Here is a 72,089-nt window from a genome sequence, read left to right on the forward strand (position 1 = left end):
CGAGAAAGAAAAGCTCCTCGGAGAGGAACGCGAGGATCTCTCGTCTCATTCTCCGCAGTATCGGTCACAAAGCACGCCGGCGGCAATTGGCAGCTACGGCCTCAAATCGGTTTCTCCAAAGGCTGAACAGCCCCGCAACTATTACCAGAGTGGAGAAGCGGCTACGCGGAAATCGCCCGTTGGACACAAAAGTTCACACACCCTGTCCCCGAAAACCAGCATTAACCGCACGCCAGAAAAGGCAGGAAACCACACATTCAAACGTCGCATGTCGATTGGTCTCTACCATGACGCAGTTGGGGCAAGTGGAAGTGCGAACCACCTGCCATCGCTGCAACCGATCTCGCGTGGGGAGCAAGCCCCAGCCCAGCCTCCAGACAAAGTCTCTGAGATGTCCTGGCAACACTGCGGCTGTTATTGGTTTTCAAGCGCGGTTCATAACAGATTGACGATGCTGGGGCACCAAGGGCCGTAGAAGGGCGGCCATTGTGTCCACCACTTTAGAATCGGCCACCTCTATCTCTGGGCACGTAGCTTCCAAACGTCGGTGAAATGCCAGAAGGGCTCGATACAAAGATGGTAATTCAGTTGATTGGGGACCTTGGTTTATTTGGCTATCCGGCAAGAAGACACGTAGTGATGGCCCCAGATGATAGCGAGCCAGTGTCTGAGCGGGCATGCCATCATTGCTTAGTATTCGTAATAGAGTGCGAAGGCACAATGTAAAAGCCGTGACGGAAACGTCGTGGAATGCAAAACCGCCTTGATCTCGCGGTTGAGCTAACGCTGGACACGATAACCATTCTGTGCCACCAGACCAAAAAAATGAACTGATGCAGCTTTGCACTTTCCTGCAGACGTGGAGCGGTGATTTAACAGAATGACAAAGGTACCAAAACTTTCCTAGGTACACCGTTTGAGTTAAGTATCGGCGTTCCAAGAGGGGGAATTCGAAGTACCTGGCTGCTTTGATATCACTTAGGAGAGTTTGTACAACGGATGACCAGATGCTATCTTGTACACCAAATGCAAAGAAAGTAACTCCGAGTATTGAAATCTCAGAAGACCACTGTAAAGGCGACGTGTTGTTGATACGACCGCTGGGGTTGCCAATGAAAAAATATTGGCTTCTAGAAAAGTTTAACCTTGCACCGGAGATAATACCAAAATCATGGAATGTATCAAGAGCATGCTGCAGCGACTGTTCCTTATGTACATATAGAGTAATATTATCTGCATATGCAGTGACCTTTACTTGAGTGTTACCGGGTCGAGGTAAGCCACGAATCTGCGGGTGATGTTCAACGGCCCTTAAGAAAGGTTCTAATGCAAGGATAAATAACACTGGAGAGAGGGGACACCCTTGACGGACCCCACGCGTGACTCTAAATGCGTGACTCTCACGGGAATCTAAGTAAAGGGTATTTTTGAATTAGTGTACATGGCGTGGATGAGGTCAATCAACTTATTCGGGAAACTGTATGCATGTAAAACATTTAGTATGTAGCCATATTCCATGAAATCAAAAGCTTTCTCTTGATCTAATGAAACCAACAGTCCTTGCGCACATCGGCGAGTGGTGTACTAAATGATGTCACGCGTTAGCCACGTATGGGTGTGTATTTCTTGGCCCGGAACAGAACAGACCTGGTGGGGAGCCATTAATGCTGCAAGAAATGGACTGATTCGGCGCCACAAAATGTTGGCCAAGAGCTTGTAATCTACTTAGAGCAGGGTAATAGGGCGCCAATCTTCTGGTCGCGTGGACATTGGGTCTTTCTTGGGAACTAGTGTTATACGGCCTTTGTAGAAAGAGGTTGGAAGTGTAACATCTTAGAAACACTTCCGAATTGACATAGTTGACATAGTTGGACCAATGACAGCGTGACATAGTTGGACCAATGATAGGCCAGAACTGTACATAAAACTCTGCAGGGAATCCGTCAGGCCCTCGGGCTGATCCCTTTTTCATTGCGCCTAATGCGCCCTTGATTTCGTCATCGGATGGCGGTGATAGTAGGATGTCATTTGACATGTTGGAATTATGAGGTAAATGTTTTAGTAGAGGATGCGAAGAAACGGATCCTGGGTAACAGACATTAGCACCAGATTGAGCTATTGACTGAAAGTGTTGAGTGAATTCCTGAAAGTCGCGCGTACCCGCAGCAGCTGGGGCAGGAGAGTTCAGCGACTGGGCAGGGGAGCCTGGTGGGTGAAGCAGAGCTCTTCGTGCATACCTTAGCACCTCAGGGTGCGCACACGCTGCACGTCTACAGCGCCGAGCTGCATCCGAGAGTGAAGAAGCGCGCATAATACATTGGTACCGTTCAACGAGCTCCTCTTGCCATGCCCACATTACAGTGGAAGGACCGGGATCACGATTGGCAATGCGTATCTTCTGGATTAACAATGACGCATCTTTTTACATACGGGTGCAAAGTCCTCAGCCCGACGCACTCCAATGATGGCGCCACTGTTCTTTGAGGCGATCCCAAGCAGCTACATCCGCCCCAATGAGCGATGCGCGTAACGCTCGGGCCTGAGAGTCCTGGAGGACGCGGCAATCGAGACGCCATGGTCTGTGAATCGTTGGCGTCCCCGCTGGCAGGCGGAGAGAGAACATAACCGGCCGATGGTCACTAATGTACACTGGTGTCGGTGGCAATGACATTACCCCGGTGTCGTGAACGTAGGTCATGAGACTGGGGGAAGCATACACGCGATCAATTCAGCTGCTCGACGCCAAGTACAGGCATAATTACTGCCATGCACACTTTGATGAATGTCACTCAATGCCGCTTGCTGCACTAGACGTTAGAGTTCTCTGGCATTCCGGTTTGACCGGCCGCGACCCGGACCTCGAACGTCTGCGTGTGAGACTAAGACACAATTGAAATCCCCTAAAAGTACCACATGTTGGGAATTTAAAAGGAACGCATCAAGAGATTGGAAGAACGCGTTTGAGTTCACGCGTGCCGCTTGGGCATACACGGCAACAAATCTTATTCTTAACGAAAAAAAGGTGCAGTCAAACGCCAGCACGCGTCCGAAGGCATCGAAGGAAACATAATGGTCACGTAAAAGACCTCGGTTAAAGATAATAACTCCGACGCCAGTCAAACGCGTGCTGGCGTACGAAAAGAAACAATCAATACTGAACGCGCGCTTGAAAGCGAGTACATCAGAAAGCTTGAAAAAATTTGTTTCTTGCACGAACAGCAAATCCCAGTGCACTGAACGCGCAAAAGCCAATACCTCAGCCTGTTTATGTGGATTGCGGAAACCTTGAACGTTAAAAGTAATACCATTTAGAGTAATGCCCCTGACACACGGGCACCCTGAAGTCCTTTAGACAAGGGAACATCTTTCGGAAAGGCGTTCGGGCGCAGTGACACACGACAAAGGAGTAACTCCTTTCCGGCAAAGATCCTTTTCGCAACAGCACATCCCGCATCTACTTTTCTGACAGGAAGGGAGTACTTTCGCATACAGTGTGAATAATTTATCAATAGAAGAAAACGCGTCGCAACACTGCGGTGCCCTGTCAGTATTTTTTTGCGCTGAGAAAACGTTTTCATTTTCAGCAGCAGTGCGATTTGTTGAAAAGTGAAGACCTATAGTCTGTCTATACTCTCAAACACCTGCATTACGTCACTAGTGCGATCATGTTAGGGTTGGCAGCGGCAGTTGCTGTGTCGTTGACGTAGTATCTTGTAACAGTGGAGTCGGCTCAGTCGGTGAAGAAAAAACCACGCGTCCAGTGGACTGAAAAGGAGACCTGGGCGCTGATAAAGCTATGGGAGGACCGTTTGGACGCCTTGCAAGGGCAAAAGCACAGCGGTGGAGTGTACCAGGCGATTGCCGAGAGCCTCACCGACGCCGGTATTACCCGTACACGGGCGCAAATTCAGAGCGAAATTGCCTTCGCAGCGTTTAGCTCATCTTCAATGGAGCCGAGGGCGACAAGAGTCAGGCCCATCTCAACTGTTGCTTTATCTCTGTCTCTGCGCTGAGACATTGCAGGACCACGATGAAACGCGGCACGCCGTCACTGACCCAGCTGGACGCATCCATGTAAAAAGCACGACAAAAAACAGAAACAGCAACACACTGACTGTTCATAGTTGCCAGACGAACTTAAGTTGCTGCTAAAACACAAAAAAGCGAAACAAAATTACAGGTATGCGCATTATAAGCCACCAGACAATAAAAAAACGGCTTTATGCTCCGGCGTCGCTGAATGTGATGTACATGCACAGATTCTTTTTAATATTTCCAATCTTGCTGCTTCCACAAACAGCGCCATTTTTTCTGCAGCGTTCTTCTGCGGCACCGCCTAAAGCAGTAGTCCGGTGCCGTGCGTCATCAGCGCCACTCCTTTCTGCAAATGGTCCCCTTAGGCGACAAAAGGGTTTACTTCAAAGTACTTTACTTTTGCCCGTGTGCCACGGGTATAAGAGCCATGGGGAAAATGAAAACATAGTATAGCATCACGCAAATGCAGGGGTACCTTTATCAGGTGCGAAAGCCGGTGCCCCGCAAGTGGCTGAGTCATTTTTTCCGGCCAGGCGATCCACCGGAGGCTCGGGGCTTCCGGGATCACGTCGAAGTCCGCAGGGGACTTCTGTCTCTGGTGGGGGCTTCTAAGTCACGAGTAGTTATCCGGTGGCGTTTGGAGTCCGGGTTCTTGAGCGAGGATGGTACAAAGGCATATCCACTGTCCTGGCTTATGTCACTGGGGCTGGTGTCTTCGTCAATTTGTAGGGGCGCGGCACTTGCGGTGCTGTTGGAGTCCTCGTAGATGCAGGCGTCGTCGTCTTCAGATGTGGACTCCTCGATGGCACCTGAACTTGTTGTCGACAGAGCAGCAACGCGAGCAGCAACGCGAGGAGATGCAATATTTACATCCTAGACGCCGTCCTCACGAGGCGCTTCGTCTGACGAGGGCTTGGCCTGCAATTCCTCAGAAATGGACGCGGGACGCGGGGAACTTGAGATTTCAGTATCTGGAGGGATTACCAGGTCCGGAATCGTTGGGGACGCAGTGGGCGTCTGGTGCAGCGTCACGATTGGCGCACCTTGGTCGTGGTCGGTTACCGCGGCTCGTGTTGACGAATCGTCACACTTGTTCTTAGATGGCGTTCCTGGTTGAAGTGGGGGGGAGAACCTTGGATGCCGCCTCGGAATACGATGGCCTGATGGTGCAGGTCACGGTGGCATGCGGGTCCCCATAACGGCGACACGGCAGCGAGCAGTCTTTCCCGTCGTGGCCATAAACGCCGCACCTTCCAAAAAACGGAGCTGTGCAGTTCATGCAGAAGTGCCCACTGTCTCCACATGGACGGCACACTCGCCGGATGCCTTTATAGTCAAAGGTTACTCGATGGCCCGTGACCTTGAGGTAGTTGGGCACCGGTGACGAAGCCTTCATTTCCATGCGGACGTATTGCGTCCCAGTGGTCATGGTTGGGCGTTATCCCCTGAGCCCTCTGGTGATGTGCAGCCCCTTCGCGTAGGGAGAGAGTGCTTGTGCGAGGACTTCGCTGGGTACGTGGCACGGCAGGAACAGGACGGTCACTTGGGTCACTTGTGGTCCCAGGGGTACGATGGCGACGCGCTCTCCTCGGATGATAAGGTGCAACGCGTCTAAGACGCGTCAATAGTGAGGCCAGTGCGGCCTCACTGTTGATGGTAACTTGGTAGTTCCGGCCTCCAAAGTGCAGAACGCAGTACACTTCTTCGATTACTTCAATAGAAGACGTCGCGTCAACGACGTATTCGGGACTAGTCCCCTCGGGGACGACTACGTCGAGGGCTAGAGCCTTCTTCGGGGGCTTGCTTGCCATTACGGGCGTCCGCCAGCCCAGGGACGCCCTGAGACGATAACGACAACAACGAGGGAACACGAGCAGCTCCTTATAGCGGCACCTGGTTTCGCTTATAATCTGCGATCAGAAGATCTATGGATCTACGACAGTGAGCTGGGCCCTCAAGATAGCACTAGGAAAGCTGGTGAGATGCAAGAATGGAGAGTACGCTAGGCCCTCGCCAAAAGAATACCGAAGTCATCTTGGCCCATGCAACTTATTGAAGCAACAGCGCTTTATGAAAAGCGTAACGTGGCGCTTTTTGTAACTCTATTTCAATGTATTATGGCATACCTGCATTGTTTCCTAAGCTTTCTTGTAACTGGCAATGCAAGAATCCGCCCTGCAAGTGACAGTCATCAGCGAGCCCTCCTAACGCAGTCCGCGTCCGCAAGAAACGCGAGAGTTGTCCGTGTGCGCCACATGAAAAGCGCATTGGCGTCGGATAAGATGCGCGTGCGAGCACGGACATAAAAGAAGCGTAGTGTGTGCACTTGGAGCTCTCTTTCTGGCCTTCGCTTGGACCTGATTAGTCTCGTGTAATAGCTTAAGCGGGTACGGCTCAGTCAGCCCCTTAACGACCCACGGGACGGCTTATGCTCTCCCATATACCCCGCGACAACTTTCTGTGGCAGCACAGCCAAGGCTACGGAGCCGAAGCACGCTTGTCTTACTGCGCCACAGCATGTAGTCCCTCAACGAAAACGTTTGTATACTGTTCTGGGTAACTAAGATTTTACCATTCGTCACTTACATTTTTCGCGGATTTATTTTTAATTATTTATAAAAACGTTGCGCAGTAGAAAAAATTTCGTTTCACGCTCTCTCACGTTTTTTGGGGGTTTTTCTGCTTCCGTCGCCTTTCTACCTCACCGCATTCCTCACTATCAAAGATGGCGTCCGCCGGTTAAAGCTCATCAACGTCGCTTACGGAGGAAACACCGCCGCGTGCCGCGAGTCCACCAGCTGCGCAGCCGTACCAGGCGTTGTCAAATCAAAAGCTGTCCGTACAGGCTAAGAAGGTGGCGTACAACGTTTACGCGCAATTAAGGAAAAGCGACCCGCAGCTGTCTGTGAGAGCCGCATGTCGGAAAGTCAGCGAGCTCACTGGTGTTAGCGAGCGCAGTGTCTTCCGGATTAAGCTCGACGTTAACAGTGGAACCCTGAAGTCACCGAAGCGCAAGCGCCTGCGCCTCCCCGCCATGGATGACCGTGCGAAAACCGGAAAGACAAGACTGGAGCTTCACGACAGCTTCTCCCTCGCAGCTCTACGAAGAAAAGTACATCAATACTTTCTGAGGAATGAACTCCCAACAGCTGCAAAACTGGCTCAAGATGTAACCAGTGACAGTGACATGAACATGCCTAAAATGAGCGTGCGAACGAGGCAAAGGCTGCTTAACGATATCGGCTTTTCCTTTCACAAACGGAAGAGAAACTGTGAGCTTTTGGAAAGAGACGACATCATCACGTGGCGACGGCGGTACCTGCGTACCATCCGACAACTTCGCGCTCAAAAACGGTACGTGCATGATGAGTTGTGTAACCATTACATGAATAATTGAATGTATCATTCACCCAGCAACCTGGGTCCACGCGTCAGTAAATCACGTCACAATATTATTAAAAATTGCTCTCGAGTTCCCAAAGATGCGACTCGCGTTTCCTGCAGCGAAACGCGAGCAAACGCGAGCCGAAACGCGAGCAATTTTTAATAATTGTGACACGAGCCGAGTTTTGCTGCATTCGCCGCGCTTCGCTGCAGATGACATGCTTCATTTTTGTTGTTTATTCTTCCAGACTCATATACTACCTTGACGAAACCTGGGTCAACGCCGGACACACAAAGGATAAAGTATGGGAAGACGCGAACATGACGACACGGGAGGAGGCCTTTCGGCAAGGCATGACCACAGGGCTTCGCGCACCAAGCGGCAAAGGTGGCAGGCTCATCCTTTTGCACGCCGGCAGTGAGGACGGGTTTCTGAATTCTGCATGCCTTCTCTTCCGAGCTGCAAAACGATCTGAGGACTACCACACCGAAATGGACGGGCCGCGCTTTGAGAAGTGGTTCGGTGATCAAGCCGTGCAGTGTCATTGTAATGGACAACGCACCATACCACAGCGTTCGCCTCGAGAGAGTTCCAACATCGTCATCTCGAAAGGCTGACATTCAGTCGTGGCTGACAGAAAAGAACATCGCGTTTTCACAAGACCAATTGAAAGCTGAGCTGTTGGATTTGGTGAACGACCACAAGAAAATGTTTTCCGCCAATCACGTGGATGTTTTGGCGGAGGCTGCCGGTTACGACGTCGTGAGGCTTCCTCCGTATCATTACGAATTTAACCCGATCGAACTGATATGGAGCCAGGTGAAAGGTTACGTCGCTGCTAACAACACAACATTCACCCTTGCCGGCGTTGAAAAACTGGTGCGTGAAAGCATCGATCGCGTAACGCCACACAACTAGCTCCAGGCATGTGCTCATGTGAAAAAAATCGAAGAGGACTTGTGGCAACGTGACGGCCTCATCGACTCAAAGCTCGACCAGCTTATAATTCCACTCGGGTCAGAGTCCAGCACCGAGAGTGACGGTAGTGACAGTAATATGAGCGAACTGGAATACCTCACATGAATGCAACCACAGTCGTGAATGTAAAGACAGTGAATGTAAACCATAATATTGTGTTCTGTACCTGTGCACATGTCGTTTTAAAGGGACCGACAACTGGCCAGAATATACCGAATACCAACCGAATACCTGCTTTTAACCTCATAAAAAATTCTCATAAAAAATGTTCCACGGCGTTTTCCCCGTTTCCATTGCATGATTGGGCACTGTCACAGATATATCCGTTGAAATAAAGAAAACGGGCACCTTAAAAATTGCTTCATCATCATCATCATCAGCCTGTTTAAGTCCATTGCAGGACGAAGGCCTCTCCCAACAATTTGCAATCCACCCTATCCTGAGCTTATCGGTCCCTTTAATGTTTTTCCCACAATAAAAGTGCGCTGACATTCGTTACAAATAGAGTCTGTTCTCGTAGAGGGCTTTACGCTTTGCTATATTCTTTCGCAGTAAAAGATCGCATTACAAGTCGTCGCGCTGCGTTTAGACACAGCCTGTGTCTTTTGCGGACGAGATGAACATCAAATTGAGCACTTATTGCCGAATCCATAAATTTTTTTTCAAATACTGCTGCAAATAAAATAAATTTTATGAACAGTTATATCACTCTTGCAAATTAAATAGATATACATGTGTATATGCCTTCGATGAACGCCATTCACGCGTGATTAAGCTCGATGGTGCTTGCGCGCATTTTCACATGGCACCGTTGTGGGAATGCGCTGACGCGGACTGCGCGGGTGAAATCGAAACCGAAACACCCGTCGAAGCGGTCGGACTACTTGGCGCAGTAGCACATGTGCATAGGCTCCGCCCACGTACCCTTGGCCGTGCTGCCACAGAAAGTTGTCGCCGGGTATAGTAGAGTACCTCGTAATCTAAATTGTTAAAAACTTTTTCTAAACACACCAAAGGCACGTCTCGATGCCTATTCAATGGAACAACTCTAAATATGTAAAGAAATCGCGTGTTCCTTGTGTGAGCGAGAAGCCTCGCAACAGTTCTTCCTTCCCCGGCGCCTGGGTGAACGCCTGTGTCCCGCTCCTCGGTCGCATCAGCTTTGTGAAAATGTCGGTATGGATACAGCGTAATTGCAAGCTCAGTGGATGCTAGATGTCTTTTGAGATTTCTGTTAGGCACCATAACGCCAAGTGAGTGTCTCGCTATTGTGCGACTGAAGGGCACTACTTAAGGCCTGAAACATACAGTGCAGTTGACCCCACGGGCACCCCACACTTATCAGAGGGAGCTGCGTTGCTCACACTTCCCCGTCTCAAAGTTTCTGACATTCACCGTTATAGAGGCACGCAGAAAAGAGACGCCTGCTCGCATGCCCAATGTATCTCGGGCACCATCCGCTGACAGATGCAGGGCACGAGACGCGCGCGTCGCGTTCCATTTTCACCGATGCAGTCTCAAGGTTTATTTTTTTATCCGCTATAGGCTATGTATTCTGGCGCTGTAGTCAGACTGGAAAACTTGACTGAACGGTGCCTATATGTTTTTTTCTGCGGGTATTTCTATCATCTGGGTAAATGTGGACCAGTATCAATTTGTCTCAGTGTTGATTGATTGATTGATTGAATTATTGATTGATATGTGGGGTCCAACATCGCAAAACCACCATACGATTATGAGAGATGCCGTAGTGGAGGGCTTCGGAAATTTTTACCACATGGGGTTCTTAACGTGCATTAAAATCTGAGCACACGGGCCTACAGCCTTTCCGCCTCCATCGGAAATGCAGCCGCCGCAGCCGGGATTCGATCCCCCGACGTCAGGGTCAGCAGCCGAGTGCCTTAGCCACTAAACCACTGCGGCGGGGCCATGTCTTAGTGTTGACATATATATAATTATTCGCAGAATGATCGAAGAGTTCCGCCACTACCATGCCACTGTTACATCGGCTGAGAAGAGTTGGCAATATCACTACGTTGTTTTTTTTTCTTTTCAAAGGATGGCCACCTAGTTACAGAACATAAAAACTACTGTGTTGTCCTTGAGCAACATAGCCATTATGCTTTTGTCATTGGCTTTTATGAAAGGACATTGTTTCTGGTATCAAGGCAGAAATTATACTCAGCACATACCTTTATTTGACACCTTCAATTGTCACCAAAAAACACGTAGCGTCTTCATTTCCCTTTTCCCCCTGAGTGTCTATGTTAGGGATAGAAGCGACGATCAAAGCTTCGAAGGGCTCTCGCATATTCACAGCGGCATCTGTCACTGCCTCGTGGCTCTTAGATAACCGAAAAAAAAAAACCGGCACATTTTAAGAAAATAGCTGGTACAGTCTCTGAGGCACCGAACAACATCAGGCACGTGTGTGCTCCCACTAAGTTCCAATGTGCTGTAAAACGTACATTTAGATTTGATTACACCTACGAACGAAACTATGCACTCTATACACTTATCGTGCGCTGCAGGCTTCATTTTGTTTTTGTTGAAGCACAAGCAATGTATTTTTTCAACGTATAAACTCTGAAACCTTCAACAGATTATGGAAAAATAGTGCTGACCACGTGCATCTGCGGGCTCTCTCGTTTTGTAAAGTTCAACGACTCATAGAACACAGTAGATATTCCAAATCAGCATTATCTTGCTGCAGCTATTGATTCCGTAGTTCCAATGAAGAAAGTGAGAATTTGCGTCATGCATTGTTTATTCCCGAATAAGGAAGTGTGCTGTGCAAAGTACACTGGTTCTTCGTGGAATAATGTGCATCTAAATCTAAGCACACGAGCCTCAAACATTTTTGCCGCCATTGAAAATGCAGCCGCTGCAGCCGGGATGTGATCCCGCGACTCCGCGTTAGCAGTCCTGTACCATAACCATTAGACCACCACGGCAGTACGCTTTAGAAACACTAGCCTGGAAGTACACGTATACACTGCCCGATTCATACAGTAGAAGGGGTACGAGTAGTTTTGGGGGGTTGGTATTCTTATGTTCAGCACCACAGATTCAGGAGATCCTGCTTGCCGACTTGAATATCGCCACACATGATACGATTTGTTTTAGCAATTTTTTTCATTACAGGAGAAAACGCAAATGAATAGAAACTATAGATACGTAAAAAAAGGCTATGTTTCTTTTCCTAAACTCATACGAAATCTTTCGATAAACAATCGTCTATTATAAATATTCGTCCAGTTCAATGACCTATCTTCATAAGTGATTTTCGTGTCAGCCGCAATGCGTGACCTACCAAAAATGCATGACTGCCATCTACAGCAAATAACGAAAAAAACACAATTCTTCTGTTAAAATGTGTTTGGTGCTCTGTAAACAGGTAAATACCTTCTCAATGTTTCCTCTCTATAAAGAATGAGTCGAACGTCAACCAATTGTGTGCCAGATGCCCTATCTTTCTCGTCATCCGTTCTTAGTGCATTCTTAAGGCCGAGTTGCCCACGAGTAGCTTGCGCGAAATTATGCACGTAAGGGTCATCTGTTCGCTAAATTGACCGTGCGTTACCTTCATATCGCAGTTGACCAGCGAAACGGGTAAAGCTTTCAGGAAACGCAAAAATAGTCATTCACCTGTAGGTTGCTCGAGGATGCAAAACGGTACTGTTTTCATTCGTTAAATGTGTTGATTATGTTTCCACTTTCATAAAACCTTTTTTCTTCTTCCACTCTGCAGGACTCCGAAGTGCTGACATGCCACTGCGAATGGGATGTTCAATTCGAATGTCATTTACTCGCATTCGCATCGACTCAAAATGTTCGCTGAATATTTGAGCTTTCTTAACGACGACACGTGTTGGTAGAAGAGACCTAACGCGGCCGCATAAGGCACGCCGGCATCGTCAGCTACGAGATCGTGGCTCGGCCCAGCGGCTGAAGGTGGCAGCGCACAGAAACCGTTTCCCGCTGCAACGACTAGTCGGCGCTAGCGGCAGCGCAAAATATTTATAGTGTAACTGTTGGTAAACGCACGCGCCACGCGCGCTGTTCTTTTACCGGGGCACACGAAAAGCGGGTCCTCTGGGGGGGGGGGGGGGGGGGTACGTGCCAATCAATGTTGGCGTGACTAGAAAATATAAAAGCCGGTCATCGCTGGGCGCTCAATCGCGCCACCGCTGACTGTCGCCACCGCGCAAGGAGGAAAGCGGTGGATAGCATCCTGGGTTACGAAGTTGGTGCGCGGTCCGTCTATTAAGGCTGTCTGGTCGGGGAAAGTAGGGAAGAGCCTCACCCCTCTCTCTGTCCGCCTTTTCTCCTGGCATTTTGGCACTTCGATCGCGAGTCCTTTTGTTGCCGCTTCGTTTGAAGGTAGAGCGTCCACGTTTGCATTGACGATGGGGGAGAAGGGGAGGACCCATTGTTTTGGAATAACAATCTGGCGTCGGTGGAATCTCAACCGTCTTCATTCTTCGGCGCTCAATAAAGACATATGCAAAGCCTAATTTGGGTTTCGTTCTGAAGTGAAGGCCTTTGAAGATTACGCTTTCTTTCGCTGACCGCGCGGCTACTTCTCCGAATGCACCTGAAAGGGGAGCGGTACTTCAAGTAAGAACGCACTGTTATCTAAATTTAACGCTCATTTCAAGGTCATCGCTGAATGGCATCGCTCAACTTTTCTTTTCAGTCGTTCTCTTTGTTTTTGCATGAAATAGACCAGTGCACTTCGTCTTGCATAATGACTTATCAGACATCGACGAATGCAGGCGTCTTCGTACCTAGTTGCACTGAACAATGTTTCGGGAGGAAGCATTATTTCGGAGTACAACTACGGTTCCGTTGTTCAAGCACATGTAAAAGGGGAAAAAAATGTTTTCATGAGGAAATGGCTGGAGTAGTTTAAAGGAAAAGAGTATTCACAAAAATGGCGAGAAACTTATTTTTATAAATAATCTTGTATTATTCCCTTTTCTTTAGTTTTGAAAGCTTGCTCCTAGACACAGACGAGTGTATAAATTAAACCATGACTCATACATAGTCTGGTAGTCTCGTTTAAAGGACCCACTGTTTTCAAGTGGCGCTGTCGTATGTGCTTGAGGCCAGCGCATGTCTATATTGAGTGCTTTATGGTAACCGCGGACGATTCAGCTTTACAATATGGGCAAATGTACGCAAATGCAGTGATGTTCCGTACTGCGCTGAAAAATTCCCATTCAGAGACATGAAAATTCCCTATTTTGGTGTTATTCCCCTTCAAATGTTGACATAATTCCCAGCATGTTTCCCTGCACACCAGTACTAATTCCGCCCCCATCCACGCACACACGCACTATATTTACATATGTCTGACGTACTGTCGGATTTTGAAATCAGGACTAGCCCCTCCACTGCCCCACCACAAAAGCATCGCTTTAATAATTCAGACACTGTCAGTACACGGCACATTGTGGGCTTCAAGTCTTACACCAATAGTGAACTAGAAATCGCTCCTCGTAAATATCAGAAACAAATCTCTTGCTTGCGTGGTGCATGAACCAGAACCGATTACAGCAGAAGGTGCACTGTGACCATAAATATCAGTCGTCATAGGAGAATTTACCCATTCCTGAAATTCCCTGCAATAACACGAATATTTCCCTTTGGCTCAAAATGACAGGAAAAAAATCCCCCGAAAAATGGAAAATTTTTGCACGGAACATCACTGCGCAAATGGTCCATGGAGATATTGAGGCCAGGCATATATGGCCGAGGAAGCAAGTACAACCGCCGCTTGAAGTCTACGCAACACCACCTCCTCTTGGCGGGTAAGGCCACTTGGTTGATTTGAATGACACAGTGTAATTGAATTTTCGTATTTGTGGAGGAAATCACCCCGGAGATCACTTGGGAAAGGGGCTTTTAGAGTATGTGGCGGGGTCAGCTTGCAGGTGAGCACGATTCGTGACCAAAGCGGTGTATTTCGTATCTGAAAGGGTGGGCCCTGTACATCCTGCGGGCCTCCTTTACGGCCGCGGTGGAGACAATAGGCATGATCGTAAGCGACTCGTTAATACGGAAACCGCGCTCGCCAAGTGGTGCCAGACGTTTGGCACTGACCGATGGGACTTGAGCTGAAGGCTAAGCGATGGGCATAAGTTTTTGTGGTCAGGCACCACATTGGACATAACCACCTGCTTGTCCATGCAGCTCGATGTCATATAATTCATAACTGAGCTCGTCTGGAGTGGGGCATCTACTTATTTTATGCGTCACCAAAAACTAGCCGTTGGGCTAGAGAATCGATTGAGGAGGGGGCAATGGATTTGTAGTCGGAGAATTTCATGGTGGATGATCCTGCAACAGAGAGGATCCCTGTTTTCTGAAGGTTACGAAACAGACCTCTGACTCTGTATGTAAATGCCAAGTTAGCAACAAGTTGCAGAAAGGATGCCCGCAGGTCCCTTGCTTGAGGACGATAATAAATTAACTCACCAATTTCGTTTGGTTCTTCCTCTTCCTGAACTGTTGGGATACGATGAGCATCGTGCAATTCCAGTAACATCGCACACCACTTCACGTTGACGCTTTTTAAATGACTCCAATTTCTAACGATGTAGGGCAGGAATCAAGCCAATAAAATAAGACGGAGCTTCATCACTGATCAAACATGTCAACGGGCAATTAACGTACTCGGCTGCTGACCCGCACATCGCGGGATCAAATCCCGGCTGCGGCGGCTGCATTTCCGACGGAGGCGGAAAGGTTGTAGACCTGTGTGCTCAGATTTGGGTGCACGTTAAAGAACTTCAGGTGGTCGAAATTTCTGGAGCCCTCCACGGCGTCTCTCATAATCATATGGTGGTTTAGGACGTTAAATCCCACATATCATGATGATGATCATCATCATCAATGGACATTTCACCTTCTCTGAAGTTGAAGAAGGCCTCCATTATATCTCTTATGGTCTGATGCTTATGGCGGAACAAGATGTCTGCTTCCCTCACCATCGGCTCACAACCACATTCTGTGCAGTGTGATGGCAGGTGCAAACCGCCTGTAGCGTTCAACGATGCCAAATGCTTCCTTTGTAGCCCTGCGATGCCAAACCAATATGGGGTGCGCGTGACCCTATCCGCCCCTGATAAACTTGCCATATTTGCTCCCGTTTGCATAGGAAGCTATCGGGTGTTGGTAAGACTTGCGGTTGATGTTCACATAAACAGAAAGATAGATGCAGGTTGCCGTTGTCATGTGGGCACGCATATATTAGTCAAACCGTACGATGTGTAAATATTATATTGAGGGAGCATTTGGCATCGTTAAGGCCTACTGGCGCTTTGCAGCTACCATCACACTGCAGTGAATGTGGTTGTGAGCAGATGGCGATGGAAGCAGATATTTTGTTCCGCCATAAGCATCAGGACACAAAGGAGATAACGGAGGCCTTCTTCATCGACAGATAAGGTGAAATGTGCGCAAGCCATCCGTCTGTTGCCCTTAGCGAAAAGGAAGTAAAATTTCTAAAGTTTCACTTATCTTAGAATGCTTCACACGTCTGTTTTTGTTGGTATGACTGGTTTCTCTTTGTAAATATGTTTTTTTTTGCCTGGCGTGGCTCCTCCCCGTATTCTGAAAAGTGTCGCCACTTGAACGACACTGCTGCACATGCACAGTTGCTCTGTTGACGCTGACTTACCTGTGTATATATTCGCGCCTTTCCTTTTGTTAAACTTTCGTTGAGAATCAGTGTTAGTAGTGTTGTCTTATCCTTCGTCTGCGTCACCGTCCTTCTTGCGCTGTGAGTTATCGAAAAATAGACTTATGTTCTTTGTTACGTTTTTGATGGCAATGATTGTTATGAGTAGTCTTTCATACTCGTTTGCATTACTTCAAACGCTGCCCTCAGAGAAGCGTATATCACTCCCTTCTTCCGGCATAGTAACATTCATCTAAATAATCTGCTTTGCTTTAAGAGACAGACGGCTGAGCCCTCCGCCATAGGAGTCTGTATAAAACGCGAAAATGACGCATGTTTTAGCATAAATGTGTTTTGTTGCTCGTGGATTTATCTATCAGAGCTTGTACGAAGCCTACTAGTGTTTGGCCACTACAGCACCCTTTACGTGAAAGCGCCCACGTTTACGTTTAGTGGCCCATCTGCACCGCAATGACTAACACTATAATCAAGATTTAGCCGCTGCGCTAGATCAGATTGTTAACATGCACCTAGACACGACATTTCGTGAATCCTGTTCAAAGGTGTCAGACAACAGATATTAAACATTGGTATTCGATATGCGTTTCTTCAAGCCATTGTTAATGAAAACGACAAGGCACGGTCTGCGCTTTCGAGTAGTAAAGTAACCCCTGCGCTGCATGCATCTGTGCTAATGCGCTTGAACAGCATGAATGGCAAAGATTTAAAGCTTGAACCGCAAACGCTCGAAGGCGTTTGACATCCAGCTGACCAATGTCTCACTCCGCCAAGGCTCGTCAACATCGTTGCCTTTTTGCGGCCCCTATTGCACCAGTTTCTCACTCGGTCATACCATACTCAAAGCAGTACTCGGCGGCAACATAACATTGGTGCATGCAATTGATTGATATGTGGGGTTTAACGTCCCAAAAACCCCTTATGATTATGAGGGACGCCGTAGTGGAGGGCTCCGGAAATTTAGACCACCTGGGGTTCTTTAACGTGCATCCAAATCTGAGCACACGGGCCTACAACATTTCCGCCTCCATCGGAAATGCAGCCACCGCAGCCGGGATTTGATCTCGCGACCTGCAGGTTAGCAGCCGAGTACCTTAGCCACTAGACCACCGCAGCGAGACACATTGGTGCATGTAGAAGGGACGTTACTCAGACAATGAGCCCTCACGAAGCGAAAGGCAAAGAACGTAATTGCATCTAGGATGACTCCTCGATGCTCACCTGGCCAGTGGTCATGGCTGGCACCGAGACGCTCTAACTCCGTCGTCGCCGAACTGTTCCCTATCGGCGTCGTGTCATTACAAGGCACCTCACTTAACCGTTTACAGACGGTGGCATCGTCCCACGTACAAAGACCACCATGCGAGAGAGAACATGTAAGAGGTATAAGGCGCCTTTGTGGAACCTCACACATGTGCGCGATGGCGTGTCTAGTAAAGCGTCGAGAGCCTGTAATTGCGTACTGCATGATCATTGGTACGATTACCAATGGTCAAGACATTTTTGCAGCTTCTTGAAGACGACAGTCTTTCTTTGGATACTTGAACGCAGAAATTTTGGTCTGTCTGTCTGTCGGTTCATCGCAAGTCGAACAATTCAGCAGCCAGCGAAAGTTGCAAGTTGTACTGAGCCGACGTTTTTCACTTATCTTTCACTTGCGTCAGATGATAGGCCGAATTCTTGAGAGAGTAGGAAATACACAGGTAAGTGTGAGTGCGCCCTGGGAAGTTGATTACAGCATGCATTTAAAAGCTAGTTTCGGTTCCTACTGTGCCCCGGCGTCACCTGCAATGCAGTATTGGAGCAGGTGGGCCCTCTCACATTCTATACCCTGACATCATGGCGGTGATTAGTGCACGTGCAAGTTTTCATGACTTATCTCTGCACGTCGCTTCTTTGACCGGCTGCTTCGTGTGCTGCCCGCCTCACGTGTGGCAACTGTCGCGCCGTCGACGATGAACAAACCGCATGACCACACGGCGCGAGCACGCGATCGAGAAGGCGACACGCAAGCTGTCATTTTTTTGTGTCTTGGTGCTTAACGTCATCACAACTAGCCAGACGCCACGTGAAGCCACCAGGATTAGTACTACAGCCTGACATTAGGTTATTGTCGATGTCGGTAGGTGTGCTGCAAAAAAGTTGACTTCAGTATGAAGAAAAAATATATTATCGGCATTTACTGAGCGTCACACCTGCGCAGAGCCGCCTCTTCATACAGGAGATTTGTATGGCAGCGTAAACCAGTCCCCCGAAATAAATTGTTTTTACCCCTTTAAGCCCTTGCTCAACGCCTACCCATCTGCTGATTCTGTGGGACGAAGAGTCTCAGTTGTTAGATACCTCAAATGTCAACGCCATTTCCAGAAGAGGTCACGCTGAATTTGGTAGCGCACGTAATTTTAGCCCTGCAAAATAGTCACTCCAAGAACAGTAGCTGTAACGACCCTTTCTTCAAATAGCATATAGCGTGCACAGTCCTACTATTCTGGCCACATAATCTCAGTCCGTACAGACCCTAGAATGTTGAGAGGTCGAACTCCTAAAATAGATCACCCCATCGCACGGTATACGCTTCGACAATGAGGCCACTTTTTACTCGAACGTCTAGTATAGCTTCAGTTTTTTTCCTTCTCCACCACAATAGTCCGAAAATAGTTCTTATGCAATGGTTCTGCGCGTATATTGGAAATATTCGATGCAACAGAGGTTCCCAGACAAAGTGTGATGTCTGTTATTCGATCCAGGCTTTTCTCAAACTTACGCAACTTCAATACACTTCATATTGCATTGTGCGAAACAGGATATTGTAGTATGCTGATTTGCGCATTTCTTTCATTGATCTTCATTTCGTTTTATTTAAATACGTTTTTTATACTGAAGTAAAATAAATTCTGTAGTTTTTGATTAAATATAAATGTCAGAATCGAAGACATGGTCAACTTACTGATTATATGCATTGCAAGAAAACCAAAGATTTAGTTTTTCTTTGGGTCCTAGAAAGCAACGTGTCGGATGGCTTATCGTACGTGGCAGTGCCTTCAGTGAAGTGATCCTCAGCAGAAACACGCAGCCCACTTATGATAAATTGATGCTAGTCGTCCACCCGGGAGACGTGTAAAGCAGCGCGCGTCACGTCTCCGGCCACTCCAAGCAACAAACGGAGCATGACGAGCCTTCGAGCTTAATGTATACCACTGTACGCCGCCACTGAAGGGGTTCTAGAAGTGGTAGTAACCAGCACATCGTGTGAAGTTTGTGTAAATGCTCACTACAACAAAATAACGAGTAAATATTAGCGGAAAGCAAATGCAATTCATCTGAAAAGCATTTGGTCGTTAATTTAGCTGCACGCGTGACATCGCGTGGAACCTTGCTTGTTCTTTAAAACCAGATTTTCATTCCGGGGCGTTGAAGAAAATCATTCGAGGAGCAAGAACACATAAAAAAGATGCAATAATTTGCCTCTTTTTGTGCGACGCTGCTCAGTACCTTTAAGAACGGAGATTCGGTAGTATATCTACTTTCTATCTAACCGCCTACGTCGGAATTCCCTCGTGGCCGCCGCCTCGACTTGGTATATAGTAAAATAATAAACATGACAATCAAGTCACGGAATGATTAACATCACGGGCCCGTCAACAACGTCATGAAAACGTCTCCCTCCTTTTCACGTCGGGACGTATACCCGAATATAATGACCCACGGTATGTGGATACGGGTAGCCTTTATCAGGAGGAGCCAGAACAACTGAATACTATGTATAAGACAGCTACTACGAAATAATCGAGATAAATATATGCCATTTCCTATATATGGTGATTTAACATCGGCCACACACGCTGACAAACAAGTCGCAACGACCCTTAGTCTGCAACCAACCCATATGCATAGTAAACAAATGTACCACATCAACGACAGCTTAACTTTAGTTGCCTATATATTTTACAGATTGCTAATCTCTGTTAACTCAGCAAGTTATAGTTCGTGGCTGCTCGTCCTCGAAGGGCTGCGCTAATGACAGCTGTTTACACTTATCAAATTCATGTCAGTGCTGTGCTGTGAGAGCACCGACGTTACTTCCGAGAGTAGCTACCCTTTACTCTACAGTACTGCACATTTTCATTTCATTTTGACACGTTCTGGCTTCACCCCCGAAAAGTGTCAGCACCATCGGCGCAGACGGCGCTGCAGTGTCCGGGACGCCACGCAATTATTAGGGATCATTCTTTTGAGAATATGCCCTGGACGACAATAGTCAAGCTTACTCGATAACTCACGCTAGCACCAGCGATAGCACTGGAACATTTGATGACCAACGTGGAGTCGACGACGCATTTCGTCGATGATAAATATTTAGGGGCGAAGCTCCTTAGAATCTAGTCTTGTCTTCCGTTGTCTTCGCGGTATAGAACCATAACTATAGTATGAACTTATGTGAGGCACACACACAAAAAAGTTTTTAACAAAAGACTTCAATGTAGGCATAGGCTATCTATCTGGTGAGCGAACACTGTTCCCAGCTAAAATAACATACTCATAAAAGTGTTCATTAGTTGATGTATACTAAAATCTGCCTGGGTAATGAGGCTTCTCAAGGAAACCCGTAAGCTAAAGGCACAAGTCGAGCATTAGATGTTCCAACAAATTAACCCTATTAAAATGGTATCTTGCCCCCGGTAAGAGGTTGGTATTTCGGATTCACTTTCGACGCACATCTTTCACTCCAGCAATATCCTATATCCTCCGTGGATAACCCAAGACAACTGAAAGGCGAAATAAATGCAGAGTTATGTAACACTTTATGTCAATCAATTTACATTGCATGGGGCAACGCTGGGGCAACGTTTCAAAATGATACGGTCGAACTAAAGTGTGACGCCATTTCGATCTCAACAACTGATTGTCTATAAGTTTGTGGTCTGCAGCCACATTCGCCTGTTTCTAGCTGCGTCTGATCTTCAAATACGCAAGCCCAGCGAAAGTGTGCTTGCGAGCATGCGTCGCACAAAGTCGAGTTTAAAGCTTCACAACGTACTCATCAAGCTGAGCATAGGTGAGTTGCGCCGCAATGCAGCACTGTTATGTCGTGAGGCACACAAAATATCTGAAGGGGCTACTGTCATTGGACATTGGGTACCTAAAAAAAAGGATATTCAAGGACGCTCAACGTTCACCTTCAAAAGCAGATCGCGATAGCGTAATCGACCTTTGTTCGCACTGCCTTCTGAACTGCTGCCTTGCTTAGGTTCTCGGTGCATGCCTGAACTGTGCAGTAAGGAAACCAACGAGTGTGCGCTAAGCGATGGCCGTGTCAAAGTATTTTGAAAGGCCTATTGAAAGCAGAGCTCTAAAGTGTCCATGGCGCCATAAGTAGTCCTCTCACGAATCAACAAAGAACCCACTAAATATCGCTAGGGCAAAACGCAAACCTACACAGCTGTTCGCTTTGTTGGTGGGTCTGCTGCTGATGATGAAGAAATATGAGCGTTTTGTGATGGGTGGGCCTTTAAAACCATGAAGTTTGTAAAAATTAACTAGAGGGAACTGCGGCACTGTGGTCGCTTAGCGACCATAACATTGATAGGTAGTAGACAAATTTTCCTCGTCTTTGTGCTTGCGGGCTTCGAACAGACTTGTGGCTTTGTTTATTCTTTGTTGTTTTTTCGAGTAAAGGAACATATCATTTTCTACTACCTCAGCCGATTTCAATTAGTGAGCATAAATGTTCACGGTAGTGAAGTGCAACTGATGAACATTTGCTCATATTTTCTTGCGACAAAGCAACTCCAAGCTACGCGAAGCCAACCGGAGCCAAAAATATGAAGCTGTGCAGTTGACGGTGCACAGGCTGATCCCGTAGGGGTGTTGATGGTGCAATATAAAGCAAATCTCAACCAGCTTATCAACTTTGCTTAGAGATTTTCTTTCTTGAATTTTTGGCGTATACATGCATTTATTCTTTATTATTTATTTAGTGAGTGAGAGAGTGAGTGAGTTCATAAAACCTCAAACGCAAATATCTTTTGGGTAAGGGTAGGGTACGAAGGAAAAGTAATGGTGGAGTTGTGACGGAAAAATTCAACAAGAAATGTCGACAAATGAAAAGACGTGTCGTATAGACAAAATATCTGGCTATATATCACAGCAACAATGAAGCAGGGCAAGTGAAGACTGTCGTAACAAAGTACGACACGATATCAAAATGAGATTCACGGGAAAGTGGTTCCAGTCACGTTAAGCGTTCAGTGTTAAACAACAGTGTGTGTAGAAATGCGCGCGCGCGCACATTTGTGTTCATGCATGCTTGTGTGTGTGTGTGGGGGGGGGGGGGGGGGGGCTACAGATAAAAGTTTTTTTTACAAATACAAGCATTGCCTCCTCAAACTATTCGTTTTCCATCATCGTCCGCTGCCATGTAGACGCTCAGGAAAAGTCCACTTGCACTTTTACGCCTGACCTCTGCGGCACCTATAGTAGCACTGAAATCCAGCGAGAGCTACCGACTCACTCGCTGAATTCCGTGCCGACCAGTTGTGCCCTCGTGATCTCCGACGACAGCGTAGCTCTGGCCGACTGGGTTGGTCCTACGCCACCTCCTGCCGCCGGTCCCCTACAACAATGACAGCGTAACTCTGGCCGACTAGATTAGCCCTACGGCATCTCCTGTCACCGACAAGAGCTCTCGCCAGTGGTGCCCCATCCTAGGACTCCTGCAACCGTGTCCACCTTTCCTGTCTTCTCTTTGCTTCCGTAGCTCTCTATCTCTCTACCTTTTAATCCTATCCTTTCATTCCCTCCTTACCTCCATCCCTCGTGAGCTACTGTTGAGGTGTCCTCCCCCTGAGAGACAGGTACGGGGCTCACTTTTCTCTTCTGTTTTTTTTTAATTACTCCCCCCCCCCCCTAGCGAGAAGTACAGTGGCCGCAAACTCTCGTCGGGCCGGGACGAGCTAAGCCGTTGCCTTGCACCGGCGCAGCTGGCACCACCGCTCACTACACCATCTGACAGGATGCTGGAGGAGAAGCCGGTGAAATCTCCTTGCAGCCACGAAGCAGGGGTGGCGCACAATAGTGTGGTACTAATGCAACCTACAGCGATTATCGTTGTCGAATCCATTCAACGTAGTAGATGATTTACGCAGAAAGCTGAAGCTCGGTCAGTGCCCTCGTCAGGCGACTTACGCTATAACAGCTCAATAGATTTCCCCAAGCACGCCGCAACCTTTTCGGGGCCCGTTTAATGACATGTTTCTCCGAAGAGAGCAACATCGTAATAATGCAACGTGTCACGATATGTTCCCATCATATTGCTTACGGGCGCTCTGGACTCGGAAGAAAATTTTTTAATCTGTGCACTTTGGTCAATTTAGAGGAACTGAAACACTCTAATTTCTATTGTTCTCTCTTTAGAAGATTCATTTCTGTTTTCATTGTTGTCAACTTCCCTAGCATTCGCTCATACATGGCTGGGCAGAAGACACGGAGCAATAAAGGAAGACGAAATATCGATAATTCCCTAAGAGCACCTCTCACGCACCAGCTCTCTCAATGAAGCTGGGTGCTTTATTTTGACGCCGGTATTGAGTGCTTCGGTACACTGTCGCTAATGCGCGTACCGAGAAATGTTTTTATTTACCTTTCTTTTTGGCGTTTCATGTTTCACCTTCGTTCGACTCGCGTGTCCTACGCGCAACTCAGCCGTATTGAAAATCGTAATTTTAGCACACACTCGCAGGCTTTCTCACAACTCTCCCGCTCGTTTCGTTACGCGGCCATCAATACACGAGCAATGAGCGCAGCAGTCACACGTTACCGCCGCCGGGCGGGTACTATTTTCAACCTGACCTTCGCGTACGCTTTGGCTGCGCAAAGCTAAGCGTCTTTCCCGCTCGCTCGGCGAGCGAATTTCGATTGGCAGCCGGCCAATCAATGCGTTATACTGCTTCAAAACGTCGCCCCCCCCCTGAGAAATTAAGAAGTGATAAAGAAAAATCAAGCTTGTTGAACGGGGCTCGTCGCAGTTTTCGTACTCTCAGTAATCTGTTTGATATGGTACCTTTTTTTTTTCTTTACTGCTAGCTTCCTGCACGATAAAACTAATCAATCGCACCACCTCTGTTTATTTTAGGTAGTCTTTTTTTGCGTTGGTGAGACAGTGACTATGTGATAAAGGCGATGGCCTCTTTATGAACACTTTTAATGCACGCTTTAGTATTTCTCACTCACTCTCTGATACTTTTTACAGCGAAAGCTGTTATGAGATCACAATTCGGGTCGCGCGTGATGCCGTATAGTTGTGCGCCGCCACCGCCACCATTGTCCGTAACCACTTCGCACGAAAAATAAAAAGACTATTATCAAGGATACATGGGGTCTTGAACCCGGGTTCGCTGCCAGCCAGCCCAGTATTCTACCACTGAGCCACGCTGATTTTTTCTCTTTCTTACATGGTGTTTATTAGGCACAAATGCAGCTGACGTATACATAGCGTACGATATACATAAGGTCAAACCGACAAATGTACAATAGAGGTTACATAGTAAATCTAAAGGGGTAGTTGAGTAGCACACTTCATAAACTCCGTATACGAGTCCGGCTGAAATTGCAGTTGGTCATTGATTGATTTGTGGGGTTTAACGTCCCCAAACCACCATTTGATTATGAGACGCCGTAGTGGAGGACTCCGGAAATTTGGCCCCCTGGGGTTCTTTAACGTGCACCCAAATCTGAGTACACGGGACTACAAAATTTCCGCCTCCATCGGAAATGCAGCCACCACAGCCGGGATTTGATCCCGCGACCTGCGGGTCAGCAGCCGAGTACCTTAGCCACTAGACCACCATGGCGGAGCATTGCAGTTGGTCATAAAAGTCTTTTAGCTGCACAGTCATTCATACGAAGTGGCATTACGAAGACACCATTGGTTCCACATATCTGCCCAACATGCGAGTTTTCCATAAAATATGCATGCCCATTAACAACGTCATGTAAACTGGCATGTCATAGCATTTGGGTTGTACAAGATAACGGATGCTATGAAAATTTTGATCCAGTTTTGGAGCGTGTCCGTAAACTTGCCTTAGGCAGGCTTGATGTAGGGAGAGAAATCGTGTTAATATGAGTAATATAACGCTTTAGAACAGCAAAAGAACAACCAAGCGCCACACAATGTGAATACCGTAATGAGTGGGTCGTGCAATGCTCCAAGCCGTTACAAAATGATGATAATGATGATTCCCGGAAGTATGGCACTACCAACCACGGCAATCGGCCACGAGGCGTGTGGCAGTAGAATTTGTGGAACAAAATAAAACAAAATACAAAATATATAAAAAGGAAAAGAAAAGAGAGGGAAATAACAGCAAAATTGTTCGAAAAGGATATTCTAAATAAGGACAAAAATATTCGTGATGGCTTTGCTGTTTTTCAATGCGATGCTACCTAAACATATGAACTAATGAATTGATTAGAATAAAATGACAGGATAGATGGAATAAATTCGGCAGATCCCACGCACCTGGGAATCCACGTTATGCGAAGCATGCGGAAAAAAGGTGACGATGTTGCAATTTATTTTGTGACACGTCATAAAATAACGCTAAATATATGTGGAAATATTGCACACACAGACATATGTTGAAGAGTTGCACACGTTTATATAACCAGTTATTTGCACTTGCGCAACGATGCCAAATGAAACATACGTATTAGCAGCACCAGAAGCTCATATGAAGCGCTGATGCTCGCGAGGATACTGGCCCTGAGCACTGCCACATAAATCAACCTCAGCACACGGCAACTAACAAGAATTGACATTAACCCGACGTGACAGATGTATGAAAGGAGCAAATGTGTAATGTTAATAAAATAGGGTAGGCAGCACTGCAACCACTATTGACGTCTATTTGAAAAGTAGTTCCGAGAGCTGGCGTAACTCTGTGGTAAAATGCTTCATCGCTACGCATAATGCTACGCATAACGCATAATGCTACGCCAATGAAACTCCTCTGTAAAATAGTCTATAACGCGCTGCAAGTTGCCTCCAAGAAGTGCAGGCCACGTGTCCACGTGTTCCCTTTCATAAAAAAACAAAAAAAAAACAATTCGGCAGATCCCACGTACCTTGGCAATCGATGTTATGCAAAGCATGCGGATGGAAGATGAATGTATTTTACTTGTTTCATTGAGCGAGAGTTCATGAAGTAGCGCTTAATATGTATGTTCAAATCCACGCACAAACGTACGTGAAATAGCCACGTAATATTTAACAGTTGTTTGCAGCTGCGTAAGGATGCTAACAGAAAGCGGTAAGCTGCTAGGAAGCCATGCATTTGGGATTGTGCACGTGAAGATAGTAGCCCTCAACACCGCTGCACAAACGAACTTCAGCGAATGGCACCTAACTACAATGTCAGTTAACCTGACATGACGGCTGCATTATAGGCATAGGCGTATCAGCCGGGGGGAGGGGGGGGGGCTGGGGTGGCGTGAGCCCCCTCCCTCTACTCAGAAAAGTTTATTTATTTATTTATTTATTTATTTATTTAAATACTCTCAATGCCATTTGCGGCGTTACAGAGAGGAGTGGTTACAAGTTAGAGATGGCAGTCTTGAATGATGCATGATCAGGGTTGCTGGCGATGGAGGCAGGAAGGTGGTTCCATTCGGATGAAGTCTTCGGCACGTAGGAGTGGAAGTATATGTTGGTATGGCAGAGTGGCACATGGACTTTGAAGTTATGGTCGATGCGAGATGAAACGTAAGAAGGTGACGAGAACAATGTGCCCTTTATTTCAGGATTCATAAAAAAAATTTTGTGAAAGAGACAGAGTCGGGCCTGTTTCCTCCTGTTAGAAAGGGTAGGAAGGTCTAGGGAATTTTTAATTGATGAGATGCTAGCGGTACGGGAGTAATTAGCGACAATGAAGCGAGCTGAGCGATTTTGGATGGCTTCCAGTGCATTAACAAGTGAACAAGAATGAGGATCCCAGATTGATGAGGCGTATTCGAGTTTAGATCTGACTAGTGTTTTATAAAGAAGAAGTTTTAATGAAACAGGCGGGGGTATGAGCCCCCCACTTTTAACAGTAGTCACTCTTGGCTGCACGCTGGGGAAACCAACAAGTAAGGCGTAGTTTTGCATCACAACAGAATTAACTCAATTATGTTCTACGGGAGAATGAAATTGTTACGAGGCAATGCTGCAACAAAGTGAAATTTTGCCAACATTTTAACATTTTGCCAACACACACACACACACACACACAGACACACACACACACACACACACACACACACATATATATATATATATATATATATATATATATATATATATATATATATATATATATATATATATATATATATATATATATATATATATATATATATATTAGATAAATCTATCTATCTATCTATCAATTCATCAATCCATGTATCGTGCACGAAAGCCGATGACAGCAACTTACTAGAGCGCTAATCTATCGCTGTGTTTTCTAGTTTGCAGCTAAGTAAAGAGAAAATGAGTGGAGTTTTCTCGCTGGCAGATTCGGTCCGAAATGGCAACCTGTGCAAAATCGGAAACTCTCACTTACACTCCAATCAGGCTCTCATCAGAAGTCGCCGAGTACTTTCACGTGGCCGTGACAATGCATCGAGAGAAAGAAGATATTGAACACCCCGAAATCGAACCCATACAGTTGGCTTACGAGCTCGTCCTGTCTTCTCGATTGATCTCGTCGGAAGAGACGTTAGCGTGACGTGCCATTCTATAGGCTGCAGCCCGCCTACTTAAAGAAGCCTTTCGCCCAGGCTGTAGATTAGGTAGTTGCGCAATGTCTCGTGACTGAGTGGATCGTAGAAAGTCGCGTCCGTTTGAAAGCGACAGTTTTCGGTAACCCTTTTCTTTGCTCGATTTTCCAGCTTTGACGGACGTCGCATTACGAGAAGGTCGCGTGACAATGGTGACTCAGTCCTATGAAAAAAAGGGACACAAGGAGAAAATTAAAGTGGTAAAGAAGAATTCTGAGAAAAATTTCGCAAATATTTTTGTACGTAAGTAGCCTCTGCTCTTTCTGAACCAAGCGCTTTCACTAACAATATGAGACGCATCAAAAGTGTCTCTCTTGCCTTACGAGCCAATCCAGCAAATATTGTAAGGTCGTATTCGCGAATAAAGGCCCACATATCTTAATTACTAAACCGTTGGTGTGATTACGCGGTACACCTTAGGTAGAGATTTGCGAACTAATCCTAAAGCAGCTAAAATCTCTAACGTGCAACTGAATATGAGTGTACGGTTGACATTGCATTTCATTTTTACCTGAATGTGAAATGGCACTCCAGGCTGCATGTGCTAGCTTGAAAGTGTGACACCCTACTTGCTAAGCTAACGCGGCTAAGGCAGGTATGTCTACAAGCCAGCTACCAGTATTTGCATGTCAAGCAGGCTTTACATGTTAAGCCTGAGAGACAAAGGCCACAGCGGCTACATGAAAAAAAAACCCGCTTTTTTATCCAGCAGCCGTACCCAAGGTAACCCTGAATTAACCTCTCATCTGTTCTAACATGCTTTGTTGCACTGAGATGGAGCTATGATCACAACGGGTCGTTCATTTGTCTGTGTTATTCGGCAAAGATACAGAAATATTTCTTTCAGCATAAACGATCACGCGAAATATTGAAATATCAGAGGGCGAAAAATCCAGCCGATTTCATGCATTTCGGGAATCGATGTTATCCGAAGCATGCGCGTGCTACGCGACTGTGTTGTATTTTTTTTTATTCAGCGAAATGTTACGAGATGGCCCTAAAGATATGTACATATGCAAGCTCAGAGATACGTTAACCAGCCACACACGTTTTATATAACCAGTCATTTACAGCTGCGTAACGATGCAAACAGCAGTACGAATTTTAGCAACACCAGAAATAGTAAGAAGATATGAAGTGCAGGTGCTCGCGAGGATGGTAGCCCTAGACACTACGACATAAACCGATTTCAGATAGTTGCACCTAACTCAAATTGAGGTTAACCCGAAGTGCCGACTGTACTATAGGAGTACATATGTAGTGTTTATGAACTTGTATAGCCAGCACTGCAAGCATAGCTGACGTTTCACAAACATTAGGCTCTATTTGAAAAATAGCTCCAAGACCTGTCGTCACTCTGTGGTACAATACTTGATTGTCATGCAGAATACTCGGGACAGTTTCCCGCTGGGCCCTGAGATTCATTCTTTGCATTCGTCGGGACAACTCTACCAATGTCAGCCTTTAGTTAAAGCTCACCGGTGAAAATTACCTATGTCTGTTCTCGCCCTTCCGGGGTATATATAAACTGTCAAACACCTGTGGCACATACCCAACCGCGGGTGTGTGCCAGACGTCTCGCGGAACGGGTTGGACGATGGACGTGACAGGATTGTGACATTATTGATGTTATGACCAGCAAATCATATTCGTCAAAGAATCTTACCGTTTCCTGCTAATTTTGTTTAACTCCAACTTAAGGACGTGATCGCGAGAGCACTTACACGTAGGCAGATAGATAGATAGATAGATAGATAGATAGATAGATAGATAGATAGATAGATAGATAGATAGATAGATAGATAGATAGATAGATAGATAGATAGATAGATAGATAGATAGATAGATAGATAGATAGAAATATCGAATCCCGAGAACTTGAGGGTCCATGCTGTCGCATGCTGTCGTATGCTGTCATCACTTGGCGTAAGGCAGGCGAAAACGCGTTTAAAGACAGAAAAAAAAAAGACGAAGCAAGCGAAACGTTCAAATAAAAAAAATAAGTAAGAACTTCTGTAGAGAAATAGAAATAAATAGAAAAAAACGAAAAACAAGAAAAAGGAGGACGACAAAATTGAGCAGGAAAGAAAAAAAAGATATAAAAAAAGGCTGCCGACTCAGCAATTCTATAGCGATCTGCACGGCGACTGCAGAAATGCCCAAGTTTATTTATTTTGTTTTTTTTTGTTCGCAAAAAACTATGTAGGTCTTCTAACAATAAAACAGACATCTCGCATTCTTATTTCGCTATCGCGAGCGTGCCCCGTATCACCTGCCGTTGCTAAAACAGGGTCATCGTTGGCCACTGGCGCACAACAGAGAATCGATGGTCAGAAGTCACTTTCTAAGTCTGGTCCCACCGCCGGCGTAGCGGCCCCTCATCTCGGTCGCCACCGCAACGACGCAAGATGGCGTGCTACGAAACTACGAACAAACAAACAGGGACGCGGAGTTGCATTCACACGCCGAGCCGGAATGTTGATTGATATGTGATTGATTGATATGTGGGGTTTAAAGCTTCAAAACAGCCATATGAGCTGAAGTGTAGTGAGTGATCCGTGTACGTCTCGTGCGTGTGAGGGTTTTGGTGATGTCCCCTTGCTATCTAGCGAAGCATACAGGCGGGATGCCCGTCATGACCAGTTGCTAGGCGACTTCTGTGCTCGAATAAAGTTGTATGAGAGAAAAAGCAAACGAAATACTGTCACATGTGATACGTGAAGGAAAGGACTGGGAATCAACCTATTTCAAGCAGCGACTGTGAAGGGCAATGCTATATTAGTGTAGATCAATAAATTATTGCTTAAAACATACAGCCTGTTTTACTATTCAAAACAAAATATGACTTTTTTTCAGCGAAAAAAAAATAAATGGTGCTTCCACTCCAAGAAGCTTCCTTCAAACACATCGGTAGTGTGGCAGTGCGCACAAGAAACAAAGAAGACTGAATCACCACAGTTTAGTACTTTACATATATATTGGAAATATTGTTTTATTGAAATACAATAAGTTTTCGAATCCACCCTGGTTCATGCATTTGGAATGTCCTTCTTTAAATGCACAGTGCCTCCTAGGGTGATCATGTCCAAGTTGGGTGTTTGCTGCCGATCGCAGAGGCCGCGTTTAGATTAGAAAAATATGGCAAGTTGTCCGAAATCTGATTTTCTTACGGGGCCAGATCCTACTTGTTTGTAGAAATACCACTTCTCGCGTGTCCTTTAAAACATTATTCAGCGTTACTTTCAAGTGCATCCCCCCTTCTCCAATAACAATATTTCGGCTATAACGTTCCGAAAGCACGCTATATATGATTATAAGTATGCGTAGTTGAGGGCTCTGAAAATTTCGAGCATATCTTCTATAACTTGCCGTACATGGCCTCTATTATTTCTTATCTTTGAAATTTGACCACTGCGGCTGGGAGAATAAACGCCGAGACCTTGATTCACCTTATAAGGATTTCATAAAGACACAGGGAGACAGAAACTGTATCTCTGACATGTCCGGCAACACTGTCGCACCCACTGAACACGTATTCTTAGAGTTTTAGAGGCAGGAAATCTTTCAATGCTATCTGAAAATAGCGTATACCGCCCCTGATCACTCTCTACGTCCCTTTGTCGTACAAATTCACATCCCCCGTGCCCATCCCCACGAGGAAGTGAATCCTGGTGTACAGTACAGTGTCTTGCCCCCGTAGAGCACCTCTGGCGTAGACAGAGATACTGTACAAGGTGGGTGTGTATACCCTGCCCCTCCAGTAATAATATTTGGGCTATAACGTCCCGAAAGCGCGATATCATTATAGAGCACACGTAGTGGAGGGCTTTGAAAACTTCGGTCATGTGGTGTTGTTTAACGCGCACTGACATCGCACAGTACACAGCCTCTCGTATTTCGTGTTCATCGAAATTCAACCGCTGTAGCCGGGATCAGCCGAACACTGTAACAGCTACATCGCCATTGCGCCCCTCATGCGCCCCCCTCTCCCAAACACACACACTAGCGTACCCCAAGCATATATGGAGTACCTTGGGAGTACGAATGATAAGCCGAGTATAGGTAGCGGCTTGAACAAATGGAACCAGCAATTTGCCGGCCTCGCGTGATCGGTGGCGTGAGACGCTCACAGCCTGAAACAGTGAAAACGGAAAATTGTGAAAACAAATCCGGTTGCATCTAGATTGTTACTAGACTTTACGTGCGTTATGCTTGGTTGTTTCTATGGTGATTCTCAGCGCAGAGGCGTTTGATTTCGAGCAGAGATAGTCATGAACACAAGACGGATGTCTAAACTGCAGAGGTAGAAAATCATGCCGAAATCTAACATTGGCACAACTCATACATTCACGGGCACATCGTCATTTGTGCAGTTCTTCCATCGATCCGTGGTCAGAGCCTTTCCGCCCCCGCATCGTGAACTGTCACGTGCGGAAGCAGTGAAGCTCCGACAACTGCAAACAGAATGCGTGCTAACGCCAGCATTGGCCCGGCACGTACGCGCCGACATGTTTGTGGACGCAAAGTGTAGCGTGTGCGAACGTGAACTAGCCACCCTCCGCCACATCATGTGGGGCGGGTGTAACAGTGGTGTGAACAATGGGAATGGGCAGTGCCAGGACGCCACGTATCCCGAAGAAGTGGGAGCATGGATATGCTCCGAAGACTCAACGACGCAACGAAGGGCCATCCAGCGGCTTGAGGAGGCCCTGGCAATGTATAGGAGAAAGGGAGCTGATGTCCCGGACAACGAGAGCGGAGGAGCCCGAGTATCCAACGCCTAGCCGGAGCACAACGTCCTCAAGATCTAGGCCCTGGGACTATAATACTATTAGACATAGTCTTCAGATAGGCCCGCACCCTGCGTGGCCGGTTACTTCTCGCACGCCTGATGCGTGAATAAATGTTGTTTCTCTCTCTCTTCTCGCAGTCACCGTCCCTCCACAGCCATTCGTGGTTCGTCTAACTGCATGCTGCCTTCCTTGTTTCAATGCGACAGTGTTAGAGAGCTCGTTCCGGAGAAATTTTGGCGTCGGCGTCGTTCGTTGAGAGCAAAGAATCATCTTGTGTGGGATCGAAAAATCGAGAATGATGAAAGGTAAATAAAACAAAACAAATTTTGGGTTTGAGTGTGGATCGGACCTGGGTCGTTTACGTGGCAAGCGGTTGTTCTACCCAAGAACATTAAACAATTGCTGGAGTGAAAATTCTTGCCCACGAATGAGGCCGTGCCAACATTAAGATGGCGGTTGTGGCAGCCATCGTACTAGGGGCATGATTAGCTATTGGTGTTGGGGGGGGGGGGGTAGAAAAACCTTTTCGGGCCACATAGTGCTCAAAGCTCGTCTTTGTGTTACTGATTTTCTCTTCTAAGCCTCAAATTCAAGGCATATTTTATTCGAGATTCAATCTATTTACTTTTACTATTTACTTTTACTTTTACTTTTTACTTTTACTATTTTACTATTTAATTTTACTAGTCTCTGCGGATTACTTTTCCGGAAACTACTATCTTTTATTATATAACTAACGTAGCTTCAAACTGACAAATTAGAGCCATTTGATGTCTAAGTGGGCACCACCAGAAAATAGCATGTTTCTGAAATCTTTGGAGGGCAAAAGCTGGCTTCACTACAGCTGGCGAAGCATTGTGGGAGCTTCCACTGCAGCAATTTTAAATGCGAAGAATTTCTTAGCGAACTTCAGCGACATTGAGCGTATCTATCTATCTATCTATCTATCTATCTATCTATCTATCTATCTATCTATCTATCTATCTATCTATCTATCTATCTATCTATCTATCTATCTATCTATCTATCTATCTATCTATCTATCTATCTATCTATCTATCTATCTATCCATCTATCTATCCATCTATCCATCTATCTATCTATCTATCTATCTATCTATCTATCTATCTATCTATCTATCTATCTATCTATCTATCTATCTATCTATCTATCCGCCTACAACTTTTAGATCTCCCGGCCATTTCGATGATGGTATCGATAACAAACTTGGTATGGCATAACATGACTGTATGAAGAACATATCTGACTAGTCATAGCATAAAAATCGTGACATTTATGTCATGAATGTGATGATTTACATTTCATGGTCCTGGAGCTCTTTCGGTGGTTTCGTTCACATGACATGTTGCGAAACTGGTATAGTATGACATGATTGCATGGCGAACACAAGCGACATACCCTAACATGAAAATCATGACATGCGTATCATGTAACAACATGACTACATGCCACACTCATGATGCGCTCGCGGCCGTTTCGCTAGCGTCACTTATACCAAATTTGGTATTACGGGAAGTGAATGAATGACAAAGGTATGATACTGGTGCAAACGTGATAAACATGAGATGCGTGTCATATAACATGTCTACATGCTACGCTCATGATGCGCTCGCGGCCGTTTCGCTAGCTTCACATGCACCAAACTCGGTATTACGCGACGCGAACGGACGACATACGTAAATGACTCATCCAAACATGACAATCACGACGTGCGCATCATGTAACAACATGACTACATGCCACACTGATGGTGCGCTCGCGGCCGTTTCGCTAGCTTCAGATATGCCAAATTGGGTAATACGTGACGCCAATGGATGACGAAGGTATGTCGCTGGTGCAAACATGATAATCATGAGCTGCGTGTCATGTGAGAACATGACTACATGCCACAGTCAAGGCACCAATATATTTTTACATGATGCGGTGTTAGTGCTCACCAGCGTTCATTTCGTCGCATCACGCCGGCGTTGCCACGCCAGGCGCTGGTCCTGCCATATACTCGCCGGCACGCTCCGCGCTGCGTTGCTTTGACGCATGCGCGTTTCAGGGCGTTGCAGCGCATCCACCGTCCCTCCGTCGCGAAAAGAGGGAGACGCAGTTTTGTCTCGGTAACGCATCGGCGCAAAATGCAGCATGTCGCATTTCGCGCCGGTCCGTCGGGGCGCGCCGACGGACGCTGGCCGCGCCTGGCGTCAGACTATAGAGTGCTGACGTTTTGCTAACATAGCGTCGGTGTGATCAGCTTGTGCGCGCGTCAATGCTACATTGGAGTATATAAGGCCCTTCATGATGTACTCGCGGCCATTTCGCTAGCTCTACATATACCAAATTTGGTGTTACGTAACGTAAATGAATGACGAAATATAGGACTGGTGCAAGCTTAATAATCCTGACACGCGTGTCATGTAAGAACATGACAACATAACACGCTGATAGCGTGCTCGCAGCCGTTTCACTAGCTCTACGTATAATAAATTTGGTGTAACGTTACGTGAATTGATGACGAAAGTAAACGACACAAACATGATAATCTTGACACGGAAGTCATGTACGGCATCATTTACCTCCACCTTGTAACGTTGTGCTGATACATATCAACATTTCTCATTCGTGCTTCGCATATCTTCGATACCCACTGTACGTGGTATCTGCCATTTTTTAGATAGTGGATCACATATCATTTTTAAATCTAAGGTATTTTAAAATGGTTAGAAGAAATGTAGCTTTGAATGAAGTGAAAATAACCTCCTCTGCATGGAAATCAGTGAAAGTAACTCGTGAATTTTAAACACAGGCGTCCTGTATGCAATATTTAGAATACGGCACGAAATATTGCAGTAATAGTGTGGGGTACAAGGGTACATTGCCATCAGGCGAAAGAACATATAATCATAACGACTTCATTGTTTAAAGCCAAGCATACTCTACAAAATGCGCACACGTTACTGGGCCTATTCCTTTAAGGGCACGTAGTGGGTGCATAGCTAGTTCGAAAAGATTTCATACAATGAATCTTTAAAGTACACGAACTAGGAGTATACAGAATATCGCAATCGCGCTCAACTCTTAAAGGTGAAACCTTTGGTTCAGACCAGTGGTTGGTAGTTGGAGTTGCCCTGTTTCTTTGACACATACCCAATTATTAGGATGAAAGTTGATTTGCAATCGTTTTCTGAAGATATTCTTTGTTAGAAATGATAGTGCCTTGACGTCTCACGTAAACTTACTCGTTCATCTCTCATACTCACCGACACATGCCTCTTACGGAGGTTTTGAACCGTGTGTTGCCTAATTTAAATAACGGGGCGAGTAAACGCGGACACTAGAAGAAAGTAAGAACACCGCAAACGTTTACAAATGTTTCAGCAGGTCCTGACTTCTTTCTAGTGTCCTTATTTCCTCACGCTGTCCTTTTAAAACGAATACGTACCAACTATATCACATTTATTTTATTCTAAGAACATTTTAAAATGTATACTATAGCAGGAATAGCAGAACAGAGATAATAATCTGCCAAAAAAAGTAAAACTTTTTCATGTCATGGTCTTTGATGAAAGTAAGGCTTAAAAAACAATAAAAAAACCTGAATAACGGATCTCCCAATTCTGCCTCTTGAGCAAACATTTCATGACGCAAATGGTTTATCTCATATTCAATGCAGCGGCGCTTTTGCAGTTTAAAAAGAAATAAAGAAGGAAAGCTCGCCCAAAATAAGCTGGGCTTAAAGGATTGTCTCCAGATGGGACAGATGTTTGTGGCGGTCGATTGTCTCGCGCTTGCTGCGAGCATCACTTATTCAGCACCACTGGGGAAATCCTGAGCCCTTACAGTACACGTTCACCCGCTTTTAAACTTTTATTTCACACAAACAGCCACGTTACTCTTTTTTTTTTGACACATGGGCCAGTTCTAGAGTGAAACAACGAGAAGAGAGGAAGTGGAGCAAATAAAAGGCAGAAGAGGTCAACTTTACGCGAGTTCAGTTTGCTTGTACGCAGTGTTGACGCACTCCATAAGATGGCGAATCGCATTAATGCGCCAGGTGAGTGCAGATCGAAACTGAGTGGTGATAATAAATGTATACCATGATGATCATAAACGCAAGTAGGCGTTGTTAGAACTGCCCTAATAGCAGTACACGGACACTTAGGCAGGTCATTACATGCCTGAGCAAGCCGCTAGAAAGTCATACCTGTGCGCGTTTTGTGCGCGTTTTGTGCGCGAAAACCACGAACAAAAAGCGTACGGTACAGTGCAACAAAATCCTTCAATTACGACCACTCTTTGCATTTCACGTCCTGTTGGAGCCAGAAGGTCTTACTAGAAAAGTAAAGCTTCCACCAATTTGGGTGACATCATTAGAATGGGATAGGATCTTAGTATGAAGATATAAAAAAATAGAGTGGGCCCTTTCCTCTATCTGAGTCTTTTTCTGTACGACGTCATGAATAAACCAACAAGCTGTCAGGGTGTCGGCCGCATTAACTCAGTAAGCGCTTCATTAACAGCCATAAAACAAACAAAAAATAAAAGCGCGTGGAACACAATGCAAGTTAGCTATCACGCGTAACTGAACAAATTGGATAATGTGCATGAAAGAACAAATTATTGCCGCAGAAGTCAGCCCAGTTAACAGCTCGCGCATTTCTCTCGTGGTGTTTTAGCATCAAGCTTTATTGACACGGCCGCGCCATCGTTAACTTCTTTTGGAAACTGGGTATGCGCGAAAGGTTCACGATGATGAACCAACGCTGACTGGAGAAAGAAACTGCTGCAGGCCTGCAGAAAAGGGTCCACAGCCATTCCCATGAAATTTTCCATAAGTACACAAGAGGGACTGTCTATGGGAGCTGCAACACACGGCACTTCATTCAGCATGGCAACGATGGGCAGTACATGGATTTGTCTAAGCTCCGTTCTTTCGCCTCTATTTTGCTTCGCAAGGCCTGAATTCGCTTCAGCGCAAGATGATTTCCACCAAAGTTGAACACTTACTCTTCATCACCTTGACGTGTTAAGGTCACCGATTCTAGAAAATCGACTCATGAAGTGCACAGTCATTCGTTGTTTCAGTCGAACCAAAACTAAAACATGGGAATTAACAAAGCCGCAAGTGCATTCGCAGCCAGCAAGCACGAAGACTAAGCAAATCCGTGTATCGACCTCCATTCTCGTGCATGATGGCTCAACAATCGCAGCAACAGGGTAAGTTAATTTTAGACAACTCTATGGCCAGTGGTGCGCACAATGAGGTTGACGTTAGTTAACCTCTCTTCCATGCTGGTAAAAGGCAATGTATTTAGTTCAGACAATCCTCAAACAATAATCATGCTGCACATAAGCGTACTGCAACAAGCGCCATGCACAATTCGTATCTAAGTGGAATAGTTATTGTCACAGCTAAACCGCGAGTTGGCCTTATTACTTTTATAGCATGTGAATTCACCTATCATTGGGCGTTGAGCTCTGCGCTGTAGCTGAATCCAATCAGCATGGTAAATGCGCAAGGGATGTTTTTTGAATGTGTGAGCACAACGCAGAAAGCTAAGATTCGCGCCTTCTCTCACACCCATTCTTTCGGTTCGTGCAAATCAGAATTCATGAACTTTCCTCACAAATGATTCTACTGTAAGCTTAAAAGCAGTTTACAATAGTCAGATATCTATTACAAAAAAAATGTCTTTTGAACTTTCCACTCCTTCTTTTTGTATTAATTAGTTAGCTTGTAGCCGAGTATGATACACGTAATCAGTACCAAGATACAGCTGCTTTGTGTCGACTATATATGTTGTATTGGTACATATAGGACGATTAGGAAATGCAGTCCCGGAACGAAAAGTCTCAAAACTAGCGCGCTGCTTCTGGACCAGTGCCTGAGTGACGAACAAGAGGCACGCCACGCTCACGTTCTCAGATGGACGTACGCGGAGCCCAGGGGTTGCGCGAAGCTACTGTCGGGGGTCCACAAAACCAATCCTTCTAAAGTAAAACACAAAAAAAGAACATTCGGGCATCTTCGCACAGTGGTTCTAAACCTGGAGAAAATGCGGAACAGGGCAGCCTTTTTTGATTCTCTTCGAATTTTGTTGCCCATCTCTTTCTTTTGTCTTTCTTTCTTTCTTCGTTTCTTTCCTTCTTTCTTCCTTTCTTTTTTTGTGATATCCAGTTTTTCTGTCTTTCTTCTTTTTTGTTTATATTCATCTCTGTTGTTTGCCATTTTGTCTCTTTTTTATCTCTTTGTATTTCTCGCCGGTGTTCCTCATTTTTAATTTAAGCGTGGTTTTCCCTAAAGCACTTCTGACTTAATATGGACATCAGACGCGCCAAGAACCCGAGCAAGAAGGTTTCTCTTCAGAGAGATTGCCTGCAGAATACGCTACCATTGGATATGCTATATGCGGTTTTTACCTCTGTTAAATTCGTCATAATGGCGCTCGGAAAACAAGAGGAAGACGGCTCCTCTTTGATGCAAGCGCACGTTCAGATGGCTATGCCATATAAGGTTTTGTCCGTGTTATGCCTAGCGATGACGAAGGCATACGACAGCTTCACCCCCTAAAGCACAGGCGTGAGCACGGTGGGAGGGAGCGCCCCTCCTAGTCACCTAAGCGCTCAAGGTGCTAGACTAGAAGGGGACGAAGCTATTGAATATATAAGAACATGGGTGACAGAAAATTTTCAACAAAGAAGTGCTTTATGCGCCACAGTAGACAAGGACGAATCAAGTGGTGCAATGGCTCCATTTTCACAACGAGAGTGGGAAAGGGCTGAGAAAAGGGTTCCTAGTAGTACATCAACAGGCCCAGATGGCATTCCAACTATGCTGATAAAGACAATAGGTCCGAAGTCTAAGCAGGCTTTGAGAGAGGCAGTGAGCAAAATAATAATCGATGGACAAGTTCCCGACGGATAGAAACTTAGCAGGATGAGCATGATCTATAAAAAAAAGGGGGACAAAGCAGACATAAACAACTATCGTCCTATAACAGTGACATCAGTGGTCTACAGGCTGGCGATGCAGATTATAAAGGAAAGACTGCAGGCATGGATAGAAGATGAGGGGGTGCCCGGGGAAGTGCAGAATGGGTTTCGGAAACACAAGAGGTTGGAAGACAATTTGTTCTCACTGACGCAGCGCATTAAAATAGCAGAAAAGGAACACAGGTGGCTAGCATTTTTGGATATCAAGGGAGCCTACGATAGCGTGGTTCAAGAGGAATTGTGGGGAATACTGGACACACTAGGCGTGGAAGATGCAATCAGTAATCTTTTAAAGGATATCTATAAAGGTAACAAGGTAATTATAAATTGGGAAAAACAGGTATCCAAGTCTGCAGAGGTAAAACGGGGGCTTAGGCAGGGGTGTCTTCTGCCACCCTTGTTATTCATGATGTACCTACAAGGATTAGAGGCCAAATTAGAGGGAAGTGGACTGGGATTCAATCTTTCTTTCGTCAAAAAAAAAAAACTCATTGAACAGGCACTACCAGCATTGATGTACGCAGATGATATATTGCTAATGGCCAACAACAAGGAAGACTTGCAGAGATTGGTGGACATCTGCGGTAATGAGGGAGATAGGTTAGATTTTAGATTCAGTAACGAAAAATCAGCAGTCATAATTTTTAATGTCGATGAAGGTAGTGAGCTTAGAATAAATGAGGTCACGCTAGAGATAACAGATAAATACAAATATCTGGGCGTATCGATAAGTAATACGGCCGAGTACCTAAGGGAACACGAAATATACGTGTCAACTAAAAGCAACAGGAATGCAGTGGTAATGAAAAACAGGGCACTGTGAAAATACAATAGGTATGATGTTGTGAAAGGAATATGAAAAGGGGTCATGGTTCCTGGTCTGACGTTCGGCAATGCGGTCTTGTGCATGAGATCAGAAGTTCAAGCAAGATTAGAAATTAAGAAACGTGGAATAGGTAAGCTTGCCTTAGGAGCTGACGGGAATACACCAAATCAGGGAGTACAAGATGATATAGGATGGATATCACTTGAGGGCAGGGAAGCTAGCAGCAAGATAAATTTCAGACACGATTGAAAGAAATGGGGGACGAGCGTTAGGCTAAGAAGGTATTCAGCTACTTATACATGAAGAATGTCAATACAAAATGGAGGAAGCGAACCAGAAACTTGACTGGTAAATTGGAAAACAGCAGGAGGCCACACCAAAAAGAATTATCGGTTAAGAAGAAGGTGAAGGAAGCTGAGGCCGATATGTGGAGAATTGGCATGATTAAGAAGTCTGCACTAGAAATCTATTGAACTTTTAAGCAGGAAATTGCCAAGAAAAGGTTCTATGATAATACTCGGGGTAGTTCTCTACTGTTTGAGGTCACGATGGGAGTACTGCGAACCAAGACATATCGAGCCAAATACGAAGGGGTAGACATGGTATGCACTGCGTGTGGAGAGGAAGAAGAAACTGCCGAATACTTGACAATGTTCTGTAAAGGGCTTAACCCTATAGTTCAGGATGATGGCGCTGAGTTTTTCAAAGCACAGGGGTTTAATGACAGGGAGGGCAAAATAGACTTTACGAGGGTAGAATTAACTAGAAGGAGGTTATCTGGTTGGTAGCTAAAGTCAAGGCATGAGTGAAAATTAAACCCTTCACTGCAAAGTACGACTCCTGAACCTCACTATTTAAGGGAAAAATAAATCTAGTTTTTGGTTCATTGCGTAATACGGCTTGGTGGCGCTGGCCACCGCTCGATCTAAAGCGTACAGCCATATCCATCCATCCATAAGAGGAGGGGCAAAGTCAGCCCCATGCATTGACGGAATTGGGAGGGTGGGCTGCAACTTGAGGGTGTCTAAAGTCAGCCTTATGCAATGACGAAATATGGAAGAGGATCGCGGAGACGAACCCTCACCCCCCCTCTTTGAAAGAGAATTCTGTACATGCCTATATGCCTTGAAGTGCCCCGACACTAACAGCGTCTTTTGTGGCGGCACAGTAAGTCCCGTAACAGTGGCCCCTGCCGAGTTTTGGAACGCTTCGCCACATAAGACATTTTCATTGTCGTGGAGCTCACTTAAGTGTTCTTCTTCTCGACTAGATGGTTTTGACGCTTTTGATGCGGTTTTCCGCGGCAAATGCCCGTGAAGAATACTTTTCTCATGCTTGAATATTCCAAGAATAAATATAGCTAGAAAAAAAGTTAAGTACGGCTGAATAGTAGAGTACCTAGTACTCTAAATTGTTAACTACTTTCTCTAAACTCACACTGGTGTTTTCCATATTGAATACACACATAACTGTGGCGACGAGTACAGGCACCAAGAAACGGCTTTCAGCTCTCCCATAGTAGAGCACCAAGTACTCTAAATCGTTAACCAATTGTTCTAAACACATGTTGACCGGTCATAGAGCAATATACTATACTAAGAGTGGCCACTGGAGCCTATTCGCAGCCCAACAAGAAAGGGTCTGACCAACCGATAGACGGCGTACCCATCCTCGCTTTCACTCCCTTATTAAAGGGCCACTCACCAGGCCCCATACCAAATTTTAGTTAGACAGTAAAAGTTTTTGGGTGTCCAATGAAGAACATTTTGCCACAAAAATTTTTCGAATCGGTTCATCACGAGCGGAGAAAACAGGTTTTTTGAAGCGGCGCGAAACGAGGATGAGAGGAGGCGAGCTCGAAACCCTTGCCGCTCCTCGGCGGAGCCTTCGCAAGCCAAATCTCTTCCTCACCTCTGGCATTCCACCAAGAGGTCACGTGCGCATAACGTGCCCAAACAAGTCCAACCCCAGAGCACGCGAGCGGTGTTGCTTTGTTGACCAGTGTTATTTTGTGGTGTTCTCCCTGTTTCTGCGGGATGGTTTGGAAACGCTGGCCTAGACGCGGTAAAATAGATGAGCACAATGAGTGCGCGAAGAGGAGGAGAAAAACTTTATTTATCCCAGGAGGGAAAGGTGTGGTGGTGGAGTGTCAGAGGAGCCTACCCAGCGTAGGTCTCCGCTACCCTCTTGGCCCAATCCAAGATCTGGTCCTGGACCTCGGGCGCCAAGCTGCACATAGCAGCCTCCCACTGCTCCTTACTATTAATGTGTAGAGAATTGGGTGGTGGGTTTCGAGTACACCCCCTCATGATATGGTCTAGGTTAGCTATTTGTTGACAGAAAATGCACAAAGGGGAGGAGTATATTGCAGGGTGTATAACATGGTGAAAAGATGGGCTAGGAAACGTACGCGTCTGTAACTGGCGCCATAGTATTTCATGGTAGCGCGAAGCTCCATGATGTAAGGGGGGGGGGGGGTATATAGTGCGCTGTAGGCGGTAGTGATTTGCTATATCGTAGAAGGTCAAAAGACGGTCTCTCGCTCTGAAAAAGGCCGCGTGGTCTAAGACGCCATCAGAGGCCTGCGCTCGGCCGGTCATTCCTCGAGCACAGGTATGAGCCGCCTCATTGCCACTCAACCCCGCATGCCCGGGCGTCCATATGAGAGCAACGTCTTGCATGGGAGGATGTTTCTTAAGAATTGAAAGGGCAGTTGATGAGATGCGACCTCCGCTGAAGTTGGGTATGGCAGTTTTGGAGTCACTTACAATCATAGTGATATTGGGGATGGATAACCTAAAGCGATCGCAGCCTTCTCTGCCTCCTCAGATGAGTTGACAATGATGGATGCCTTTGTTAGCGCCTTGCCGTTATAGTCGACAGCAGAGAGGGCATAGGATGAGGAGGATGGGTATTCTGCCGCATCGACATAGAGCACGTCATTGGATCCATTCAATTTTTCTGAAGAGCTTTTGCTCTTTGGACTATACGCTTAGTGTGATATGTTGGATGCATGTTTTTAGGAAGGGACGGTATGAGTAATTGTTTGTGTATGTTTTGGGGAATGTTGTATTTGGCATTGGTGAGAGAGGTGAAGTTACTTCGAGTAGACGATAAAATGTGGCGACCTGCACTAGTGGTCGCGAGCCTTGCGTATTTAGCTGTTAAATGGGCTTCACGGATTTCACATAGGGTATTTATGACTTCTGTCTGGTGGAGTAGCGCATTAGAGATATTGATTGCAATGCGTAGCGCGTATTTGTAAACTCTGCGGAGGAGGGTGTTGACCGATTCCTCCTCTGCCAGTTTAAGGTGAAGGTAAGGGAGAGTATATGTGATTTAACTAATCACAAAAGCTTGTATTATACGAAGTATCTCTGACTCTCGGAGCCCTCCATTTTTCCCTGAGATTCTTCCTATCATTCTTAGGGTGTTTTCAACGGTATTGCGTAAAGCTTCGAGTGTGTGCGTATTAAGTCGGTTGTTTTGGATGAATAAACCTAGCACACGAATGCGTGACACTCTAAGAATGAGGCACCCATTTATGTGAACTTCGATCATTGGAACGTGTTTGTTTCGACGATGAGCTGGTAGAAGGAGTAACTCTGATTTATACGGTGTACAATAGAGATTCGTCTGAGATGTTAGTGCTGTTATTATATCTACAGCTGTTTGTAGGGTGTCTTGGATGTGTCCATCTGAGCCTCCTTTCACCCATAAGGTGATATCATCGGCATAGATGGAGAAGTTCAAGTCAGGGATACGTTGAAGAGCGTTGGGTATCGGTAGCATAGCCAGGTTAAAAAGGATTGGAGAGAGCACTGACCCTTGAGGTGTTCCGAAGCTGCCTAGTGTATATGATGAAGAATGTTCTGGTCCTGATGATAATGTAGCTGTGCGGTCTGTCAGGAAGCTTTTGATGTAAGAGTACATTTTAGCGCCACAATAAATGCAGTTGAGGCCAGCATATATAGCTGAGTGGGCTACGTTATTGAATGCTCCATGTATGTCCAGACCAACGATTGCCTGAGTATCCTCGCTCTGGTTAGGAGTTATGATGTAGTGTTGAAGGCGAAGCATCGCATCTGGCGCTGAAAGTGAGGCTCTAAAACCAATCATTTCTGGAGGCAGTTGTCCATTATACTCCACGTGTCTCTGGAGGCGTGCAAGCACATGTTCCATAGTCTTTCCGAGACACAATATTAAGGAAATGGGCCAGAGATTTTCTACCAAGAGAGCTTCGTTCAGTTTAGGTATAAATATGACTCTGGCATCCTTCCACGATGGTGGAAGGGTGCCCGTGTCAAAACAGTCGTTTAAGTACTCATTCAAAGCTTTAATAGAAATAGGGTCAAGATTTCTAAGTATTTTGTTGTTAACGCGGCCTGGGCCTGAAGCCGACGTGGTACGTAGTGTTGCAAGGGCGTGCCTAACTTCCGCTTCCGTTATCGGCGCATCTAATGACTCATCAGGTTTCTCTGGGTAAGATGGTATAGAATCCTTACGTAATTGAGGTAAATGGAACGTGCGTAGGTGATCGATCAGCTGTCCTAAATGGTCACTGCGCTTGTGTAACAGTTTAGTGATAGCGTGAGAGCGTCGTGCGCGAAAAGTGCTGGGGTCTAGCAGATGTCTAAGAAGTTGCCACGTTCGTTTATTACTGAGATGGTCATGCATTTCTTCACAAAGCTGACCCCATTGTTGTGCCGCCAATGGAGTCGTGTATCGCTCGATTTGTTGGTTTATAGCTTCGCTATCCTAACGCGGAGTTTCCTGTTGTGGCGCTGGTGTTTTCACCGTCGCAGAAGTGACTGTTTTTCTTCCCACATATGGAGAAGCTTGGAGTCGAATGTAGTTATTGGGGTGTCGGGAGGTAGCGTTCTCGTGTGAATTGCAACATCTTTTTGAAGCTGTTCAGTACATTTGGTAAGGTCTGCAATACGTGAGGGAGCGGTGCTGTTGCGGGTCTCTCTAAATTTGTCCCATTCTGTGAGCATCAGTGGTTTAGGTGCAATGGGTCTGTGTTTTAGTTGTAGAGTAAGGCTAATAATGCAATGATCACTGCCAAGATTAGTTTGGTTGTTAGTCCAAACCACTGTGGGGGCACTGTAAGTGAGGGTAAGTTCGGGGATGTATCTTTGTTCACACTGTTCCCCAAACGAGTAGGCTCCTCCGGGTCGTTGTGCAGTGTGAAACAATGTGCCTGAATATGGGACCAGAGGGCTCTAGCTTTCGGTGTAGATGCGGTGTAACCCCACGCTGGGTGGGAGGCGTTGAGTTCCCCCACTATGAGGAGGGTGTGTTTGCCTGCCGAGGATGTAGCTCGGGCAAATAGGTAATCGAAGCGGTGCCTTTGCTCTAGTGGTCTACTATATACGTTAAGAATGTATAAGAATGGCGAGTTAAGTTTATCAGGTAGTATTTGGAGAAAGTCGTGCTCAATGTCGATTTCAGCAAATTTTGAATAGGTAACTGTAAGGTGCTTTTGAGTTAAAACAGCAGTGTTTGGTTTGACATCAGCCGGGTTTTGATGCGTTCTATAACCTGGCAGCTGCGCTACACAATTTGTTTCTTGTAACGCAATCGTTGGGGGAGGGGTAGTTTGTGATTTGATGTACTAGAGGAGGTTTGCTTTTTTTTTGGTGAAGCCCCCTGCAGTTCCATTGCCATACACAAAATTCAGTGCAGTTACGAGGAGCCATTTTCGCTAAGTTGATTTGGCTTAGGTTGGGCAAGCTCTGGGTGGTTAGCGTGAACCGTGTCGATCAACTGCGTGACTCTATCTAGGGTTTGTTGCATCGGTAACATGGCTTGTTGTATCGAGGCCACGGATTTATGTAGCTTCTGCAAGGAAGCTGTGGAGAAGGTAATAAAATTGTCTAGTTTTTCCTCAAGTTTGGTTACTTTTTCTTTCTCTTGGTCAACCTTCTCTAGTTTCGCTTCGACTTGGTCTACTCGCTCACCGAATGACAATGTGAGAGTCGAGACTTTTTGTTTTTGCGCAGATGGTTGAGTGGGGTGCTTAGCTATAGGGGTGGTTGAGAGAGGAGGTGGTGCTGGTGAGATAGGCGTAGGGGTGAAAGATCACCTCGTGTCCAGGGCCAGTCCGAGGGCTGGGGTCTTGATGAATGCTTTTGTTGCGGCTTCGGCTGCGGCTGCGGCTTTTTCGGCTTTGCTGTCTTGTGATACTGGGTGAGCGTCCTCTAGGAGCATTCTTGAAAGATGGGCTTGGGTTGAAGAAGGGAGCTGCATCTTGCTGGAAAGTTGAGGGTGCGTGCTTTGGTTTGGGCTTGTAGAGCTGTGGGCACTGGGGCGAGCCGGTAGGGTGGTCACTGTTGCACACCATACACTTAGGTTCTTATTCGTGATCAAGGAGTGGGTTCGGAATGCCACACATTCGACATAAAGGCTGAGGGGTGCCTGGGCATACATCTGGTCTGTGGCCAAGTTTGCGGCAGAGATTACAGGCTTCCGTCTTATGACGATGGGGTACGCTTCTGGTGATGCCACCCTGATAACTTAAGTAGAAAGGCACGCGCGTACCTTTGAAGGTGACCAAGATAGACGTTGTGGAACCCATGCGACGTCCTGTCAGGATGAGGCCTAGTATGCCATAGTCCAACAGACTTAACAAGATGGTTTCAGATGTGTGTTTTATAGGAATATTACGGATGGCCCCTCGGCAGGTATTCGATGGATCGGTAATGTGGGGGACCACTTCAAAGCTGCGCTCGTCCATCTTGATGGATTTGGTACGGTGGTATGCTTCGGTGCGTGCCGAGTCCGGTGTGCTTATGAGCAGATTGTTGCTTACAGAGTTGGTGCGGTATTGGTCATGTAGGGAGCTTGTGAGCGCTGCCGCTTTTAGGACGGCATGTATGAGCTTCGGAAGTGAAGTGTCAGCACAGTGGAGGCCTCCACGTATTCGCAGAACTATTTTGTAGTCGTCCGCTGGAAGTGGAGGGGGTCTGGGGGCACTGTGACGAGTAGATGGGAGAGCTTTCTGTGAGTGTTCTTGCGAAGTGTTGATAGCAGGCGTCGATTTCTTCGGGGATGAAGCAGGATTTTTGGCCCTGGCAAACACTTGACGCCAGCTGCCTTCATCATCGTTGAGAGCTTCGGTGGAGGGAAGCTCCTCTCCCTCTGTTTCGTGGATGACCGTGTTGGTAGGCCTAGCCGGTAGGCCCGCCGAGGTAGTCGAATGCTGCCAAAAAGTCAATCTTCGTGGATGCGAACTGCAAAGCACTCACTTGAAATCACTTCAGATGATGCGGTCGATTCCGTAGAAAGCTTCACATTTGTTCAAGTTGCCATTGAATGACTTAAACAGTCAGAAACGGGAGTTTTGCCGGAGAGCTTGCAAAACGCGGTCGCTCCCTGTGGCGTCTATGGCGCGTCTCCCAGTGCGCGAACGCGTAGGAGCGTTCCACCGCGGTCATCTGCTCCATGCGCTGACCGCAGGGACACGAACGCACGCGAAACGCCTACAAATTAGCCCTGCATCTGGTTGCAATTCGCAGGAGAAAATGGAAAATAAGACGCTCACATTATCTTATTGCGGCTCATTACTTATCTAAGTTTTAATGATCTCTTCAAGTGACAAGTTAGATAAACTACGCATGCCGTGTTAAATAATTTTTGCCATGTCACGTGCCACTGTTTGCAACTTCATAGCAGAGTAGCCTACGTAGAGGACCAACGTCACTGCATTGCCGTGTACGTATGGCCGCTCATACGCGCACGTCATGCCCTCATTCTCTGGGCGCGCGCCGGCAGAAGGGAGAGGGAGCCGTGTTAGTTTCAAAATTTGACCCATTTCCGCGAAGCGTAGCGTTTCAAATTGTGGCAGACGTGATCTTGTACGCCTCGTCTACGCATTGCGCTTCTCAGCTCAAAATTGTCAAACCTGGTGAGTGGCCCTTTAATTTTGGCAATTTTGGCAGCAATTTTTTGCAAAATAATTTTATGAACTTGTGCAATTTTCTGTATACTCCCTACATCATGTCCCTCTAAGGACATTTAACGCATCACAACATAAAACAGTAAAGTATGAGTGGAAAGTGTTGTCTTTTTGCATTTGTTTTGCACAAAGAGGCACATTAATGTAGTTTAGATGTGCTGTACATGCATTCCCTTTGCGGAAGCATGGGTGAGTAGCCTAGTGGTAAGTACACTCGCTTTCGGAGCATGAGGGTACGGGATCAAATGCCAGCGTCGGACAGAAAAAAAATGACAGGGTATTATCAAGTATGAGGCCCACGGGACGGCTATATGCTATCATCCCATAGTAGAGTACTAAGTTCTCAGAATCATTAACCACTTTTCCAAACACACCAAGTATTCAAAATCGTTCACCACTTTTTCTGATTACCTTCGATCAGTCCTGTGGAGTAATGGATTCATTCTCCAGCAAAAAGAAAGACAGCTCATGTTCCTCAGAGTACATCGTACTCTCAATTGTCGAGTATTTGTTCTAAACGCAACTCCATATACCCGGGACAGCGTATGCCTTTCACATAGTATATTGTTTGTAAGGCTTTTATGTTTTCACAATTCTAAACACAACGGAAACCTCACCATCTGCTGTAGAACTTACCGCTGTCCCTTGTGGCACTGCATAGCGCTGTAAATCTGTAGAGCATCGGACGCGTTATTCAAAGCTCCCTGGTTCGCTTCCTGCTGGCCGCAGGTTGTCTTTTCATCCACGCTTCTTTCTTCCCATTTACATTACAATTAGTATTAACATACACCTTACTTTCGTTGGCACCATTTTCTTTAAGTTCTTTTTATATATGTGTCGAGCAAAGCAAAACGAGGGTTGAAATTCCAATTGTTCCCAATATTCATAAAGCCTTCTATGCCGCTTGTGTACCCCAGACACACAGGCATGCTAAAGTCAATCACCCAAGGGGACACTTTCTGGAAAAGTGTGCATGCGACAAAAGCGTGTATTTCTACTGGCAAAGCTCTTTCTTGACGAAAGCAGTTCCCACACCTACTTTCCGTGTTCAAACGGTGGATACATTCTAGTGAGAGGTGGAGATTTCAGATTACGTGTGAGTAACGTCACGGTTTCGCGAGTCTGCTTGTCCCCTTCACGGCTTCTCGGATGAGCGTGGAGACTTGGGCAAGGTGGTAGGACCTTATTGAATGTAAGAAAAGCGCAACAGACAACATTGAAAGTTCTCTTTCAGCTGCGCTATTGTGAAAAGAGATTGTAAATCTTGAACAATCTAAAGTTGTGTCCTAAACAAGTGAGAAAAGTTTATGCTGGTCTTGTTAATTATGTGGTAGTCACTGCGCCCTTCTGCGCACGCCTACCTTTCTCACAATATATGTGTATCACTTCGCTATTATGTCTGTTTTGAAAGTTAGCGATGTGTGTTATCTTTATGATTAGGATGTTTTTGGTAGCCGCCGGATCTAGCATTGCGTAAGTTTCAGGCAATTGCCCCGCCCGGTTTGCTAATGTGTGCTGTCTTCGTCAGTCCTTGTCTGTTGCGCAGTTCTTCTGCTCAATTATGTTCCCGGGAAAGACCCTTCCTGCGCCGCGCGGGAGACAGCGGATGGTCGAGCTGAATTCTATCCACATTGTCACAATTACCAAATACCACAGCAGATTGTTAAAATTAGCTTCGGCGACTTTGAACATATCTATCTGTCTATCTATCTATCTATCTATCTATCTATCTATCTATCTATCTATCTATCTATCTATCTATCTATCTATCTATCTATCTATCTATCTATCTATCTGTCTGTCTCTGTCTGTCTCTGTCTGTCTGTCTGTCTGTCTGTCTGTCTGTCTGTCTATCTATCTATCTATCTATCTATCTATCTATCTATCTATCTATCTATCTATCTATCTATCTATCTATCTATCTATCTATCTATCTATCTATCTATCTATCTATCTATCTATCTATCTATCTATCTATCTATCTATCTATCTATCTATCTATCTATCTATCTATCTATCTATCTATCTATCTATCTATCTATCTATCTAGCCGCCTACGACTTTAAGCTCTCCTGGCCGTTTCGTTAATGGTACCATTACCAAATTTGGTATGGCAGCACATGATTACATGACGAGCATAATTGACAAGTCACAACATGACTATCACGACACGTATGTCATAAATGTCATGATTTATACTTCGGTGGTTTCGTTCACATGACATATTGCAAAATTGGCATGGTATGAGATGACTGCATGAAGAACACAAGTGCCAGACCGTAATGTGGAAATTATGACATGCATGTCATGTAAGTCATGATTCGTGACCACGCGTCACACTCATGGTACGCTTGCAGTCGTTTCGCTAGCTTCACATATACCAACTTTAATGTTACGGGACGTGAATGGATGACGAAGGTAACTGGTGCAAACATAATATTCATGAGATGCGTGTCATATAACCACATGACTACATGCCACATTTATGATGTGCTCGCAGTCGTTTCGCTAGCTTCACGTGTGCCAAATTCGGTGGTACGTCACGTGAATGGACGGTGAAGGTATGTGACTGGTGCAAACATGGTAATCATGAGGTGCATGTCATGTGAGAACATGACTACATGCCACACTCAAGGCGTCAAAACACTTCGACGTGACCCAGCAGGCGGGCGCACCGGTGTTCGTTTCGTCGCGTCATGACGACGATGCCACGCCAGGCGCCGATCTGCCTGGCATATACTCGCAGGCGCACGCCATGGTGCGTCGTGCATATACTCGCAGGCGCACACCGCGGTGCGTTGCTATGATGCATGCGCGTTTGAGCGCGCCCGGCGTCCTTCCGCCACGAAGCTAAGCAAACGTGGTGCTGTCCAGGTAACGTCATCGGCGCGAAACGCAGCATGTCACATTTCGAGCTGGTTGCCACCGGGCCTCGCCGACAGACGCTGGTCGCGCCTAGTGTCAGACATTACAGTGCTCGCGTTCTGCTAGCGTAGCGTCACTGCGTTCAGCGTGGGCGCGCACCAACGTTACGTGCGCTCGCCGCCGTTTCGATAGCTTTATATTTACCAAGTTTGGTATTACCGAACGTGAATGAATGACGAAGGTATGTGACACGTCCAAACATGATAATCATGATATTCGTGTCGTGTAAAACATTACTACATGCTACGCTCCTAGCGTGCTCGTGGTCGTTTCGCTATGTGCACAGTTACCAAATTCATTATCAGATGACGTGAATAGATGACGAAGGTAAATAACACGTCCAAATGTGATAATCATGACATGAAAGTCACGTACGGCATTATTTACTTCCGCCTCGTACTGTTGTGCTGATTTTAAAGTTACATATCAAGCTTCCTCATTCGCGCTTCGCATATCAGCCATTCCCACTGTACGTAGGATCTACCAATTTTTTCCGTCACCATCATGTCCCGTAGATGAAAAGGAAAGTATATGTAAATACAAGACACAATAAAGTTATTCAGAAAAAAAATTACACCAACTCCCACTAAAGAAACCATGAGTAGCATGCGAAGCAGTTCATGGGTGGAGACAAAGTTGCGGTAATCATGGGCCACTTGCCCGATGTTAGCACGTCCTTGCAAGTGAATCACACCATGAATAAGGACCTTTAGCTGACCGTTTTCGCGTTCCGTTCACAGTTCTGCCCAAACGCCCAACGTGACCGGAGCGCAACGCACGTTTTGAGTTAAAACCAAGCGTCGTTCAGTCAACGCAATCGCGACACAACCGATGCAGGAAAGTTGTTTTAAAAGAAAATAAGCATAGTTCTTATCTTGCAGCAAGATAAAAAATTGTGTATTAAAACAGTGTGCATTCATTCACTGTTCGATGCATGAGCATTTTAGGGGCGAAGCTCCTTCAAACTTCGCCCCTTTCATTCTTCGCCCCGTCTCTTTAGAAGAACGCTTGTTTCTGCGCTCTGTTTTATTTTAGTGAAATCATCGGTCTTTTGAGGTGCCTCGCCTCTCCGTCTTGCGGTGATGGACATGGAGCATGCCAGAGGCCCGCCTGGTCACAGGTCCTCACACCCGTCAACCACAAGGAAGCGAGCTGGCTCTCCCAGTGACACTGAGGACACCGATCTCTATTTTATGTCGGAAGACGACACATCCGATGGCAGCTTTATACCTTTTCGGGGTAAGAGGGCGAAGAGAAGGACGACGAATACAGCAGCATCAGCTCCTACAAGCGCAGCGACTGTGCATTCAAGGCCTGCGCGCTGGCCGCACGTCATCATCTTCATGCCCGAAGATCCATCAAGCAACCTACGGCTTCTGAACAGGCAAGCCCTTTCGGTTGCTCTCGAATGTGCGGTGCCACATCAAATTAAGGACGTACGAGTAAACCCAAGGAAGAACATTCTCGCCATAGACGTGCACGATGTGAGTGCGCTAGGACAGCTGCAGCAAATGACCGAGCTAGGTGGCATTAAAATGCGCCCCTTTATCCCGATGGATGACAAATCAATTGCCGGTGTAATTTATGACGTCGACACTGCCATTCCTAATGCTGACTTGTCTACCCTCATCAAGCCTGCAAACCAGGGAACTGTCATTACACAAGTGCGGCGCCTTGGAAATACACGCTGCGTAAAAGTGTTTTTCAAGGGAGATTGCATACCGTCCCACGTTAAAGTTGGACATTTTCGACATCCGGTTCGACCATTCATCCAAAAGCCACTTCAATGTCATCAGTGCTTCAGGCTAGGACACGTCAAGGGCGTCTGCCCCAACTTACGACTGTGTCCCCGCTGCGCTGAACCTCATGCTGAAGACGCTTGTCGGGCGACTACTCTGAAGTGCGCCAACTGCAGTGGTTCTCATGCTGCCTCGTCGAAAGACTGTCCTCGAATCCAAAAGGAGCGCGCGGTTCTCAGACAATTGGCCCGAGACAACTCAACACACAGGGAGGCAGCTGAAGTAGTCCGGCGTTGGTGTCGACGTCGGCATCATCGAAAGTCTTCAAAGAAGGCACATTCCCGAGACGCTCCTTCTCAGTCTTTAGCAGTTCTATCCAGTAGTGCCGCGAAAGGGCCCACCGCTTCTACGAAAGAAACAGAGAAGCCTCCTTCTCTGGAGGAATGGCCCACGCTCCCGACGCGCTCTTATGCCAAGGAACCTCTGCAGGTTGTGGCCACACAAGAGCCGTCTCCAACCATGAAAGATTTGCCTAAAACTGATCGTCAAGTGATCTCGGTGCTGCGTTCCCTTATAGAAGCCATCCGAGCGATATTAGTCGACATGAAGACACCATCTGCTCGAAGCGCACTTGGACTATTGGACGCCCTAAGCCCAGTGCATGAATCTCTCAAATAGGAAGATGGCTACTCACACCTCAACATTTCGTAAAGAAGTCAAGGCTGCATCCGTCATCCAATGGAACGCCAAAGGACTAAAATCGCGCCTTTCAGATTTTCATCAGTTTGTGTTTACCAACGTGTTTCCAATCATCGTCATTTGTGAACCCAATTTGTCGAAACCAATAAGACTATCGGGGTACGAAGCTGTCATGTCTTCAACGAACGGTGCGTGCAGCAAAATCATCGTCTTTGTTCGTCGTGAACTGACGTATGTTGTGCAACCAATTGCACCTCACGATGACAATCAGTATGTCTGCATCACTGTGAAAAAGAACCAACTCATAATTACTCTCATAGGCGTTTATATATCGCCGTCCAGTAATCTCGATTCCAGGAGATTAGCGGATATTTTGAGAGTGTGTCCTGCACCATGGGTCCTCATAGGTGATTTCAATGCGCACAGTCACGCATGGGGAAGTACGCGGACAAATGCAAGAGGACGCAGGTTAGCAAACATCGCCTACAACTATGGCCTTACTCTCCTGAACGACGGCAGCCCCACTTTTCTTCGAGGGGTGACATATGGCAGCTGTCTCGACCTTGCTTTTGTCTCCAACACCCTCGCGAGATACGTCAAGTGGTTTCCAGATGTTGAGCCACGAGGAAGTGATCACATTCCAATCTACCTTAACATCAAAGGCTTGTCTAGTTATGGTCCACGGACGACCATTCGAGGAGTCCAATGGACCAACTTCAAATCTGACATGGAAGATGCTTGCAGCGATGGCCTACAATCTGGGTTAGAGGAAACAATTAAGAGCACAATGCAAAACGCCACTCGCACGGTGACGATGTCTTCCACACGAAACGACTTTGATATAGAGTTGGAGCGCCTCCAAGCACTGCGACGCCGGGCGGAGCGTCGGTACCGGCGTACAAAATCAATACACGATCTTAGGGCAGCCAAGAGGATGCAAAAGAAGATTCGGCGTCGCATGGATAGATTAGCGTCGGAACGATGGACAACGTTTTGCCAGTCACTAGACCCTCGAAAGCCACTCTCACACATTTGGAAAACGGTGCAAGGTCTGCGTCACCCTACGGAACAGCGCTTTCCATTCAAAGCGCTCGCGCTATTTCAAAGGAGGCAAGACATCGATGTCGCTGAAGATTTCTGTGCGCAGATCGCCAACCAAGCCACTCGTCCAGATTCTCCAGTGAGAGGTGACGCCCCCCTTTTCCCGTGACTACCACATGGACCTCTTTTTTACAATGGAGGAGCTCGAGGCGGCACTAGCTCTCTGCAGGCGTTCAACTTCTCAGGGCCCAGATGGTATTCCGTACCGAGCCTTGTGCAACCTTGGGGAAGGTGCAAGGAGAGAGAACTGTTGAGGCTCTACAACATGTCGTGGCGGGATGGCAATGTTCCTGATAACTGGAAAGTAAGCCGCTTGTTACCCATCTTGAAGCAGAGCAAATCCCCACTCGAACTCACCTCATACCGCCCAATAGCACTGGCCAGCTGCGTATGGAAGATAATGGAACGAATGATACTAGGCCGCCTGGAGTGGTATCTTGAATACGTCAAGATTTATCCGAATTCAATGGCTGGTTTCCGACGCGACCGCTCTTCTATTGACAATGTCGTTGATCTAGTTTCGTACGTTCAGCACGAAATATCCCGTAAGCGACTATCTGCAGCTTTGTTTTTAGATGTGAAAGGCGCTTATGATAATGTACTACATGAAGCCATCTTGGGTGCTCTTGCGGTGGTTGGCCTTGGTGGTCGAGTCTTTCGGTGGATTTCGAGTTACCTGGCTGCAAGGTCATTCTTTGTGTTAACAGAAGATGGCCCAACTACGCGACGCTATACTTCCAGTGGTGTTCCTCAAGGCGGAGTTCTTAGCCCGACGCTATTCAATCTTGCACTAATTGGCCTTGCTGAATACTTGCCAAGCACCATTAAAATCTCAATATAAGCAGACGACATCTGTGTCTGGACATCGGCAGTCACACGTCCTCAGATACGTTCCCGGCTTCAAAAAGCAGCAACTATGATTGCCAACTACTTGTTCAAACAAGGTCTCAGCATATCACCAGAAAAATGCGCGCTGGTGGCTTTCACTCGCAAAGCAATGACCCCTTATGTCATCTCAATCTGCGGGCGGCCGATTTCTTACGCCAAAACCCACCGGTTTCTGGGCATCATTATTGATAGGTACCTCTGTTGGAGTCCGCATGTGACCTATATGAAGAAGCGCCTGACCGCTATTTCTCAACTGTTCAAGTTCCTGGCAGGAAAGACGTGGGGGATGTCAGTAGACGCAATGATGGAGCTCTACAGGGCCCTGTTTCTCGGTTTCCTCAGATATAGCTTGCCCGTGCTTAGCAATACCTGCAAGACCAATGTTCGTGTTTTACAGGCAGTACAAGCCCAAGCGCTGAGAGTGTGCCTCGGTATGCCCAGATGTACGTCAACAGAAGCAAAAATTGCAATTGCTGGTGACTATCCGATACAAACTCACATTGTTGTAGAAGTCCTGAGAACGCACATCCGACACTTCGCACGTGCCCCCGGCCATCACCTTGCACTGTTGCCTTCAGAGAGGCGCCAAGCATCGTTCGCCAAAATTATCGTGAAATACAACGATAAACTTCCCTCGGGCTTCACTCATGCATCTGAACCATCCATACCACCTTGGTGTCTTATTCGACCCACAGTGCATCTTAGAGTACCAGGGATCCGGAGGAAATCTGAGTTCTCGTCGCCCGTGCTGAAACAACTGTCTCTCCTTCTTTTGCACGAGAAATATTCAGACAGCATACATGTATACACCAATGGTTCCACGAACCGCAAGTGTTCGTCAGGGGCAGTAGTTATCCCAGCAAGAGGTATTACCATCAGCTTTAGGACTGACCACTCCACGCAATCTACAGCAGCGGAACTAGCTGCTTTGCGCGCTGCACTTTGTGTGGTCAATCGAGAACCACCGAAACAATGGTTGATTTTCAGCGACTCAAGGGCTGCCCTACAATCTCTGCTCTCAGCACTGCGTCGCGGCCCGTACGAACAGCTTGCTTTCGAAATTCGATGCCTGATCCACACTTTACTCGAGAAAGGGTATCATGTGACGCTTCAATGGCCGCCAAGTCACTGCGGCATCATAGGGAACGAACATGCCGATACTGCCGCGCGGGCAGCCCTTGAAGGAACACGAGAAGAAGCCATACCACTTTCGAGGATTGATGCTGCCAGTAATCTTTGACGACTTGCGCGTGAAATCCCGTTTTCACTATCGTGCCCACCAAGCATCGATACGAATCGTCAACACCACCTGTCCTCTTTGATGGCTCTCCGCATGCCCACTGGACTCGACCGAAGAGAAGCCACCCTTCTTCATCGCTTATGGCTAGGAGTGGCATTTACAAAGTCTTACTCCTTTGTCATAGGAATGGCCGACAACGCTCTCTGCGATGCCTGTCATTGCGAAGAGACGCTACACCACATCCTGTGTGACTGTCCATTGTATGAAATCCAGAGACAGTCACTGGCGTCTGCTTTTGCACGCATCGACAACAGCCAAATGTCTGTGGACACTATTCTGTCAAGTGCCCAAGAGAAGACCTTGCAACAGAAGTCGACGAAGGCTCTGTTGAAATTCCTACGCGACACCGACTTGAACAAGCGACTGTAACAGCAATGTCGCACACCGCGAAAGACAAGACTGGACTATGACTGAGTGAGCGCGCGTGTGCTGCCGAATGTGCTGTTTCTATCTTCCCTCTCCGCTCTCTTTCATCTCCCCCATCCCTCTCCCATGCGCAGGGTAGCAAACCGGCTGCCTATAGGATGGTTAACCTCCTTGCCTTTCTTTTCCCTCTATTTTCCTTCCTTCCTTAGGGGCGAAGCTCCTTATGGCGTGGCTTGTGCGTCCCTCGTAGTTCGTAACCACCAGTGGCACATACCCGAAATAGTGGTCCTTACGATTTTGACCTCCAAGGTGGTTCCGGTGAGAGATTTCTTCTGTGCGTTGCTGAACAATAAAAGATAGTGCTCAATGCACATGTTAATGGCTGCTAAGGGGGAATGAGACAAAGGAGCATTCGGCCTTTAAGTAACGAACGCGCTGCGATCTCCATTAGCAGCTATTGGCATGTACATTGATCACAATCTGACAAGAAAGGGTTGCTACGTTATACTCGCTGGGTGTAAGCTTCTTGGTTTTAGAAAGGTTTAGCGAGCATTGGGCCGCATAGCCATGAATACAGTGAACTAGTATATACCATGAACTCGACGTTGTTAAAGGTGGGAAGTAAACCCGAAGCGCAAGCCGTAGAAAGTGTGCATGTGCCACCTCCCGTTTAGTCCTTGAAATGTCCGCTGGATGGCGGTGCTTCTATATAAAGAATATATGATGAAAAGATGCGAGATGGTGGTACTTGGAGTGCTGAATAGATGGACGAATGGACACACAGACAGATGCATGGATGGACGCATGAACGGACGCAGGGGCGGCTGCATGGACGAACGCAGGGACGGACGCACGAACAGACGCACGCACGGACGGGTGGATGGACGCGTGGACGGTTACACAGACGTACGCAGGAACGGACAGAAGCAAGAACGAATGGACGGACGAATGCTTCGCCCCACTCCCCCATCATTCACTCCGTGAATATGCTGCCATTTTTTATTTATTATTTTGTCGCCTTAACTTGCAGCTGGACTAGTGAAATGCCTTCAAGACTGCCCAAGTGCGTTTCGAACGCCCTGCCCTGAGGCAGTGCGCTCACCGCATTTCCTTGTGACAAATCAAACTAAAAAGCTTTCTTGAATAGGTGATTGATTGATATGTGGGGTTTAACGTCCCAAACCCACCATAAATTTTGAGAGATGCCGTAGTGAAGTGCTCCAGAAATTTCGACCACCTGGGATTCTTTAACGTGCACCCAAATCTGAGCACACGAGCCTACAGCATTTTTGCCTCCAATGAAAATACTACCACCGCAGCCGGGATTCGATTCCTGGACCTGCCGGTCAGCAGCCGAGTACCTTAACCACTATACCAACGTGGCGGGGCTTTTTTGAACACGTGGAAGAGCGGCTGCTGTTAAATAAAAAAAAATGTTACTACTGTTACATAAAATTGCTTACTATCGAATATTCGCAAAGTTCCTTTGAGGGAAATACCAAGGAAGCATCTCGAGACGTTCCTTTATGGTCACAAGTGTCAGCTCTATATTGTTTCGTAGAGCTTCACCCCACATGCACAAATTCTCGAAGGCTGCGACGACTTCTCGGAACAGGAACAGAGCCTTGTGTGTCTCGAAGTGCCGCCGGTGCTTGCGTGTTTGCCAAACAACCACTGCGCTTTCTAAGTATATATAGCGCGGACTCGTGGCACAAGAGGCTGCCATTTTGGTTGTTTCTCCTCGCGTCACGTGATCCTTCGCTAATTACGACGGTCCACTCCCATGCTCAGCGCCGAACCGTATAGCGCATGCGTAGTAGCGCAACCACTGACTAGCTGACCGGAGCGGGAGGCAAAATACGGTCAGCTAATGTTGAATTTCAATGGCAGATCGCGATCGTGGACGTCAAACTTCCCATAGCAGTCGTCAAATCAGCTTAGGCCCGAACACGATGATGCTGAGCCCGTTCTGGCAGTGTTAGCGCCAGCTGCGCGCATGCGCAGTAATGGTGGTCACATACACCGGTTTCAGCTTGACCATAAGCTGCTTCGCATTTAAAATTCTTCGAAGCGTGCGACTGGAAATAAGAACTTGTGATCTCTCGCTCGACAGCGTGCTGCCTCGGACAATAGGGAGTTTTAGAATAGCGCAACGCGAGCCCTTGCGGTGTGGTCGCTGCCACTGCGCATGCGTCGTAATGCGAGCCACCGTTTGCGTTCACGGCCCGCTCTCAGAAAGTACGAAATAGCGGGCGGCGTGTGTGGCCAGCAAACGCCGGTTTCGAGGCCATGTGTAGTTTCCGTGCGTTTGAGCTTGCGGGGCAGATAGATTGTTGCCTAGGAGGGGCAAACGTTAAATCTCATATGGTTCCCGCAATGCCCACAACGCCTGCAGCACCTGTAAACGTTATTCTAAAGCTTCCTAATTAAGCCACGTGCCAACATTGGCCAATGTACTTGCAAGGTTTAGTATAACGTTTGCAGGTGCTGCGGGTGTTGCGAGCGTAGTGGATGCCATATGAGTTTTAGAATAACATTTGCCTATCGTAGGGAAAAATCTAGGGACTTCAGACGCCCCGCAAACCCCAATGCGCGGAAACTACACTTAGCCTCAACACCAGCGCTTTGTGGGCCTCGTGGGCCTCACGCACCGCACGCTATTTCGGATTTTCTGTGGGCGGACCGCGAACGCGAACGGTGCTTCACGTTACAACGCATGCGCAGTAGCAGCAACCGCACCGCAAGGGCTTGCGGTGCGCTATTCTAAACCTCCCTACTAACGGCTAAGTACAAACACATCGTTGGTTCAAACGTACGAGACGCAACGAACGGCGAAATTAGATTTAGTCGGGGGATCGCAAAGGTGTTGCGGACGCTTAACTAAATCTGCCCATTATAAAGCCTTGTGAGTCGCCGGTCATGCTGCTCGTATATTGTTATATTGGTATATTGGTGCCCGCACTGCGCTTACTTCGCATCGCTGGCGGCCGGCGCTTTCCATTGTGCGCTGGTAGTTTCGGGCCACACGCGGCCGATTCCCTCAGTAGATTTCAAGCTTAGTGGTTGTTTCATCCATCATCTCCAACGCCAGCCTACCTCTCTGCTGATCAACCCGCCGTCTGCAATCTCCTGGCGCTTTGTAGCTGTTACCTATCGATGCCCCGTACAGCTCTTTCGACCGTGTCCCCCGACCTCTTTCATATGTGTTCTCTCTCTCTTAACACATTTGCTGCGAGTGCTCCGTCTTCTTTACCTCCTTTTAGATACGAAGCGTCTTATGGTCGAGCTGAACCTCATCTGCGGCCTTACTCCGCATGCGCGCTATCCCCCTCCCTCGCCTCAAAACGCCTACGCAGGCAGTGTCTGGTAGCCGATGCTCACTTATTGCTCCTCTCTCTCCTCTGGGCATCCCTCCTAGCACTCCTTACACCTGCATTGCGCAAGCGCATTCCCATCTTTCCCGACTTGCAAGTCGCCACGCCAGCGTATGCAGCCGGTTGCAGAATATACTCGCTACCCCCCTCTCTTCTCTAGGTATCCCTCTGAGAGTCATTTACTTTCCTACCTCTCTTCTCCCCTATTGCCAGCGCAGGCAGCGTCTGTTAGCGAGTGTATTGATTCTAAAAAAACTCGGCAGATCCCACGTACCTTAAAGATCGACGTTATGCTAAACATGCATAGAGGAGATGACGATGTTGTAACCTTTTAATTGAGCGACATGTCAAGAATTGACGCTAAATGTATGTACAAACATTGCACACAAAGACTTTCGCTGAAGAGTTGGCGATGTTTATATACCAGTTTGCTCATAAGCAACGACGCCAACAGGAAAATGAGTATTAGCAACACCAAAAGTGGTACGGTGATACCAAATCAAACAAAACTTTAATTTGCCCACAAGTTTGTGCATTGTGAAACACGAGGTCTCGAGAAAAAGTGTATCTATCCACTTTAGAAGCTTCGAGCCTCCGTTTTACATAGCACACAGGGAGAGCTAAGCGTTCTTTTACCCAATTTTCAGGTGAATAAAAGAGAGCAACAACTTTATTAGGTGAAACTTGGAAATGTAATCAACATAATTTGTACCTTTTGCAAGAAGGAAATACTTCAATCCTTGGCGACAAAAACACTTTTATTGCACAGTTTGCCACTGTTTCCTGATCAATAACACATTTATGAAAATTGTTTAACAATTTTTGAAAGCGTGTGACGAAGCATTTGTTTTGTTATCATAGTGTGTGAAAAGGGCATTTTCCAGGTTGCCCCGCCACGGTGGTCTAGTGGCTAAGGTACTCGGCTGCTGACCCGCAGGTCGCGGGTTCAAATCCCGGCTGTGGCGGCTGCATTTCCGATGGAGGCGGAAATGTTGTAGGCCCGTGTACTCAGATTTGGGTGCACGGTAAAGAACCCCAGGTGGTCAAAATTTCCGGAGCCCTCCACTACGGCGTCTCTCATAATCAAATAGTGGTTTTGGGACGTTAAACCCCACAAATCAATCAATTTTCCAGGTATCATCACTGTGGGAATCATAGGCCTTGTAAGCAGTGTCAACTCGGATAATGTACGTCTGTATAATGCCTATACTTCTTGGTAGATTTATGGCTACAAGTTGCGAACTGACGTGGTGATGTATTTCATATACAGGAGCCTTCTGCGTGCAGGTATTTCAGCATACGCAATGTGACGTAGTGCTTTATTTTGTAATTAAAGCAGTTATTTGAAGTTTGTTAGCGTGGTTATACCCAAGACTAGACAGCGATAATTTAAATGGGAATGAACTTGCGCATTGTAAGTATGAAGCACTCGTGCTCGCATGGACGGAAGCCCTTCACATTCTTACATTACCGAAACTTCAAACTCTTCAGCACATGACGCTCTGCTACAATTTACGTTAACCCGACGTGACGGCTGTATCCGAAGAGTACACAACAATAGACGTTTTACGGGCACCAGAGTCTGCTCGAAAAGCAGTTACAAGACCTTACGAGGCTCTGTGGTAGAATGCTTCATTGCCAAGCCGAATGCTTGGGTTAGATTCCTGCTGGGACCCTGACATTTAATATTTGCATTCCTCCGGCCAACGCTGCCAACGTCCGGTTTTTCTTAACGCTCACACGTTAAAATTGCTCATGTGTGTTCACGACGCTCCTCGGTAGATACTAAGTTTCAATAACCTGTGGCACATACTCGCACAACGGTGGCACATACTCGCCCTCGGGTGGGAAGTTTTGGACAGCAAACGCGACAGGATTGTGACGTGATTCATGTGTTGACCAGTGCGTCATATTTGACCAACTATCTTACCCTCCTATACTAATTTTGGCTCACGCCAAGTAAAGGGGGTGATCACGAGAGAACCCAGATGTAAGTGGCTAGGTACATAGATAGATGCGCATATGGACGCCAAAAGCGATCGCGCTACGCAAAATCTATCGCACTTAAAAATACATTATCTCCCACTAAAGGGAACCATAAGTAGTATTTGCAGCAGCGCATGGGTCGACAAAAAAGTTCCGTTCATCACGGGCATTGCGTCGTTTATTTGTCTACATGTATGAAATGGCTTTTCATGAGATGTGCAATGTGATTCTTGGCTTTGCTTTCATGTTTTTGTTTTTTTTTCTGACGCAACGTGTCCGCCGTGCTTTTTTTTGCAATGGATGCTTTAGCAGCATACTGTTTGTATACCCACTCCTGCATGTGCCTTAGGCTTAGAGTATAAATAGGTAAATAAATAAATGAATAAATAATCTTGTTTTTACACGAATAAGCACGGTACGTACATAAAATACAGTTCACGAAGAATTCGTGAACAGGTTGCGCATGCCGCAGCCAATTTTCGACAAGCGGGCTTGTCTTCTACAAGACTACAACACTGAAGAAAGAAAAAAAAAAAACGGTAGCTTTGAAGAAGACTAGTATATTTGTCGAAACGACAGCGCCGGCAGGCACCACCTTTTTACGAATGTTTCGTCGCAGGCTTTCATTTTTTCCTTTCTGCCTTTTTAGGAACCAGGTCCTCAAGCCGTTGCCCTGTTTTCTGCTGTGGCCAAGGTATAGAACCATTGCTACAGTCGAAACATATGTAAGACGCCTAAAAGTTTTTGCAATGAACTTCAACGTATACATAGGCTTATTATGAAGGAAGAGATCGGTGTTTCCGGCGAGCATAGCCTATCGAGAAGATAATTGATGTCTCTACTGAGATGTGCCTAGTTGTTGAGGCTTCTGAAGGAAACGCAAATGCACACGTCAAGCACTGTATGTCCCAACAAATTATACTTATCAAAGTTGTATCTACAGCCACCGGTAAAATTGCGTATTCTTTTATTCACTTTCGAGGCACACACCCAACTCCAGAAATTCTGTAATTAGCCTAATATGTCTAGAAGGTGAAAATAAATTACATTATTTTACACTTTGTGTCAATTAAATTAATTTATATTGAGCGACTCTCGGGTAAAGTACAGTTACTCATCGTTAGGATATCGAGAGTGTTGCCTGATCGTCAGTGCATATTCGCGCTGTCTTTTTGTTCTCAAATTTATTAGTGGGTAAACATCGTGCAGCACCGTGTTTCGGTTGTGCTCTATAGCTTCGACTGTGAGCTCACTGTCATTACCTCGTGGATATGCGTAATTTTTTTTTTTCGATGGCCGGGGAGATGGGAGCGTTATATGTCTTGCCGTTTATAGTGTGTCGTGTGTACAGAGATACGTAAGCTTGATAAATGAACACTACATTAACTTGCTGTTTTCATCCTACATGTCATGCAATGCCCCACATGTATTTTCGGCAGCTTGCGACAAGGCATGTCATTAGTTAGCGCATACCTTTACAGATGCTGGCATATCTTTTAACGCAGTAAATAATGTAGGAGGGTAAAACTGAAAATAGAGTTACAATAACATCGAAAAAATAATACGGTGGTGACCTATAGTGAAAAAACCTATTTGGTGTAATAACTCCTTTCTCAAATTAGTTACTATATGTGCTCTGTGTTTTGGGATAAATTTAATAAAGTCATGTAAACACTTGCTGGTAAAGCTTTGGAGAATACACATTTGATGAATAAGCTGCAATTTTAACAGAAAGTTTGCAATGCTCAAAGGAAATTTCCAAACAACACAATTATCACTCAACAGCAGCGCACCACCATTATCGGCCCCAACTACTTTGCGTCTATTACAACAAGTGTAAGGTTGTAATTCGAGAAAACGTGGGTGGTTACAATTCAAGTATTTGTGATCATGTGTATATTTGTTTGAGCGTTCAAATTATTCATGATTATATAGAGTGGCTGAGATCTTACATGTTTCGGGTACATTGCAAAAATAGTACTATAATAACGTAAAAGCAAATCTGATTACAGAGTCACACCAGCTAGTTCACAGATATTCAAAAGATTTGCGATAAGAGCGTCAGACGGAACTCTCTGGAAATCGCCAACTCTTCTTTATACAGTGAATTTGGACGAGCTTATATGGTTTCTATGGAGGCGAAAATGTTCGAGGCGCGTGTGCTTAGATTTAGATGCGCGTTAAAGAACGACAGGTGGTCGAAATTTCTGATGCCCTTCACTAGAGCGTCTCTCATAATCATATCCTGGTTTCGGGACCTTAAACCACAATTATTATTATTATTATTATTATTATTATTATTATTATTATTATTATTATTATTATTATTATTATTATATTATTATTATTAATAATATTATTATTATTATTATTATTATAATTATATTATTATTATTATTATTATTATTATTATTATTATTATTATTATTATTATTATTATTATTATTATTATTATTATTATTATTATTATTATTATTATTATTATTACTAGCTCACTTGCAAAGAAGCGACGAATACATCGACGCGACAGCGGCGGCAACGATCATCGTTCTCGTATGCGTGATCGGCACAGAGATAAAAAGAAAACTCACGTCGATCGACAGCACGGCCCTGTACACAACACGCTCTGGCCATGCGACCCCTAACGGCCATTGCTATAAACGGACGAATGCGTACATGTCGCCCATATCCTCGTTGAAAGCTGATGAACGACTCTCCTAGCCATTAATACTTCTACGTAGAGTTTCCGGGAAGAGTGACGCCATTGCGAACAACTATTCTCGAAGCCTCTTCTCCGAAACGACTTCATTGATAATAGGAAATTTCGATCTGATGAATTAGGAAGTTTTTATTGAATCGATCCCAGTGTGTAGCAGTTATCAGCGGCAGTCCGGCTATCTTCTAGTTGGCTCTGGGGTCCCCTAAGCAAGTGTATTAGGACCCTCGTTTTTCTGTACGTTAACATTATAGTTACCGTCATTGATCCTAGCATTCAAATTTGATTGTTTGCAGATGATCGCGTGTTATTTCATGAAATCAGTTCAGCTAACGATCAGTGCCCTTTTAACTCTGTTCTTGCTAACACTTGTGAATGCTGTAACACATGGTATATGAAGCGCAATATTAACAAGACCGTCTATCTTCATTACTGTCGCGGAAAAGCTCCTGATTTCTTTTTTTTTCATACAGGCTATGCTTTTTACCACAGCGTGAACGAACCCTATACAAGTACTCAGGTGCCACTTTTACTAATACCTTATCATGGAATACACATATAAATACTATTTATTCCACTGCATTCCGCATATTATATTTTTTATGCATATGCTCAAAAATTCACTTCAAGTTTAAAATTACTTGCTTATATAACACACTAATTTGGCCAAAACTTGACTATACGTGAGTTCTTTGGGATAACTTTACTAAAAGCAACATTACCCGTCTCGGGAATGTAAAAAAAAGCCAAACAAAACTTAACGGTTTGTTTGTTCAAAATGTGCTCTGTATGACTCTACCATTGAACTGAAAAAATTATAGGGGACCCTAAACTTCGCCTTTAGGAGTTAATTGCGACAGCTTCATCCTATAGTGCGTATTTCAAACACTTAGTGCATGAAACCGTGTCGAATTTGCTGTGCACCCCCTATACGTGGCCTTAAGGCAATAGGCGATGTGTGTGGCTTTTGTAGTGGGGTAGCGGCTTTCGACCGCGGAGCCATTATGATAATCACATATTCTGACACTCGTTGGCAATAGACGCTTGTACCACGCATTATTACTGCAATATTTCATATTGTATTGTGAAGCATGTATACAGGACGCGCGTGTTTCTTAAGCATGGAAGCTACTTTCACTGCATTTCGAAGCATAGGAAGTTCTTTTTACTGCTTTCACAAGCAGATGCATGGCCGTGTGGTAAAACATCCACTTGCCACGCAAACGACCTTGGTTCGGTCCCCTCACTGCTCTAAAATTATTTATAATTTGTTTATTCTATTTGCACCGTTTTGAATTTTTCGGTCACGCTTAAGATGATTTTTCGCTCACAGCCAACAACGCCGACGCTGACAGCAGAATTTCTGCGAAACGACCTCTTTAACACTATCGCGTTTAATACAAGCTAACAGCAATCGATGCCTTGCACTAAGACGTAAAACCACACATTTGCGACTTTTTTACCCGCTCTGGAAAAAAAAAAAAAAAAAACTAGCGGTTAACTCCTCTACCTACATTTCACCTTTAACATCATGGCTTACTCGCTGCGATCGTCCAAATGCGAAGACACCATATTTAGCGCGAGCAGATTAATTTCCATTTTCTTTTTTCCCCGGCACTGTAACAGATTGGAATAATTAGTTGTTGTCTTCCGTCGCATTGCGATTGTTTCACGCCGTGTTAACTATCATTACGTTTGCTTTGTTTGTTTCATGTTTTTGCCCTCACCCTGCGTGGAGATGTATAATGTCTGCAGTACTAAAAAACAATATCCTTTTTCACATTTTAACATCACTCGGCATTTGCTTGTATATTTTTCGATTCATCGTACGTCGTTCCGTCAGGAATCTGAACGTCTCCTTTTGGTAAAAAAAAAAACATTTTACAAATGTCCCCATGCAGAAACGTTTTTGGGATATTGGTTTATTACTAGGTAAAAATGTTATACCATCTGTTTACCAAAATAAGAAAAAAAAAGGATATTTATGGCAGGTGTTTTTGGTGACAGCTCACTTTTCTGAAGAACGTCCATTTTTTTTAACCCATTCACACGTAAACAAGCAACCAGTGTAAAAATGTTTAGCATGGTGAGAGAAACGAAGTTTTTTTCACTATTCTCTGGGTTACAAAGACAGCTTTAAATAACCATTTTTCTTTTCGCTGGTCTAAAAGGCACCGAAAACATGTACTGGGCCGATTGACCGAGTAAAGTCAAAATGGCTGAGATTATAAAAGTTATCTTAAGCGTCAGAGTTCATAAACACCGGAGGTCTAATGTAGGCATTTGGTTCATAGTTAAAATTATAAGAAAAGCGCACTAAGCGCGTGGCTGCAAAACAAAGTTTTTTTATTTGCTTTCATTTTTACTCAAAGAAGCCAAGAATAACTGGGCTGGCGTTCACGGAAACTACAAGCACCTAAATGTTCTTTTTACAATAAAGAAATATGTTATCTAAGTTCTAAAAATATCGCTTTAGGCGGCCTCTAAAATGTACTATAGACACAACACATGTGAATATGCACGAGCCACAATGCACGTACAAGCCACAGTGACAGTGTATGCAGGAGCCACATGCGCGCTGGATAACAGCAGAAATGACAGTCATTGGCTGAATACGCTGCACTGACTTTGAGCTAAGAGTGAAAAAAAAACAAAAACAAGAGGCGCAATAATTAATAGGCAGTCTCTCACTGCCAAGCCTGGAAGAAGATTGGAGCAGCCTTCTTTGTTTCTCTTTAGTGTTCTCGTTCTTTCCTCCTTTATTTTTTATTTTTAGTTTTTTTTGTGCGGTTTTGTCCTCTTGGGTTTTATGTATGTTTAACTTTATTTCGCTTTTTTCTCAGTTTATTTGTATAGCTTGCTTCCTCTTTCAATGTTTATAATTTGTATGCATTGTTGCCTATCGCTGTTCATAGTAGTAATTATAAACATGGGCAATCAAGTTCACGCGTAGTTGGGACACAAGGAAACAACCCCAGCACTACCATGGAAAGCTCCTCTGACCGCACATGAAAAGAACAACGCCTGATCGCCAGGCGCAACACAAAACCTCGACAACTCTTTGAGAAACGGCAGCGCCTCCGCGAACCTGAGAACACTATCGACATCTACAGTGACGCAAGAATCATAGACAAACAAGCTCTAATAGTATCTCACGGGTCAGCAGATCCGGATCCGGTCACAGTCATTGTCACATTTGCCAACTTCGCAGTGGGGCACCTTTACATGCAGAGTTTTTAGGCAATGGGGAGTGGTCGACACTATTTCAATTGACGGGAACACTAGAGGCGAGAATCTTCGAAATAAATTTCGTATAATAAAATTTGTACAAAGTGGGGACTCAGCTCACAACAACAATGACAGAAGCCATAGCGGGTAACGACAATAAAAAACAAAGTTAAAGAGATTACAGGACTCCACACTGGCACGGACGGGGGAAACAAAGCTACTCATGCGGTCGGGTGGACTTGACTATTCATTCATCACCCGACACCCCAGTTCGTCGCCAGACCTGACGCACCTCCTTAATAATCTCTACCTAAAAATGATGCGCAAAGGCTCTTCCAGCCGAATATTCATGCCTTATGTTCTCGTAAAACTGAAAGCGGATAATAAAAGAAGGTCATTACAAGCTACACCAGCACCTCTGTTAAGCTACACCAGCATTCACCAGCAAGAGATATTACATATGCAAGGCAAAAAGAAAGAATGGAAGCTACAAACGTCAGTGAATCTTCCAACACTTATAGTCAAGCACTGCGCTCTATAGTTCTTATGTTATCAGTACTTCTACATTTATTTGCAGTGTAGAGGTATACAGTAAAATTACAATGTACAAGCAGTGCTTTAACAATCAGAGAATAACTCGAAATTTCGCGAGTTCATCTATCTTGTATAAATACTGGGGTTCTATTTGCCGTGTTATTTTGAGATGATTCAGTACCAGCGCTTTGCTCATATCACCAGTAAATGAACTATACGCAGGCTGCATTGCCCTCTCAGCAGAAAAATCGCACCGACCACCTCAAGGGTACATTTCTAGAACTGAAATTAGTCGCTGAAGAAACTACGCAACAAAGATGTTGTCTTTTTAAGGGAGCCCTACGCGAGACAAATATTTTTGATGGTTACGGAGATACACGTCTTGAGCTGCCAGTGTGGGATCGCAACGGGGCTGCGTTTCTCTCAGAACGCATTGGTCCACGCTAGACTTAACTGCGCTCCAACAAAAATTCCTTTAGCAAGCTTGCTAACAAGCGATTGAGCAAACAAGATATAAAGCAAGAAAGAACCGTCTTCCTTTAATTAATAATGTCATCTTTTAAATAGTCGTTTTACCTATAGCCACTGCAGAATGGAACCCGTTGCCAGACAGTTTCGTGATAGAGCGTAACCGTATGGTGTTTAGCATGCGCACTCTTGAACTCGGGCTGTAATATTCTTTGCGATTTCGCACTGTTCTCTTCTTTTCGCCTTCTTTATTGAATCTCGTTTAAATTATACCTTTTGGTTCTGTTTCTGAAGAAGGGTTGTGTTACCCTGAGATACCCATTTTAAAATTGTGATCTGCTTTCTTTCATGTTTCACTCGTTATGTAAACAAATGCTTATGTCATACCCAGAGAGGGATCTTTAAAGAGTAAAATAAAGCAAGAAAGCAAGAAAAAAAGAACGAAAGAAAAAGAAAGAAATGAAGAAGGAAAGAGAAAAGAAAGAACAAAGAAGTAGAGTAATAAAAAAGAAAAAGAAAGAAAGAGACCGAAAGAAAGAAAGAGAAAAGAAAGAAAGCAAGAAAGAAAGAAAGGAAGAAAGGAAAAGAAAGAGAAAGAAAGACAAAGAAAGACAAAGAAAGAAAGGAAGTAAGAAAGAAAGAAAGAAAGAAATAGAGAAAGAAAGAACGAAAGAAAGAAAGAAAGAAAGAAAGAAAGAAACGACATGAAATCTTAGTATTGTTTCTTACACCACTAGATTACGACTACAGTAATAGACTGATGATGGTATTTACGCAGCACACACTGGCGAGCTCGTTCTCAGCGGCACAACCCCGTATCGAGCGAGCGGCCGGTGAGAGAACCGACTCGAGCCTATTTTCTTCCTGCGCAGCCGTGGCTGCTTGGACACCGGTCACTTTATAACAGCGCGACGCCTGCGCGCATTACATTCAGGATCATTTGGCTTTATAGCCGAGGCAATTTTCCACTTTACTGCCACTTCCCAGAAAAAGGAAAAAAAAGTTACATATTCTACTTCTCACAGCGAAAACTACGATGGCGTAAACATTTTCCCATTTACTCTGTTGCTCTGGCCAGTGCTCTAAGAAATTCGCGTTGTTTACTATATTACTTTCTTAAGGCCTGCGAACAACATTCACCAAATACGCTTTGAATTTTCTCGTGTTTGTTATGGCAGTTCACTTCAGTGAAGTGGCTCTTAAAAAGTAGAAAAACAAAACAAAAAGAATGAGTGAAATGGGCACTTAAGTTAGAAGTGTGAGGCAGCGAAGAAAATAAGCTGCAACACCCTCAGGGAAGGCACAGCTACGAGAGTCGCTGTAGTTTTTTTTTTTTCACTGGCGATGTCGCGATCCCAATCAATGTTATGACTATACCCACATCCTAACTTTCTAATATGCAATGAACTGGCACTTATAGGCCACAAGTCGCTGTTTTCGTAACTCCATGCCAGTGATCCAGACTTAGTAGTGAATCTCCATGGTATGCAGATCTACCACCCAGAATGAACATGGGTGAATCCACGTTAAACAATACTGTAACTGCCAATTTTCAATATAGATCGTGCAAGCTCTCTTTATATCAATGCACAGTGAACAAACAGTTACCTCAGTACGGGCACGTCTTTCTTTAGTGTTATATTGATTACTATGAACAAAAAATCACCAAGTATATTTGTTTAGTTTTTTTACCTGGTACGCAAAGCAGGAGACGAAAAAAAAAACACCTACGTACATTAGTAAGTCAGGTTTAATATGACTGGCAACACGCTATCTCAGCTCAGAATAGCCATAACACAGCAAATTAGCATATATATATATATAAAACAATTGGTTAATTCAATTAGTGGTACTTTCCGAGCTAATTTAGCGTTGGTCGGTTTCATTGTCTATGCTTGGGGTCACTTTAATCACAGCCAACGTGTTGCAACTCCCTGTGAACGCGAGTGTACGTTTGTGTGTGTGTTTTTTTTTCAGCGCCTGTGTTGTGTGCAAATGATTTTGTTAGTACTAGCATCGTCAATGTGCTCCATAGTATCATATAAAACCAACTAGCCCGCCAATAGCTTCTAATCTGCTTAAGCTGTTCCGTTACTGTATAGAAGGGCAAACTTACTGCCCGCAATAAAAGTTTGCAACAGATCAGATAAAGCACGCCCTTCGATAACACTTGACACGATTCTCGTACAACTAAGGCACGTCATCAACGAGAGCCGTGCGCAGTGAAGGAGCTACTTGATCAATTGGAGACGCCGCTCTATTTT

The sequence above is a fragment of the Rhipicephalus microplus genome, chromosome 5 (genome assembly GCF_043290135.1).
Source record: "Rhipicephalus microplus isolate Deutch F79 chromosome 5, USDA_Rmic, whole genome shotgun sequence".
Lineage (NCBI taxonomy): Eukaryota > Metazoa > Arthropoda > Arachnida > Ixodida > Ixodidae > Rhipicephalus > Rhipicephalus microplus.